Source organism: Oncorhynchus tshawytscha, linkage group LG31 (assembly GCF_018296145.1).
Source record: "Oncorhynchus tshawytscha isolate Ot180627B linkage group LG31, Otsh_v2.0, whole genome shotgun sequence".
NCBI lineage: Eukaryota > Metazoa > Chordata > Actinopteri > Salmoniformes > Salmonidae > Oncorhynchus > Oncorhynchus tshawytscha.
Window position 1 is genome coordinate 17,426,926 of NC_056459.1, and position 72,089 is coordinate 17,499,014.

General features: G+C 42.8%; 2 protein-coding genes across 3 annotated transcripts; one reads left to right on the forward strand and one right to left on the reverse strand.

Annotated features, from left to right (window-relative positions):
* Window positions 1–20,421: 20,421 nt before the first annotated feature.
* sdhaf3 (succinate dehydrogenase complex assembly factor 3) lies at window positions 20,422–34,979 on the reverse strand. Its single transcript, XM_024395545.2, has 2 exons — window positions 34,433–34,979; window positions 20,422–21,380 (listed from the first exon to the last, which is right to left on the reverse strand). Exons 1-2 carry the CDS (start codon window positions 34,607–34,609, stop codon window positions 21,180–21,182), a joined length of 378 nt encoding a protein of 125 aa, XP_024251313.1. The 5' UTR covers window positions 34,610–34,979; the 3' UTR covers window positions 20,422–21,179.
* Window positions 34,980–35,532: 553 nt separating this feature from the next.
* On the forward strand, window positions 35,533–46,705 carry LOC112229609 (glycoprotein-N-acetylgalactosamine 3-beta-galactosyltransferase 1). 2 transcript variants are annotated; one of them, XM_024395544.2, is made up of 4 exons: window positions 35,533–35,682; window positions 35,910–36,102; window positions 38,518–39,182; window positions 46,290–46,705. In XM_024395544.2, exons 2-4 carry the CDS (start codon window positions 35,934–35,936, stop codon window positions 46,464–46,466), a joined length of 1,011 nt encoding a protein of 336 aa, XP_024251312.1. In that variant the 5' UTR covers window positions 35,533–35,682; window positions 35,910–35,933; the 3' UTR covers window positions 46,467–46,705. The 2 variants fall into 2 exon arrangements, with proteins under 2 accessions (XP_024251312.1, XP_042166005.1); XM_042310071.1 differs by lacking the exon at window positions 46,290–46,705 and adding an exon at window positions 46,175–46,286.
* Window positions 46,706–72,089: the final 25,384 nt, after the last annotated feature.

The following is a 72,089-nucleotide window of genomic DNA, read 5'->3' on the forward strand; positions in this document are numbered from 1 at the left end:
TCCTAGAGATAAACGTACTTTGGTGCGAAAAGTGCAAATCAATCCCAGAACAACAGCAAAGGACCTTGTGAAGATGCTGGAGGAAACTGGTACAAAAGTATTTATATCCACAGTAAAACAAGTCCTATATCGACATAACCTGAAAGGCCACTCAGCAAGGAAGAAGCCACTGCTCCAAAACCGCCATAAAAAAATCCATGCTACGGTTTGCAACTGCACATGGGGACAAAGATCATACTTTTTGGAGAAATGTCCTCTGGTCTGATGAAACAAATATACAACTGTTTGGCCATAATGACCATCGTTATGTTTGGAGGAAAAGGTGGAGGCTTGCAAGCCGAAGAACACCATCCCAACCGTGAAACACAGGGGTGGCAGCATCATGTTGTGGGGGTGCCCACCGCAGATGCGGAAGGCCAACATTGGCGGATTGAGACATATCTCTAGCTTAAACTGATGGATTTTGATGGGTATTTTTAAAATTATGTTACTTAGATTGACGCACGGGTGCAAAGTCAATAGACCCTTAAGATGGGAATCTCTTTTAATAAGGGAGCCCTGGCTTTTGAGTTATTTTCAGTGGGGGGAAATGTGGTTGTTCATTGAACTTTACACACATCATGCATTTTAAGCCCTACTATAAATATGAATAGATGGGTTTTGTGTAGTAGAGGGTAATATGTTATGAAACTAGGTGACTGGTGTATGTGATGGAATTAAGTGAGTAGCTATTCATGCATCATTTCTTTCCGTTTTGAAAAAACAACAATCAACAGGTTGTTTTATCATAAATAACTCACAAGTATTGTCTGGGACAGTGTATTGATTTCTACTTCTTAGTAAAGTCCCCCACAATCCTTTAAGTGGATGTTGTATGATGGCTGACGCCGTGTATCTCTGCAGAGAGAGCATCTCTCGGGACTTTTACTTCCTGGTATCAATGCCAAGGCACCAACAAATCAATGTCATTTTTAAGGCCTTTATTAAAATCTCCTCCCACCTCTCTAAAGAGAGAGAGAGAATGAGAGAACGAGAGGAAAAAGAGAGAGAGAGAGAGAGAGAGAGAGAACGAGAGGAGGAAGAGAGAGAGAGAGAGAGAGAGAGAGAGAGAGAGAGAGAGAGAGAGAGAGAGAGAGAGAGAGAGAGAGAGAGAGAGAGAGAGAGAGAGAGAGAGAGAGAGAGAGAGAGAGAGAGAGAGAGAGAGAGAGAGAGAGAGAGAGAGAGAGAGAGAGAGAGAGAGAGAGAGAGAGAGAGAGAGAGAGAGAGAGAGAGAGAGAGAGAGAGCAAGAGCACAGTTATCCACAGTGGAATCACAACTCCATTGTGGAAGCCTGTTGAATGAATTGACTTAAGAATGAATGCTTCTTTCACCTACAGTGAGCTCCAAAAGTATTGGGACAGTGACAATTGTGTTGTTGTTTTGGCTAAGGGTAAAGTGCAGCCTGTTATCTTTCATTTGAGGGTATTTTCCTCCATATTGGGTGAACCGTTTAGAAATTACATCACTTTTTCAACAATTTCACTTATGTATATTAATGTAGTGAAAATATTTGTATTTGGACCCATATTCCTAGCATGCAATGATTATATTAAGCTTGCAACTCTTATGTGGTGCCCAACAACACAGAGTGCCATGGAGCTGCTTGATAAGGCCCATCTCGGGTCGCCAAGCCACATAATCATACATACCGGAAGCAACGACCTGCGTGCTCAGCAGGAGAGGGTGGCGACTTCATTACGAGGAGTGATTGAGAAGGCCTCCGCAATCTTCCCCAAATCAAGAATCGTGGTGTCAACCCTTCTACAGAGTAAGGACTTCCACCCTGCCACAATCCAAAGAATAAACGCCAGTCTCTCCATGGGACTGTGCCCTGCGACCCAATGTACACCTGGCCCACCATCCCACCCTCGATCTGGACTGTCTCTATGACCACGTTCACCTGTACAGGGAGACAGTCCCCATCCTTGCCAAGACTCTCAAGGACGTCGCTTTAAACCGCAGTCCGACCTCTCCACCCAGGAACATCGGAGCAATCTCCACCCCCCCAAGATCACCGAGACAACATCCTGCACCAGCACCCTGGAACTCCCAGCCACGACCACAGCATCACCAACCTCAATGCCTACCACAGCCAGCGCAGCACAGACCACCCCAGCCCAGCTTTAGAGCCACCCAGACGAGCCCTCCCATCCCCTGCCCCCACCGCAGACCCACACTTGGAGGAGCCACAGCCCAGCAGTCAGAGCTACGATCACAGGCTGTGAGAGGAGCAACTGGCCCAGACCCCACCAACCAAATGAGTGACATTAAACAAATGCTGAGTCTACTATGCTCACATGTGATGGGCCGAGGGTCATGGTGAGATGAGCACAAGAACTCCACCATCCTCACACTACACCCACCCAAGTGGCATGACACAAATTCTATATTAAATGATAAACAAATCACATTTGCATAATAAGAGTTTAATTTAATTGAAAAATCGTACTTTAATAGTTCTTGTTGGATTGTGAGTGTTTGTCTCATTTTGAAGGTAAAGGAACATTTTAAAAAGTTATGAAATCTTTTTACGTTGCATGTTGGAATTTACAAGGATTGAGGTCCTCTGCTTTTGGACTAAAGAGCAGAAACCCAGACTTCCTGAAATAAATTGATGATGTTGATATTGTAGTACTACAGGAAACATGGTACAGAGGTGATGTTTCCACTGGATGTCCACTAGGTTATAGGGAGATAATCATACCAACCACTAAATGAAAAGGAATCAAACAGGGCAGAGACTCAGGGGGAATGCTACTATGGTATAAATCTAAACTAATTCATTCAATCGAATTGATCAAAACAGGAGAATTATTTATATGGTTAAAAATCAACAAGGAGGCTGTCTTGACAGATAAAAACGTCTTCCTCTGTGCCACATACATTCCCCCCTCAGAGTCACCCTACTTCAATGAAGAGAGTTTCTCCATTCTAGAGGGGGAAATTAGTCACTTTCAGGCCCAAGGCAACGTACTGGTCTGTGGAGACCTGAATGCTAGAACAGCAGAAGAACAAGACACTATTAACAGTCATGGGGATAAACACCTACCAGGAAGCAACAACCTTTCCCTCCCCACATACCCCCACAGAAACAACTATGACAAAGTGAAAAACAAAAACAGAGTACAGCTCGTGAAGCTCTGTCGAACACTGGGTCTGTACATAGTCAATGGTAGGCTGAGAGGGGACTCTTTTGGTAGGTACACCTACAGCTCTGTCGAACACTGGGTCTGTACATAGTCAATGGTAGGCTGAGAGGGGACTCTTTTGGTAGGTACACCTACAGCTCTGTGGAACACTGGGTCTGTACATAGTCAATGGTAGGCTGAGAGGGGACTCGTTTGGTAGGTACACCTACAGCTCTGTGGAACACTGGGTCTGTACATAGTCAATGGTAGGCTGAGAGGGGACTCTTTGGTAGGTACACCTACAGCTCTTGGCAAGCACTATAGACACTGACCTAAACCCAGAGTCTGTACAGCCCACTAACAGTTAAGTCTGGTAGGCTAACACCTCTCTCAGACCAACCCAGAGAGAGGGACTCTTCAGACCAACCCAGAGTCTCTCAGAGCCTTCACAGTCACCACAGCTCATCCCTTCAGAGCAGCAGCACTGTCAGACCAACCCAGAGACTCAGACTTCACAGTCAGCCCACCGACCTCAGAAACCCAGAGTCTCTCAGAGCCTTCACAGTCAGCCCACTAACACCTCTCTCAGACCAACCCAGAGTCTCCCAGAGCCTTCACAGTCAGCCCACTAACACCTCTCTCAGACCAACCCAGAGTCTCCCAGAGCCTTCACAGTCAGCCCACTATCACCTCTCTCAGACCACAGTAAAATCACAGTGTATCTGAGAAGAGCAGAACCCAACCATGAAGCATCACGGCCCAATAATTGACATGGTACAAAACAGGCCTATAGATGGAGTGCAAACATCTACCAAAAAGCAATTAATAGCCAAAAAATACAACCTCTCCTGGACAACTTTTTAGCCTTAACATTCTCCTACAGCAATGAGGGTGTAAATTTGGCTGTTTGGAACATAAACTTTATATTTGACAAGTTAGCCTCCTTGGCTAATTTAAAGAAGCATAAGAGCAAACCAGAAATAACAGATAATGAAAAATGGTTTGATAATGATTGCAAAAATCTAAGAAAGTCATTGAGAAAAATATATAATCAAAAACACAGAGAACCAGACAACAAAAATATACACCTTCAATATGGGGAAACACTGAAGCAATACAAACACACCCTAAGAACAGAGGAACAGAACATTAGAAATCAGCTGGATGGAATTGAGGAATCCATAGAATCAAACCACTTCTGGGAGAATTGGAATAAATTAAACAAACCTCATCATGAGGAATTGGCTATCCAAAATGGGGATATGTGGAGAAATCACTTTGCAAACCTCTACAGCAATATAACAAAGAGCCCAGAACAAAAAGATATACAAGAAAAATTACAAATCCTTGAATCAGCAGTCAAAGACTATCAGAATCCTGTGGATACCCCAATTACAGAAGAAGAATTATTGGAAAAACTATGCACTCTCCAACCCAAAAAGGCCTGTGGTGCTGATGGTATTTTAAATGAAATGATCAAATATACAGACCACAAATTCAAATTGGCTATACTCAAACTCTTCAACATTATCCTCACTGCAGGTATTTCCCCCAATATTTGGAACCAGGGATTGATCACACCAATCTATAAAAATGGAGACAGATTTGACCCAAATAATTACAGAGGAGTTTGCGTTAACAGCAACTTGGGGAAAATTCTCTGCAGTATTATAAATAACAGACTACATCATTTCCTTGACGAACACAACGTCCTGAGCAGAAGCCAGATTGGATTTCTAAAAAATTATCGTACAACAGACCACATTTACACCCTCCACACTCTAATTGATAAACAAGTAAAACAAAACAAAGGCAAAATCTACTCGTGTTTTGTAGATTTCAAGAAAGCATTTGATTCAATTTGGCACGAAGGTCTTTTTTATAAACTAATAGAAAGTGGTATTGGAGGGAAAACATATGATTTTATTAAATCAATGTACACTAAAAACAAATGTGCGGTTAAAATTGGCAACAAGCAAACAGACTTCTTCTCTCAGGGACGGGGAGTGAAACAGGGCTGCCCAATAAGTCCAACACTATTTAACATCTACATTAATGAATTGGCAAAAACATTAGAAGAATTGGCAGCACTTGGTATCACCCTACACAACACTGAAATCAAGTGTCTGCTGTACGCAGATGACCTGGTGCTGCTGTCTCCCACTAAAGAGGGGTTACAGCAGCATCTAGATCAAAATAAGGATGACAAATATAAATTCTATTTGTACACAGTTCTATTAGAACACACCAAAAACTACACATATCTAGGACTAAATATCAGCAACACAGGTAGCTTTCACATGGCTGTGAATGAGCTGAGAGACAAAGCAAGAAGAGCCTTTTATGCCATCAAACTTTTTCAATCAGTTATAGAACCAATTGCTCTATATGGCAGTGAAGTATGGGGTCCAATCTCTAATAATGAATTTACCAAATGGGACAAACATCCAATCAAATCAAATCAAATGTATTTATATAGCCCTTCGTACATCAGCTGATATCTCAAAGTGCTGTACAGAAACACAGCCTAAAACCCCAAACAGCAAGCAATGCAGGTGTAGAAGCACGGTGGCTAGGAAAAACTCCCTAGAAAGGCCAAAACCTAGGAAGAAACCAGGCTATGTGGGGTGGCCAGTCCTCTTCTGGCTGTGCCGGGTGGAGATTATAACAGAACATGGCCAAGATGTTCAAATGTTCATAAATGACCAGCACGGTCCAATAATAATAAGGCAGAACAGTTGAAACTGGAGCAGCAGCACGGCCAGGTGGACTGGGGACAGCAAGGAGTCATCATGTCAGGTAGTCCTGAGGCATGGTCCTAGGGCTCAGGTCCTCCGAGAGAGAGAAAGAAAGAGAGAATTAGAGAGAGCACACTTAAATTCACACAGGACACCGAATAGGACAGGAAAAGTTCTCCAGATATAACAAACTGACCCTAGCCCCCCGACACATAAACTACTGCAGCATACATACTGGAGGCTGAGACAGGAGGGGTCAGGAGACACTGTGGCCCCATCTGAGGACACCCCCGGACAGGGCCAAACAGGAAGGATATAACCCCACCCACTTTGCCAAAGCACAGCCCCCACACCAGTAGAGGGATATCTTCAACCACCAACTTACCATCCTGAGACCAGCCCAGACAGGAAGATCACATCAGTGACTCAATCCACTCAAGTGACGCAGCCCCAGTAAGCCAGTGACTCAGCCCCTGTAATAGGGTTAGAGGCAGAGAATCCCAGTGGAAAGAGGGGAACCGGCCAGGCAGAGACAGCAAGGGCGGTTCGTTGCTCCAGAGCCTTTCTGTTCACCCTCCCACTCCTGGGCCAGACTACACTCAATCATATGACCCACTGAAGAGATGAGTCTTCAGTAAAGACTTAAAGGTTGAGACCGAGTTTGCATCTCTTACATGGGTAGGCAGACCATTCTATAAAAATGGAGCTCTATAGGAGAAAGCCCTGCCTCCAGCTGTTTGCTTAGAAATTCTAGGGACAATTAGGAGGCCTGCGTCTTGTGACCGTAGCGTACGTGTAGGTATGTATGTACGGCAGGACCAAATCAGAAAGATAGGTAGGAGCAAGCCCATGTAATGCTTTGTAGGTTAGCAGTAAAACCTTGAAATCAGCCCTTGCCTTGATAGGAAGCCAGTGTAGGGAGGCTAGCACTGGAGTAATATGATCAACATGTTTGGTTCTAGTCAGGATTCTAGCAGCCGTATTTAGCACTAACTGAAGTTTATTTAGCGCTTTATCCGGGTAGCCGGAAAGTAGAGCATTTGCAGTAGTCTAACCTAGAAGTGACAAAAGCATGGATTAATTTTTCTGCATCATTTTTTGGACAGAAAGTTTCTGATTTTTGCAATGTTACGTAGATGGAAAAAAAGCTGTCCTTGAAATGGTCTTGATATGTTCTTCAAAAGAGAGATCAGGGTCCAGAGTAACGCCGAGGTCCTTCACAGTTTTTTTTTGAGTCGACTGTACAACCATTAAGATCGAAATACTGCATGCAGAGTTTTGCAAGACTGTATTGCAAGTGCAAAGAAAAACTCCAAATAACGCATGTAGAGCAGAATTGGGCCAATACCCCCTCCTCATTCAATTAGAAAAAAGAGCCATCAAATTTTACAACCACCTAAAAACAAGTGACCCCAAAACATTCCATCACACAGCTCTACAGTGCCAAGAGATGAAAAAGGAGAAGAGTCCCCTCAGCCAGATGGTTCTGAGGCTCAGTTCACCAACCCAAACCAACCCCATAGAGCCTCAGGACAGCACTCAGAAAATCTGGCCCAACCAAATCATCACACAACAAAAATAAAAATATATCACCTATTGGAAAGACACCACAAAAAATTTAAGTAAACTTCAATGCTATTTGGCTCTAAACAGACAGTACATGGTGACAGACTATCTGACCACTGTGACTGATAGAAAACTGAGGAAAACATTGACTAGGTACAGACTCAGTGAGCACAGTCTGGCTATAGAGACCGGTCGTCACAGACAAACCTGGCTGCCCAGAGAGGACAGGCTGTGCTCACTCTGCTCCAGGGGAGAGGTAGAGACAGAGCTGCATTTCCTATTACACTGTGACAAATACTCAGACCAAAGAGAATATTTCTTTCCCAAAATTATAATTCAATACAAAGAATTTGAAACTATAAAAAAATCAAATATTTAATGGGTGAAAAGCCAAAATGTGCAGTTTTGGCAGCCAAATATGTGTCCTCCTGCCACAACCCGAGGGAGAGCCAGTGAAAAGTGCAAAGTAAATGTCGATAATATTTCCCATCTTGTTTTGTTTTGTTTTTCATACCATGTCATGTGTCTTCTCAGTCATGTTGACACTGGTCTACTACTATTTCTTTAATGTATTGTTGTTTAATATTGTTGTTGTAGTTGTTGTTAATGGTAATCCCATTTCCACTACTACTATTATTTTTGCTGTTGGTCCCACCATTTATTTATATACATAAATATTTTATATATAAATATATATTTTTATTTTTCGATATGTATACTTTGACAATGTAAGTAATAATGAACTTGCCATGTCAATAAAGTCAATTGAATTGAATTGAGAGAGAGAGAGAGCGAGAGCGAGAGAAAGAGTTAGTGAGGGAGAGAGAGAGAGGGCTAGAGAGAGCGAGAGAAAGAGTTAGTGAGGGAGAGAGAGAGAGAGGAGGGGGAAGAGAGAAAGAGTTAGTGAGAGAGAGAGAGGTGGGGAAGAGAGAAACAGTTAGTTGCCTGTCCAACTAAAAACATAGAGACCCGGAAAACCTGAGTCTACGCCTTCACTATGGTGAATCACTAAAACAATACAGAATTACTCTACGGAAAAAGAAGACAGCGTGTCAGAAATCAGCTCAATGTAATTGAAGAATCCATAGACTCTAACCACTTCTGGGAAAATTGGAAAACACTAAACAAACAACAACACGAATAATTATCGATCCAAAATGGAGATGTATGGGTAAACCACTTCTCCAATCTTTTTGGCTCTATAACAAAGAATAAAGAGCAAAAACATATACATGATCAAATACAAATCTTAGAATCAACTATTAAAGACTACCAGAACCCACTGGATTCTACAATTACCTTGAATGAGCTACAGGACAAAATAAAAACCCTCCAACCCAAAAAGGCCTGTGGTGTTGATGGTATCCTTAATGAAATGATCAAATATACAGACAACAAATTCCAATTGGCTATACTAAAACTCTTTAACATCATCCTTAGCTCTGGCATCTTCCCCAATATTTGGAACCAAGGACTGATCACCCCAATCCACAAAAGTGGAGACAAATTTGACCCCAATAACTACCGTGGGATATGCGTCAACAGTAACCTTGGGAAAATCCTCTGCATTATCATTAACAGCAGACTCGTACATTTCCTCAATGAAAACAACGTACTAAGCAAATGTCAAATTGGCTTTTTACCAAATAACCATACAACAGACCATGTATTCACCCTGCACACCCTAATTGACAACTAAACAAACCAAAACAAAGGCAAAGTTTTCTCATGCTTTGTTGATTTCAAAAAAGCCTTCGACTCAATTTGGCATGAGGGTCTGCTATACAAATTGATGGAAAGTGGTGTTGGGGGTAAAACATACGACATTATAAAATCCATGTACACAAACAACAAGTGTGCGGTTAATTTTTTTTTTAAAAACACACGCAAATTTCTTCACACAGGCCGTGGGGTGAGACAGGGATGCAGCTTAAGCCCCACCCTCTTCAACATATATATCAACGAACTGGCGCGGGCACTAGAAAAGTCTGCAGCACCCGGCCTCACCCTACTAGAATCTGAAGTCAAATGTCTACTGTTTGCTGATGATCTGGTGCTTCTGTCACCAACCAAGGAGGGCCTACAGCAGCACCTAGATCTTATGCACAGATTCTGCCAGACCTGGGCCTTGACAGTAAATCTCAGTAAGACCAAAATAGGTCCAGTCACCAGGACCACAAATACAAATTCCATCTAGACACCATTGCCCTAGAGCTCACAAAAAACTATACATACCTTGGCCTAAACATCAGCGCCACAGGTAACTTCCACAAAGCTGTGAACGATCTGAGAGACAAGGCAAGAAGGGCATTCTATGCCATCAAAAGGAACATAAAATTTGACATACCAATTCGGATCTGGCTAAAAATACTTGAATCAGTCATAGAGCCCATTGCCCTTTATGGTTGTGAGGTCTGGGGTCCGCTCACCAACCAAGACTTCACAAAATGGGACAAACACCAAATTGAGACTATGCATGCAGGATTCTGCAAAAATATCCTCCGTGTACAACGTAGAATACCAAATAATGCATGCAGAGCAGAATTAGGCCGATACCCACTAATTATCAAAATCCAGAAAAGAGCCGTTAAATTCTACAACCACCTAAAATGAAGCGATTCCGAAACCTTCCATAACAAAGTCATCACCTACAGAGAGATGAACCTGGAGATGAGTCCCCTAAGCAAGCTGGTCCTGGGGCTCTGTTCACAAACACACCCTACAGAACCCCAGGACAGCGGCACAATTAGACCCAACCAAATCATGAGAAAACAAAAAGATAATTACTTGACACATTGGAAAGAATTAACAAAAAAACAGAGCAAACTAGAATGCTATTTGGCCCTAAACAGAGAGTACAGTGGCAGAATACCTGACCACTGTGACTGACCTAAACTTAAGGAAAGCTTTGACTATGTACAGACTCAGTGAGCATAGCCTTGCTATTGAGAAAGGCCGCCGTAGGTAGACATGGTACTTAAGAGAAGACAGGCTGTGTGCTCACTGCCCACAAAATGAGGTGGAAACTGAGCTGCACTTCCTAACGTCCTGCCCAATGTACCATATTAGAGAGACATATTTCCCTCAGATCCACAAAGAATTCAAAAACAAATCCAATTTTGATAAACTCCCATATATACTGGGTGAAATTCCACAGTGTGCCATCACAGCAGCAAGATTTGTGACCTGTTGCCACAAGAAAAGGGCAACCAGTGAAGAACAAACACCATTGTAAATACAACCCATATTTATGCTTATTTATTTGCTCTTGTGTACCCTTAACCATTTGTACATCATTGCAACACTGTATATATACGTAATATGACATTTGTAATGTCTTTATTGTTTTGAAACTTCTGTATGTGTAATGTTTACTGTTAATTTTATTGTTTATTTCATCTACCTCACTTGCTTTGGCAATGTTAACACATGTTTCTCATGCCAATAAAGCCCCTTGAATTGAATTGAGAGAGGTGGGGGAAGAGAGAAAGAGTTAGTGAGAGAGTTAGTGAGAGAGAGAGAGAAAGAGTTAGTGAGAGAGGTGGGGGGGAAGAGAGAAATAGTTAGTGAGAGAGCGAGAGAGAGAGAGAGAGAGAGGTGGGGAGGAAGAGAGTTAGTGAGAGAGAGAGAGAGAGAGAGAGAGAGGGAGAGAGAGAGAGTTAGTGAGAGAGAGAGATGGGGGAAGAGAGAGAGAGTTAGTGAGAGAGTTAGTGGGAGAGAGAGAGAGAGAGGTGGGGGGAGAGAGAGAAAGAGTTAGTGAGAGAGGTGGGGGGGAAGAGAGAAATAGTGAGAGAGAGAGAGAGGTGGGGAGGAAGAGAGAACGAGTTAGTGAGAGAGAGAGAGAGGTGGGGAGGAAGAGAGAAAGAGTTAGTGAGAGAGAGAGAGAGGTGGGGAGGAAGAGAGAAAGAGTTAGTGAGAGAGAGAGAGAGGTGGGGAGGAAGAGAGAAAGAGTTAGTGAGAGAGAGAGAGAAAGAGAGAGAGAGAGAGGTGGGGAGGAAGAGAGAAAGAGTTAGTGAGAGAGAGAGGTGGGGGAAGAGAGGAAGAGTTAGTGAGAGAGAGAGAGAGAGGTGGGGAGGAAGAGAGAAAGAGTTAGTGAGAGAGAGAGGTGGGGGAAGAGAGGAAGAGTTAGTGAGAGAGGAAGAGAGAGAGAGTGAGAGAGAGAGGTGGGGAGGAAGAGAGAAAGAGTTAGTGAGAGAGAGAGGTGGGGAGGAAGAGAGAAAGAGTTAGTGGGGAGAGAGAGAGGTGGTGAGGAAGAGAGAAAGAGTTAGTGAGAGAGAGAGGTGGGGAGGAAGAGAGAAAGAGTTAGTGAGAGAGAGAGGTGGGGAGGAAGAGAGAGAGTTAGTGAGAGAGAGAGGTGGGGAGGAAGAGAGAAAGAGTTAGTGAGAGAGAGAGGTGGGGAGGAAGAGAGGAAGATCTCCTTACATTTACATTTCTACATGTTTTATGTATCAGGCTGAGAAAAGGGAAAAATAAACTAAAAGAATAGTATAATATAGCAGTAGTTTCCATCACTATTTCAGACAGCAACTCAGTTAATGACTTGTATTCTCCACAGCTCAGCTAAACATTAGGTCCGGCTTTTGTATTTGCGATTCCCAATCAGATAATAAAGTATAGAATGTGATGCGTCTATTGGACTGGGACAAAGACAGAAGAAAATAACATAATTCCCTCCTAAAAAACACACCAAAGGCTTTACAATACATTGGAGCAACTGAAGCAATTATAACACAAGACACGACAGCTTTGTGTATTTAGGATTTGAACATATTTGTCATCAGACTCAGTGCTTGGACAGAGGGGTTGATTGTTCACACTCAACGTTGCACGATAAGGGAACAACATTCATCTTGAATGGAAACGCGTGGAGAGCGTTCTGGTAGAGGGTAAATAACAAGCATGTGAGAACCAGGAGTAGGTGTATGATGACAACTGGCTGAACTTTACACAGTGACATCAGACGATGCTGTTTTTACTAGTGCCTACCCTAAATACAGTGTCTTGCAAAAGTATTCAGACGACTGTGTCTTTGATGTGTCTGGGTGGTTTGATACATAATCCACAGCATATTAACCATGCTTAAAGAGATATTCATTGTCTGATTTGTTATTGTTACCCATCTACCAACCACTGTCCTTTATGAGGCTTTCAAACAAAGCTCTCTGGTCTTTTGTAGTTAAATTCAATACTTGACTGAGGGATCTGACAGATGTTGTATGTATGGGGGACAGAGGAAGGGTTAGTCATTCAAAAATCATTTCAACCCCTATTATTTCACACAGTGAGTCCATGTAACTTATTATGTGATTTGTTAAGCACACTTGACTCCTGAAATAATGTAGGCTTGCCTAAACAAAGGGGCTGAATACTTACGGAACCGTTATATTTGAGATATGAATGTTTTATTTATAAAAAATATATATAGAAGGAGAGGGACAGTGGGAGCATGTAGCGGACTAGTGTGTGTGGATACAAGCGTAGATTGTACTCAACATGGTCTACTTGTTCTTAGCCTCTACTTGAGATTTCATTTTGGTAATAATATGCTTATTTAAGTTATCACATTGTTCATTCTATTGTTGATGTTTTATCTTCTTTGATGTGTTTTGTTGAGCAACACAACATCCACAAATGCACGTCAACAATGATTTTTAGAGAAAGAGAGAGCGAGAGAAGCAGCTCCTCAGCCTCCATGTTCTTGAAACACTGGTGCAGACAAAGAGAAACAGTTAGATAAAGAGGAGAGAAAGAACAAGTGAATAAGAGGAAGAGAGAGAGCTCTTCAACCTACATCAGTTGTACAGTGAACAACAGGGCTCGGGTGAGTCACAGATGACCCTAACATCCTATGGTCCTTCAAGTCAACCTCTAGCACACTCCTCTCTCTATGTTAACACAAACTATTTACATATTTGATCCACTTCTCTAGTTTTTGTATTTTTTATTATCCAAGGTCGATGGAGCGGTCAAGTACGCAATGTTTTCTTTTCAAAGCACAGTGAAAAGCCTTGAATCCCCAAATCAATGCAAGAGTCCTTGTCATCCTCCAAACTTTGTCTGACTGAAAATGTTGTGAGTGAATTTGCACACTACTTTTGGAGTTTAGAATGAGTTATGAAAGGAGTCTTTAGAAACAAGTTGAAGTACTGTAATAGAAATATACTGAACAAAAACAAATGCAACAATTTCACTGAGTTCCAGTTCATATAACGAAATCAACTGAAATAAATGCATTAGGTCCTAATCTATGGATTTCACAGGACTGGGAATACAGATATACATCTGTTGGTCACAGATACCTTAAAGAAAAGGTAGGGGTGTGGATCAGAAAACCAGTCAGTATCTGGTGTGACCATTTGCCTCATGCAGCGACACATCTCCTTCACATAGAGTTGATCAGCCTGTTGATGGTGACCTGTGGAATGTTGTCCCACTCGTCTTCAATGGCTGTGCGAAGTTGATCGATATTGGCTAGGATCTGGAACACGCTGTCGTACACGTTGATCCAGAGCCACCCAAACATGTTCAATGGGTGACATATGTCTGGTGAGTATGCAGGCCATGGAGGAACTGGGACATTTTCAGCTTCCAGGAATGGTGTACAGATCCTTGCGACATGGGGGTGTGCGTTATCATGCTGAAACATGAGGTGATGGATGAATGGCACGATAATCGGGATCTCATCACGGTATCTCTGTGCATTGAAATTGCCGTTGATAAAATGCAATTGTGTTCTTTGTCCGTAGCTTAGGCCTGCCCATACCATAACCCTACCGCCACCATGGGGCACTCTGTTCACAAAGTTGACATTTGTGAGGCCGGTTGGAAGTACTGTTAAATTCTCTAAAACAACATTGGTGGTGGCTTATGGTAGAGAAATGATCATTCAATTATCTAGCAACAGTTCTGGTGGACATTCCTGGAGTCTCAAAACCTGAGACATCGGTGGCATTGTTTGTGCCAAAACTGCACATTTTAGAGTGGCCTTATATTGGTGCACCTGTGTAATGCTCACTAACAGGGATGTAAACAAATTTGTGCACAAAATTTGATAGAAATAAGCTTTTTGTGCTTATGGAACATTTCTGGGATCTTATTTCAGCTCATGAAACATGGGACCAACACTTTACATGTTGCGTTTATATTTTTGTTCAGTGTAGAATGACTAAAATGATTATACGTCTTGCTGAATTCACCATGGTTACACACGAGTCCCAACCCTGTAATGTTGATGTACTGTAGTAGTAACGTAAGACGTTACACAGAGTCCGAGTTAGAATCCACCCATCTTTTTGTTGCCATTTGACATGCCTCTAACTTTCTCACTCATTATTATTCACAACTCAGTCAGGATTGTCCGTCATCATGGTAGCATCCACATTCATGTAGAAGTGTTTAGGAACACTATTCTTTTTCACAATAACAGTGACTCCAAAATGCCACAATACAATGAGTTTTGAATCATCTCTTTGGGCATCTAATATCTTTTAGTTTGCCATTGGGGTTCCAAAAGATACAGTAGTTGTGATAAAATAAACGGGAGAAGTAGGAAACAGGAGGACATCATTTACAATAAAAAATGTAGCAAAATAAACAGAAGGAACAAGCTGCAATCCGCTCTGTGGAAACCCATGGCTGTGCTGATTCTGGTTATGATCCATTAAAAAACACGGTTATAGTGATGCTTAACGCTCCCTCTCCCACAAAGAGACTATTTCCATAGAGAAACATTGTGTCATAACAATAACTCAATACTTTTTCCTTTTGTCATGCTAATGTGTTTACTTGGCGTGGGTGTTGTTTGTTGTTCATCCAAGACAACAAACCCCTGGTTCATGAATTATTCACTGTGTAAACAAATAATAGAATCATCAGTGACAAAGTCTCGGGGCCCCTTCAGATAACACACACACACACACACAGGTGTCTCTGGGCCCCTTCAGATAACACACACACACACACACAGGTGTCTCTGGGCCCCTTCAGATAACACACACACACACACAGTTGTCTCTGGGCCCCTTCAGATAACACACACACACACACACACAGGTGTCTCTGGGCCCCTTCAGATAACACACACACACACACAGGTGTCTCTGGGCCCCTTCAGATCACACACACACACGGTGTCTCTGGGCCCCTTCAGATAACACACACACACAGGTGTCTCTGGGCCCCTTCAGATAACACACACACACACACAGGTGTCTCTGGGCCCCATCTGATAACATACACACACAGGTGTCTCTGGGCCCCTTCAGATAACACACACACAGGTGTCTCTGGGCCCCATCAGATACACACACACACACACACACACAGGTGTCTCTTGGCCCCTTCAGATAACACACAGGTGTCTCTGGGCCCCTTCAGATAACACACACACACACACACACACCCTCCTTTGTCATCACCCACCAGGCAATATGGTTTATGTTTCCATGTTAATCGCTTCCCTTGTTTTGTATCGTTCCATGTTTGTCATTAAACTCACTAACTGCACTTGCTTCCTGACTCCCTGAGTATACGTTACAGTGTGCATGGAGACTTTCCACACTAACGTCTATCCTGAAACCAAAGAACATTTAATTGACTGTAATAAATGAAACGCTGTCTCTATTACTTCCTTCCGGGTGGTGTTCCAAAATTAGAGACAACCTCCTTCCTTACAGACAGCTCTTTCACTTCACCTCCGTACTGCAACCTATTTAGATCTAAAAGGGTGTATGTGCTTCCTGTCGAGCTCTAATATGGACAGAGCCTCTATAGGGGTAGATCAGACACACCATTCTAATGGAGACTATACTGTAGGAGATACAGTACATAAATTGACTAAGAACTGGCGAACCATCCAGAATATATTTCTCCTGTGGCTGGGATTCCAACTAACTGAGAATCTGTGCACTGCCATTTACTCTTAAAGGGGATATCCATGTGCACAATCACCATGCGCACGTTGTTGATCTGTGTTTAACATTTCAAGTAAATGCAGACTGTGTTGAAGTAACAATGTTTATTACGGCATCAGGGGCAGGCAAACGACAGGTTAAGGCAGGCAGGGGTCGATAATCCCGAGTGATGGGGCAAAGGTACAGGACGGCAGGCAGGGTCAGGGACAGGCAGAGTGGTCAGGCAGGCGGGCTCAGAGTCAGGACAGGCAAGGGTCAAAACCAGGAAACCGAGAAAAAGAAAGACTAGGAAAAGCAGGAGCTGAGACCAAAACTGCTGGTTGACTTGACAAACAAGACAAACTGGCCCAGACAGACAGAAAACACAGGTATAAATACCCAGAGGATAAGTGGGGAAGATGGGCGACACCTGGAGGGGGGTGGAGACCAAGGACAGGTGAAACAGATCAGGGTGTGACAGTGTTGGCTTGAATCTTGGCCAGTGTCTCCTATTTGACCCAGGTGTGTTTTTGATCCAGCGTCCCTCCACCACCACCCTGTAGATGCCCTTTAACTCCAACTCCAGTCACAGATGTTGTGAGAAGTCTTAGGGTCGCCGGAGGAAAAAAACGACCCGGACGAGGCACTGATGATGTAATCGTTCGGCCTTCAAAACGAGGCGCACCAAAACAGTTGTGTGTCAGAGCGTACTCATCTGCCAACACTGCTGCCTGGGCCAATGTCACCACTTTCTGTTCATTTAAATGAACTACAATTCTATCAGGGAGGTTACTTTTAAAATCCTCCAACAGCATTAACTCCTGAATATCAGCAAAGGTGTTAGCTTTCAAACTCCAGCTGTCTAATGAGCTCTTTATCTTTTTGCTCCATTTCCAAACGGGCCAGCCTCACCTTTAGCCTAGCGGTCCCGTCTGAACGACCCGAAGCAGAAGAGAAAAGGTCAAATTGGGGCAAAGGGGGTACGAGCAACCCCTTCCTCCGTGCCGTCCCCCAACTTGGCATCGGAAGGTCAACCCGTCTCCTCTCCTGAAGCCTCCGTCACCTTTCAACAAGAACATTTATTTTCTCACTAAACCCTCCCTGACTAGCACCAAAGGCTCATCCTTTGGTTTCATAATGAGAGAGTCCACAATGGTCAGCTATGGCGCAAAGGTCTACTTTACACAACAACAGAGGGCGCTTCAATAAAACTGGAGACGGCTGAGGCAGCCATTTTGTACACAGCAGCCTACTGAACACACGTAACCTAAACTCACAACCTTACCACCACACCTCAATCAACAATCACAGAGAGCTCAGAGCAGCAGCCTACTGAACACACGTAACCTAAACTCACAACCTTACCACCACACCTCCATCACCAATCACAGAGAGCTCAGAGCAGCAGGGTCCAGTGGGTTTAATGATCCCGGATGAGCCCCCATTATGTTAGGCACCCCTCTTGGAGGAGGGAACGCAACACCCTGCTACAGGGTGAAAAAGTATGTGATCTTAGGTGCGGGGAAGGACAACAGAGGAAGAGATTATACAGATTAAATACTACGGGTTATGTATACCCGTAGGCCCCTTGTCTAAACACTCCCAAGGTGCGTTCCCCTTCCCCCCCTGGGAACAAATGAAACAGAATAATTACCAATAATTTAAGTGAAAAATTTCATCAACCAAAAACACTAAGTCCTATTGGCATACACATACCTCTGAAGGAGCGCCCTCAAAATCATATCAACTAACCAACACAGGACATAAAAATAAGCTCTCTTCTGACAAAGGAACACTGGGTTTTATCAAGTTGGAGAAGGAGTTGGTAATTGCAGACAACTGTATCCCCTGACGAGAGGGAGGAGTCATTACTTCAATCAGCGATGGGGCTGACCAATCAGCTGCTTTAGGATTCCAGAAAGCCATTTCCTCAAATACACACACAAACCCACAACACAGAAACTGGGGAACCTAACAATCACGGTGTAGAACAACATATGCTTCTAAACTATGTGATCATGATGCCGGAGCATCCTTGTTTGTTTGTGCTTGTGTATCTATTGGTCTCATTAAGATTTCAGTATTACCACATAGACTGGCATTGATCAGTAAGAGGGGCAGACGTGGCTAAAGGGAATATTCCTCCATTCAGCGAACATAAAGACAGCAAATAAAGCTGTACCGGGGCCATTGATTTGTGTTTAAGATCTTCTCCCCTCCTCGTCTCCTCCGTCTCTACAGTGGAAGCAGCAGCAGCAGTGCGTCTGAAAAGTTGCCAAACACGACCCTGGTTGATCACTCCTTTTCTCCTTTCCCAGTGTTCACAGACAGAGAGATTACACGCTACATCGCTCCTCTCGCCCCCTAATCCCCTGGATACACACTTTTCTTCTGGCTCGTCAGAACCGCTCAGAGCCAGGTGACATGCCCTTCTACTGACTGGTTCCGTATGGATCTTTCCCCGCTCCCTCTGTTTGTGAATCTTGCTGAAGTAAAGAGTGCTGCTTTTAAAGGGATACTTCAGGGTTTTGGCAAAAAGGCCCTGTATCTACTTCCCCAGAGTCAGATGAACTCGTGGATACATGTATGTCTGTGTCCATTATGAAGAGAATTACAGGTCGTTTCAGGAGCAAATGCTAACTAGTGTTACCCCACAGACTTCTGCTAGCATGCTGTGTCTGCTAGCATAACATCGTGTGCGTTTCCTGAGCAGGGTGTGTGATCTTGGAGGCTTTGACACCTACCTCCCACTGTGTGAGCGTAAGGTGCAAAGAACTAACCAATTTACCCTCAAATGATGCAATGAGGGAACATTTTCAGTTTCAGGTGTGTGTGTGTGACAGTACAGCTATACACTACAGACCAGCGGTCCGTCAATGTGTAAGATTGAGTACATCATACTGGGTTGTGAAAACCAAAACGTCTGACCAAGCAACAGACAAAAGGAAAAACAGAATGGAACATCGGATGGAATATTGTAGATATGATCATGAAACAGAATCTTTCAGCAACAAAAAAACATTGAATCTATTCCTAGATATGAAGAATAGAACTCAGGTCCCAGACTGACACCAGAGGGAACTACAGCCTTAGGTGCTATTGCCATTTGATCAAGCAATAATTGAATGGGGCAACAGGTAGCCTAGTGGTTAGAGCATTGGACTAGTAACTGAAAGGTTGCAAGATCAAAACCCTGAACTGACAAGGTAAAAAAATCTGTCGTTCTGCCCCTGAACAAGGCAGGTAACCCACTGTTCCTAGGCTGTCATTGAAAATAAGAATTTGTTCTTAACTGACTTAGTTAGCCAAGTTAAATAAATAAGAAAAATGACCCATTAGGTAAAAGCAGGCTCTGTCCACTGTCCATCTAGTTGATAATCCCCATTCATTTTGCCATGTGCCATTCTGTGTCTGCAATGTCTATTTCTTTATCCCAAAATACTTGCGAAGTGCAACGCCATACAAATTGCTCTTCATTGTAGAATAAAAAGTGTGAGCTTTTGAGCAATATGACATGTGTTGATGCACAACGACTTCTGTCACATTGCCTTCACTCCCTTAATCTTGGTTCACAGCGTTCGCTGCTACATGAGGGGACATGTTCATATTTCCACATGACTGACAATGAAACTCAGACACAAAGACAGACACAAACATGATTCCCTTACAATGGATCAGATTATGCAGGGGGACCGAACAAAGGTGGCGTTATTGATTCAATCGTTTTTTTTAATACTTCGCATCTTTGGAGGAAAGATGCATCTTCTCTCATTGCCATCGCCTCTGTTTCGTCTCTATATTGAGACATGAGCACTGCTTCACGCTCCTGCGAGAAGCTTCCCATGAAGCTAATTACTGACAGTGTTAGGGTCCAAAGTGGCACCCTATTCCCTAAGTAGTGCCCATGGGCCCTGGTCAAAAGTAGTGCAATATTTAGTGAACAGGTTGCTAGTTGTGACGCAGAAGTGTGACAGTGTAGTGCCAGTTTCAGGTCCTCTCCAGGAACCTCCGTTTTCCTCACAAACACAACAAGAGAGAAAGGAAATTAACACAGATACTGAGCATGCTGTGGTATTTTTATTTCACAGACAGTACTTTAATATAATTACAACATTTCCTAAAAGCATCCATTTCATTCGGGGCTTGAGTGCAGTTAGTTTCTTCGGAGGTGTACCAGTCAGAGTACCTCAGATTTTGCGGCAAGTCTAAGTCACACATCTCTTACTCTTCTCCCTGGCTCCAGCGCACTAGTCTAAAGCAGGGGGACAACTAGATTCAACCGCAGGCCAATTTCTGTCATTTGCACACTGCAAATTGACCAGAAGCAAGCCCAAAAACAGACTGTATTTGATAATAACAATCATTTCATACCTTGATTACATTGAGACACCATCACATATGTCTCTCTCTACATTTCTGGGAATACTTGGGAACAAATGTTCCTGAATTACATTTTTGAGCTGAATTCGATGCTAGTCTTTTTTCACTAAAAACTTTGGCGGGCCAAACAAAATCACTTGCGGGATGGTTTTGCCCCGCGGCTTGCCTGTTGCCGACCCCTGGTCTAAAGTGTCTTTCTCCCTCGTCGCCTTTCTTCATCTGCACTGATGAATTGGACATATCTGTGGGGTGTCCACTGTGTGAAATGAAACGTCTCGCTTGAATAAGTGACTAAAAGAGACTAACCTGTCCTGTAAAAATACAGGTTCAATGAAGAAAAAAAAACTGTGTATGAAGGAGAGGAGACAAGGAAAGAGACACTTTAAACTATTGAGATGCACCACCTCCCTCTCTGGTCAGTATGGGAGCATCCCGTCTACTCCTTCAATCCTTCCTCCTGGATGTCGAACTGTCTGTTGGGCTTGGTGGACTCCAGCATCAGCTCATACAGCTGTCCCACCTGCTCGTCCTGGAACAGTTTGAGATCCCCCTCCGACAGCTCTGCTCCAAACTCCACCTTCTTCAAATGGTCCCTAGCAGACTCCAGCACCTGGGTCTGCAAGGTGTCACGGTAGTTCTAGAGCAGAGACAGAGAAGGAACATTTAGACTGTCCTGGTAGTTCTAGAGCAGAGACAGGGAAGGGACATTTAGACTGTCCTGGTAGTTCTAGAGCAGAGACAGGGAAGGAACATTTAGACTGTCCTGGTAGTTCTAGAGCAGAGACAGGGAAGGAACATTTAGACTGTCCTGGTAGTTCTAGAGCAGAGACAGGGATGGAACATTTAGACTGTCCTGGTAGTTCTAGAGCAGAGACAGGGATGGAACATTTAGACTGTCCTGGTAGTTCTAGAGCAAAGACAGGGATGGAACATTTAGACTGTCCTGGTAGTTCTAGAGCAGAGACAGGGATGGAACATTTAGACTGTCCTGGTAGTTCTAGAGCAGAGACAGGGATGGAACATTTAGACTGTCCTGGTAGTTCTAGAGCAGAGACAGGGATGGAACATTTAGACTGTCCTGGTAGTTCTAGAGCAGACACAGGGAAATAAAGGATCATTAAGACAATTCATTTCCGGTAACACTTCACTTGACACCTACCGTCATAACACGTTATGACACGGTCATAACCATGTCGTAACAGCTGACAACTTGTCACAATATGGTCGTAACACTGTCATGACCTATATATTTACACCTGTTGTGACATATATTGCGTTTTATGCCTGGTTATGACACCTACATAAGAGTGTCAAAACCCACATTTATTCAAATGTGTTTTTCCCTGCCAAGAAGATGACTTTCTTCTGAAAGTTTGCTTCTTAAATTCTTTGTTGTTGTTGTCCCGAATTCTTTAAAGTCACGTTTTTACACTTGACACTGTCAAGAAGCATTATGACCATCCTGTGTCCCTTTACTTGGACTAAGAAGATATGCTTTTTGACAGTGTCATAAAGTGTTATGACCATCAATCATAATCCATTTAGGCCTATCACGTACATGGCCTTATGTCAGTCATCAGAAACACATAATCCACCCAGGCCTATCACGTACATGGCCTTATGTCAGTCATCAGAAACACATAATCCATTTAGGCCTACACTGTCATGGCCTTATGTCAGTCATCAGAAACACATAATCCACCCAGGCCTATCAAGATATGGCCTTTTGTCAGTCATCAGAAACACATAATCCACCCAGGCCTATCACGTACATGGCCTTATGTCAGTCATCAGAAACACATAATCCACCCAGGCCTATCACGTACATGGCCTTATGTCAGTCATCAGAAACACATAATCCACCCAGGCCTATCCCGTACATGGCCATATGTCAGTCATCAGAAACACATAATCCACCCAGGCCTATCACGTACATGGCCTTATGTCAGTCATCAGAAACACATAATCCATTTAGGCCTATCACGTACATGGCCTTATGTCAGTCATCAGAAACACATAATCCATTTAGGCCTATCACGTACATGGCCTTATGTCAGTCATCAGAAACACATAATCCACCCAGGCCTATCCCGTACATGGCCTTATGTCAGTCATCAGAAACACATAATCCACCCAGGCCTATCACATACATGGCCTTATGTCAGTCATCAGAAACACATAATCCACCCAGGCCTATCACGTACATGGCCTTATGTCAGTCATCAGAAACACATAATCCATTTAGGCCTATCACGTACATGGCCTTATGTCAGTCATCAGAAACACATAATCCACCCAGGCCTATCACGTACATGGCCTTATGTCAGTCATCAGAAACACATAATCCACCCAGGCCTATCCCGTACATGGCCTTATGTCAGTCATCAGAAACACATAATCCACCCAGGCCTATCCCGTACATGGCCTTATGTCAGTCATCAGAAACACATAATCCACCCAGGCCTATCACGTACATGGCCTTATGTCAGTCATCAGAAACACATAATCCACCCAGGCCTATCCCGTACATGGCCTTATGTCAGTCATCAGAAACACATAATCCACCCAGGCCTATCACGTACATGGCCTTATGTCAGTCATCAGAAACACATAATCCACCCAGGCCTATCACGTACATGGCCTTATGTCAGTCATCAGAAACACATAATCCACCCAGGCCTATCACGTACATGGCCTTATGTCAGTCATCAGAAACACATAATCCACCCAGGCCTATCCCGTACATGGCCTTATGTCAGTCATCAGAAACACATAATCCACCCAGGCCTATCCCGTACATGGCCTTATGTCAGTCATCAGAAACACATAATCCACCCAGGCCTATCACGTACATGGCCTTATGTCAGTCATCAGAAACACATAATCCACCCAGGCCTATCCCGTACATGGCCTTATGTCAGTCATCAGAAACACATAATCCACCCAGGCCTATCCCGTACATGGCCTTATGTCAGTCATCAGAAACACATAATCCATTTAGGCCTATCACGTACATGGCCTTATGTCAGTCATCAGAAACACAAAATCCACCCAGGCCTATCACGTACATGGCCTTATGTCAGTCATCAGAAACACATAAGCCACCCAGGCCTATCCCGTACATGGCCTTATGTCAGTCATCAGAAACACATAATCCATTTAGGCCTATCACGTACATGGCCTTATGTCAGTCATCAGAAACACATAATCCACCCAGGCCTATCACGTACATGGCCTTATGTCAGTCATCAGAAACACATAATCCATTTAGGCCTATCACGTACATGGCCTTATGGTCAGTCATCAGAAACACATAAGCCACCCAGGCCTATCACGTACATGGCCTTATGTCAGTCCTCAGAAACACATAATCCATTTAGGCCTATCCCGTACATGGCCTTATGTCAGTCATCAGAAACACATAAGCAACCCAGGCCTATCCCGTACATGGCCTTATGTCAGTCATCAGAAACACATAATCCACCCAGGCCTATCACGTACATGGCCTTATGTCAGTCATCAGAAACACATAATCCACCCAGGCCTATCACGTACATGGCCTTATGTCAGTCATCAGAAACACATAATCCACCCAGGCCTATCACATACATGGCCTTATGTCAGTCATCAGAAACACATAAGCCACCCAGGACTATCACGTACATGGCCTTATGTCAGTCATCAGTCAAAAAGAGGGTGTTTTGTCCTAATCCTGAAATCTGCTCCTGCATTCATCAGAAACAGAGCACTGGGGTAGCTGCATGTCTGACATCAATGTGTGCACAATTACAATGATCATTTAATATGGTCCATTTCTGAAAATGCTATATAACGTAAACATACTACTGACCAGTAGGCTATGGTGTAATGCAATGTTTTGCCTTGTGTGGTAGGTTTTAAACTCTTATGTAGGTGTCAAAACCAGCCATAAAATAACGCCATGTTGTCACAACAACTATAAATACATGTGTCATGACAGTGTTTTTATTTATTTTATTTAGGGCTCTGGCGGTAATTACATTTTCTCAGCTGGTTACTGTCATGCAAAATACATCCGTTCTCACGGTCATGACATGTTGAGCATCTCCAGGCCTCCATGCATACAAGCCACTGATGTGTGCTTTTGGAACATCTACATTTTAAAAAGTCTAATAAATCAATTTAATATACACCATCACAATACATCCATTATGTATTTTATTCAGGTCTAAAGAAACATTATGATATGAAGAAAATGTATTTCAGAAGAACAGAATATGAGTTGGTCTACTGTATGTTACCTGGCTATGTGCCATGCCATAGACTGTAGACTTGTTCAGTTAGCAGACAAGATATGTTTATAAGTCCCGTGGCATTATTTTATATTATATGATTTTATAGTAAGAAGAATATTATTGTCACTGTCACAACAGGTGATATTCCTGTTTGAGGAGCATGCTCTCACTGCCCCAACAGGTGATATTCTTGTTTGAGGAGTTGCTCTGTATGAAGAGCATGCTGCGTGACAGGTGATATTCCTGTTTGAGGAGCATGCTCGCACTGCGTGACCGGTGATATTCCTGTTTGAGGAGCATGCTCGCACTGTCACAACAGGTGATATTCCTGTTTGAGGAGCATGCTCGCACTGTCACAACAGGTGATATTCCTGTTTGAGGAGCATGCTCGCACTGCGTGACCGGTGATATTCCTGTTTGAGGAGCATGCTCGCACTGTCACAACAGGTGATATTCCTGTTTGAGGAGCATGCTCTCACTGTCTCAAAAGGTGATAATCCTGTTTGAGGACCATGCTCTTACTGCGTGACAGGTGATATTCCTATTGATGGAGGGACAATAGAGCCCTGACTACCAGGCCATTAGGACCTGATGGAGGGACAATAGAGCCCTGAGTACCAGGCCATTAGTGCTGATGGAGGGACAATAGAGCCCTGAATACCAGGCCATTAGGACCTGATGGAGGGACAATAGAGCCCGGAGTACCAGGCCAATAGGGACTGATGATCATTAGCGAGTTGGGTACTACCAATACATGTCCAGAGTGCATGAAAGCAGACTCAACGATCACATGGAATTTTACTGCTGGCATGACTGATGACTGCCGGTGTGGCGGTAATACAGTCACCATAACAGCCCTATTTCTGATTACTGTACCACTAATCACATGCTCAAAGTACCCCCTGATGTGCAAATGATCAAATCGGCTTATGTCTTCCCAAGTACCCTCTGGTTCTCTGTGTGTACCTGGCCTATCCACACTGCTTTAGACATATCAAAGAACTAACCATTCCATTCCCCTCCAGCGAATCCATTGCTCTGGCAAACCCTTGCCTACAGAGGATGTTCAGTAGCCAATTCAGCAGAATTACTGAAAATGATTAAGGAAACACAGTAGATAGGCCATGTATGAATATATCACATCAATATGGAAAGCCCATATCCCTTGAGTCTATAGAGAAACATCATTGGCCTGCTTTTACCACCCTCACTGGGGAAAATATGATATGCATGAATCAAGCCATTCTACAACACGAATCTATTCATTAGCACCACGTAAGTTTGATTGGTTATAAAGGAGTATCCTCTGATTCTTATCTCTGAATTCCTGGACTGACAGTATCATGGGATTTGATACGGACACTACAGGGGTCACTGGCGGATGATTTGAGGTCATTTTAAGGGTTAATAGAGGTCATAGCCCACACCTAACCTGCAACGCATCCAGTCAGAAATGGAGCGCAGGTCCATACATAGAGATTGTCGAGTCAAATAAGCAATATACAGTGGTATTTGCAGAGGCGTGTGGTTCAGAACTGTTCAGGGCTAGCAGCAAATACTTTGGTAACTCAATGATGTTCTTCAACATGCCAGTCTGTCACACTACAGTCATTCTCAAAACTTTTGGCCACGACACAAATATTAATTTTCACAAAGTTTGCTGCCTCATTTTGTATGATGGCAATCTGCATATACTCCAGAATGTTATGAAGAGTGATCAGATGAATTGCAATTAAGTCCCTCTTTGCCATGCAAATGAACTGAATCCCCCAAAAACATTTTCACTGCACTTCAGCCCTGCCACAAAAGGACCAGCTGACATGTCAGTGATTCTCTCATTAATACAGGTGTGAGTGTTGACGAGGACAAGGCTGGAGATCACTCTGTCATGCTGATTGAGTTCAAATAACAGACTGGAAGCTTCAAAAGGAGGGTGGTGCTTGGAATCATTGCTCTTCCTCTGTCAAACATGGTTACCTGCAAGGAAACACTTGCCGTCATCATTGCTTTGCACAAAAATGGCTTCACAGGAAAGGATATTGCTGCCAGTAAGATTGCACCTAAATCAACCATTTATCGGATCATCAAGAACTTCAAGGAGAGTGGCTCAATTGTTGTGAAAAAGGCTTCAGGGAGCCCAAGAAAGTGCAGCCAGCGCCAGCACCGTCTCCTAAAGTTGATTCAGCTGCGGGATCGGGGCACCACCAGTACAGAGAGCTTACTCAGGAATGTCAGCAGGCAGGTGTGAGTGCATCTGCACGGGAATCCCCTTCCCGATTGTTTAGGGCATCCGGAAAAAAGCTTGTCCGGAGAAGACAAGGTGGGCGCTACCATCAGTCCTGTGTCATGCCAATAGTCCTGAGACCATTCATGTGTGGGGTTGCTTCTCAGCCAAGGGAGTGGGCTCACTCACAATTTTGTCTAAGAACACAGCCATGAATAAAGAATGGTACCAACACATCTCTGAGAGCAACTTCTCCCAACCATCCAGGAACAGTTTAGTGATGAACAATGCCTTTTCCAGCATGATGGAGCACCTTGCCATAAGGCAAAAGTGATAACTAAGTGGCTCGGGGAACAAAACATGGATATTTTGGGTCCATGGCCAGGAAACTCCCCAGATCTTAATCCCATTGAGAACTCGTGATCAATCCTCAAGAGGCGGACGGACAAACAAAAACCCACAAATTCTAACAAACTCCAAGCATTGATTATGCAAGAATGGGCTGCCATCAGTCAGTTAATTGACAGTATGCCAGGGCAGATTGCAGAGGTCTTGAAAAAGAAGGGTCAACACTGCAAATATTGCCTCTTTGCATCAACTTCATGTAATTGTCAATAAAAGCCTTTGACACTTATGAAATGCTTGTAATTATACTTCAGTATTCCATAGTAATATCTGACAAAAATATCCAAAGACACTTTGTAGAAATTAATATTTGTGTCATTCTCAAAACTTTTGGCCACGACTGTACATTGTACAATATCAGGAAAGGCAAGAGTCTAGGGCTGACACTGACTATAAGAGATATGGGGGACGGGAATCCATTATTTTATTTTCTAAAATGTCAACCCTTCAGAGCACCCTCTTGCAGCTCTCAAAGCACACATTACTGCATAAAGAGGACCAAACCTCTTAACTAATACAGTGCAGTGAGAGCACTCCGCATAGTGATCACATTTGTGCAGGACAATCTGATCAATATAAGAGGTTGATCACTGTAACCGTAGAGTGACAAATACAGGTAACAGAACAGTCAACAAATCCTTTTCAATGATTCCTTTTCCCTGGTATCCTCCTTGCTATGCTACTGGGACAGATGATGTCCATCAAGCTAGTGTGACCTCTGCTGAAGCATGTCCAAGACAACATAGTGTGTCATTGGACACAGCCCAGACAGACATGTTAAATCTGTGTCAAGACCATTTACGAATCAACGACAAGGAGATAGAGCAAACATCTGTTTTTATTCATAAAAATTGAATACAAATCCCTGTCTGGAGTTGGAACAAATGTTAGGACCTCGCATCGAGCCATTCATAAAGACATCGGAAAGTTCTGGAAGCGGTTCAATTTAAGAAATAACAGGCCATTTGTCTAAAAGGCTTTCTCCTGTCTTGTACATAATGGAATTATTTTGAGTGTTGGCCAAGGGGTCATATTTTCTTGGAGACAGAGGAGAGCAGTCGGGTCTCCACGACAACCCCAAAATGATTTTACTAGTGGCTCCAGCACAGACCCAGGACAGACATTTCAATGTCACATTTATATTCAAACTTTTTAAGAAACCTGTTGACTGTCATGTAGAAATGACTTTCTCAAGGTTACAGTACAACTTTATTTGTCCATTGGTAACAACAAATTCAGTATAAAGCTGATATCCAAATCTAATCTACTTTCTCGGAGTAAGTTTTGAACAACAGACAATCGGTGTACTTTTTTAATGCATCTCTTCCGTAAACATATTTAGTCTAAACTATACGACTGGATTTGCGCCAAAGCAATGTGGGTAAAGTAGTCCCCAGACTTGCTAGGGTAGCTTTGGCTGGTCAAAACCTCCCTCTGAATCTCGACAACTCAAACGTATGGTCGGCTGCAAATCTCGCTCTCTCTAAAAGTAATTCCCACTCCACTCTCTCTCTCTCTCTCTAAAGGTAATTCCCACTCCACTCTCTCTCTCTCTCTCTCTCTCTAAAGGTAATTCCCACTCCACTCTCTTGCTCTCTAAAGGTAATTCCCCCACTCCTCTCTCTCCAAAGGTAATTCTCTCTCTCCAAAGGTAATTCCCCTCCACTCTCTCTCTCTCCAAAGGTAATTCCCACTCCACTCTCTCTCTCTCTAAAGGTAATTCCCACTCCACTCTCTCTCTCTCTAAAGGTAATTCCCACTCCACTCTCTCTCTCTCTCTCTCTCTAAAGGTAATTCCCACTCCACTCTCTCTAAAAGTAATTCCCACTCCACTCTCTCTCTAAAGGTAATTCCCACTCCACTCTCTCTCTCTAAAGGTAATTCCCACTCCACTCTCTCTCTCTAAAGGTAATTCCCACTCCACTCTCTCTCTCTAAAGGTAATTCCCACTCCACTCTCTCTCTCTCCCGAGTCCCTAACATACTGGCTGTATCAAGCAGACCTGGTCCCTGCTTCTGTGGTGTTTCTCCCCCTCATGTGAGAGCTTGTCTGTTTTGATACAGGGCGATTTATTAGGAGGAGCTCTATTCCACGGGTCCTATGTAACTGAATCAGACTGAACACTCAGTGCTTGTAATCTGGTTAGGAGTCTGTGTGTGTGTGTGTGTGTGTGTGTGTGTGTGTGTGTGTGAGAGAGAGAGAAAGAGTGTGTGTGTGTGTATGTATGTATGTGTGTGTGTGTGTGTGTATGTATGTATGTATGCGTGGGTGTGTCTAAGAGAGTGTGTTTGTGTGTGTGTATGTGTGTATGTAATCACATTTAGGAGTCTCGCTCCTTGTCTGTTCTTTGGGCTCTGCCTGCCGCCCTTCCGCACTTCTCTGAGGCAGCTAGGACGGAGGAAGGGAGTGGTGATTCACCCACTCCTTAATTAATGAATAGAGAGAAAGAGAGGGGGAAGAGAGAGATAGGAGGATTCTGAATCTGAATGCATTGGTTACATCAGGGCTCTACAGCGCGACCATTTCACTGACATTTGCGAACAAAAAATGTGCAAAATAAATTGCTGCCGTAGCTATTTTGTTTCACTGCATGGTAATCGCACAATGAAATACCAATCCCATTTCCCATCTTGCATAGCAGCTGTGCCTGGGGGGGATGTGCGACACAGAAATATATATATTTTTTAATTGTATACATTTAAAAAAAATTTTTTTACCTTTATTTAACTAGGAAAGTCAGTTAAGACAAAATTCTTATTTACAATGACGGCCTACCGGGTTAACTGTATTGTTCAGGGGCAGAACAACAGATTTTTACCTTGTCAGCTCGGGGATTCGATCCAGCAACCTTTCAGTTACTGGCCCCACACTCTAACTACCAGGTTACCCCAAATAGAATGAAAGGACGGGCTTGGAACCTGGAACCCAGGTAGCCTAGTGGTTTGAGCATTAGACTTGTAACTGATCAAATCCCGAGCTGACAAGGTAAAAAAAAAAAAGTTGTTCTGCCCCCGAACAAGACAGTTAACCCACCGTTCCTAGGCCGTCATTGAAAATAAGAATTTGTCCTTAAAACTGACTTGCCTAGTTAAATAAAGGTCAAATAAAAAAGATTGACTGGTAAACTCAGCGGTACACTTAACGGCTGCCTGGTATTGTGATGCAATAATTTGACCAGAAGAAGATCTGTTTGGAAACGTTGTCAATTAAGCGTTGAATTGGGAGCTTTAACAGTGTGAGGGCCTTCGTGTTCTATACTAGTATTCTTTATTAGCCCAGCAACTATGTTTTTAAGGATGTGCGTATGACCACACACTTTTCAACGTAAAGATAACTGCCAAAATAATAGAAACACTTGAGTAAATGAGGGAAACAAACTACAGTGCATTCGGAAAGTATTCAGACCCTTGACTTTTTCCACAATTTGTTAAGTTCCACCTTATTCTAAAATGGATTAAATTGTTTTCTTTCCCCTCATCCCCTCATCAACCTACACAAAAAGTCTTTCCAGAGATGTTCAATTGGGTTCAAGTCCAGGCTCTAGCTGGGCCACTCAAGGACATTGAGACTTGTTTCCAAAGCCACTCCTACGTTGTCTTGGCTGTGTGCTTAGGGTTGTTATACTGTTTGAAGGTGAACCTTCACCCAAGTCTGAGGTCTTGAGTGCGCTGGAGCAGGTTTTCATCAAGGATCTCTCTGTACATTGCTCCGTTCATCTTTCCCTCAATCCTGACTAGTCTCCCAGTCCATGCCGCTGAAAAACATCCCCACAGCATGATGCTGCCACCGCCATGTTTTACTGTAGGGATGGCGCCAGGTTCCCGCAAGATGTGATGCTTGGCATTCAGGCCAAAGAGTTCAATCTTGGTTTCAGCGGACCAGAGACTCTGGTTTCTCATGGTCTGAGAGGCTTTATGTACCTTTTTGCAAACTCCAAGAGGGCCATCTTGTGCCTTTTACTGAGGAGTTGCTTCCATCTGGCCAGTCTGCCGTAAAGGCCTGATTGGTGGAGTGCTGCGGAGATGGTTGTCCTTCTGGAAGGTTCTCCCATCTCCACAGAGGAACTCTGGATCTCTGTCAGAGTGACCATCGGGTTCTTGGTCACCTCCCTGACCAAGGCCCTTCTCCCCCGATTGCTCAGTTTGGCTGGGCAGCCAGCTCGCGGAAGAGTCTTGGTGGTTCCAAACTTCTTCCATTTAAGAATGGAGGAGGACACTGCGTTATTGGGGATCTTCAATACTGCAAACATTTTTTGGCACTCTTGCCCAAATCTGTGCCCCGACACAATCCTGTCTCGGAGCTCTCTGACAATTCCTTCAACCTCATGGCTTGGTTTTTGCTCTGACATGCACTGTCAACTGTGGGACCTTATATAGACAGGTGTGTGCCTTTCCAAATCCTGTCCAATCATTTGAATTTACCACAGCTGGATTCCCATCAAGTTGTAAATAGATCACAAGGATGATCAGTGGAAACAGGATGCACAGGATTCGAGTCTCATAGCAAAGGGTCTAAATAATTACGTAAATAAGGCTTATCTGTTTTGGATTCGTAACATATGATACGAATCGAGCACCCATTATGACACCATTGACTTGAATGGGGATACCCATTCTATTTATATGCTGTGCTTGCACTGTAGATCTAAGTGAAGTGCTGAAAGGTTCTAAAAATTAAGCCCACCACACAGAAGTTTGTCTAATTTAGCCGAAAGTCTAGTAGTGTGACTTTGTCCTCGTGCTTCTTGGCTATTTACATCCTTTTGTTCACACACCAAGTTATTTTTCAATGTTAGTTTGAGTTTGCTGCATGTGCTAGCGAATAACAGAGATTCAGTCTCATTCAGAGACATGCCAGTTTCACTATTACCACGGCAACCTTCCGCCCTTAAAGGGACAACTGAACATTGTCTCAACTAAGTGACTAAAATATTTGGGGGTGCATTGTGCCTGATTGATCATGGACCACGGCAAAAACATTTTATTATTATTATTTATTTGATTCATGTCAGCTAACATAGTACAAAGTTGTCGGGCAACACAGCTCACGCAGACCGTGATGAACACACATTACTCAAGTTCAAAGTCTGTAAACTGTTGTGGCCCTGACAGAGATATTAGAGTGGTGAGAAAGGGACCAACAGACTGCACCAGGTTCAATGTAATTACTGCACAAATAGCCTATAATTGTATAGAATTATTATTTTACCCCCAAAAACAAAGAAAAATGTATATATTTATCCTTTCCGTGTGGCCCGGTAGTGAATGTCCACGGCCTGGTGGTTTGGGACCGCTGCTATAAACTACAATATTATGCAACGCTAGTGTTGATGATATTGTACAACATTTCTTTTTTGCCGTTTACATTTTGTGCTACTGCACCCTTTAAGCCAGTGGTACCGGTCGATCTCATGTGTCTGAAGGTACAAATCAAGTGCACTATATGCCGACCGCTGGCTAATCGGGTGGCTAAGATTACCGTGTCCGCATTAACATAGCAGGCGTAAAAGAAAGGTACAGCAAAGTTGATACTGTGAGATTTCAAAACATTTAAAACCATGACTAGAGAGAAACTGTCAAAGACTGTTTATAAAAGTGAGTTTATGTTTAAGTTCTTACTCAGCACTGTCAACACTTTTATAAGCCATAAAATGTGCATTCTTCCTACTTCCACTCCTACTACAACCAACTGTAATGAAGGAGTAGGAAAGTGTATCATGAATTTGTGCATGAAGCGACTCGAGTTTTCGCCATCAGCTGGAAGACAGTGTCAGTGGAGGAAAGGGAGAGCGGAGGGACGTTGAGAGGTGGACCCTGTGACTGACCATCAGTATCATGTTTTTAAATGGTCTGAACAACAATACATGTGATCGGTAGATCTCGGCTTGCGTTTTGACTCAGAAAGTGATCTTGACTCAGAAAAGGACCACCGCTTTAAGCTCACCTGCGATAAATGTCAAACTGACAAAAATGGTATCTATGTATAACAATACAAGGTTCATTTAACAGTAAAATAAGACTAAATGCATTTCAAAATGTAAGCTGTGAATGCCTGAAATCTATTATCGTGTAGAAGTTAACCAAATGATGCTGCTATTGTGTGACTGTGACATACAGGCTCAATAACTAGGATGAAAAATATTTTCAATTGGTAAGAAATAGTCATTAATGCCCATGACATGTGCTATCCTGTGCATATATATGCACATGAATATTTTAATTGTAAATAAAGTATGATCAGAGAAGATACAAAACATATCTGAAAAATGTGTTTATCTGGGGGTCACCTCAACACCAACGTTTTTTTACAGCTTTGAAAGTGGTCACTAGTGGGTACTTACACAGCTGTCAATAACCTAATAATAAAACATCTGAATGGCTTAAAATAAAAACGGTCATGGATATAACAACCAGATAAATGGGTTGAACACAAAGATTGACGTGGGCTTAATAGATACGCTGCATGTACTACAATACTGATGATAGATAACATATGTTCATTGTGCTGTGATTAAATCTTGATGCAGAGATATTGTCTAGGCTCTGGAATTATGGTAAACACCGCCATCGTGCGGCGAGGGATTAAACGGCACATGTTCTTCTAGAAAATAGTGACCAACGATATTTGTTAAATCTCCTGTCCCTTCAAATATCCTCTATTCAAGGCAATAACTAGCATGGCCATAAGTATACGTACGTGCTTATCAATTGATTTATTAGCAACACATGTATATCTATTGACCGTGCACATGCAATGACAAGCAGTTCTGTAGTGTTGCCAACTTACCCCCCATTCCCTCATGAAGACAGTGACCTCCTCGGGCGCCGCCGTTTTGTTCCTTCTGAATTCATCTTTGACATACTGGTCTCCCAGCGCTCTCAAATCAATGGGCAGGAACCGGTGCAACAGTAGAATCCTCTTGTACAAAGAGAAAACTCTTGATACATGGGAAGGATTCGCCATGAAGTTGTTGGCAAGAGAAACACGTAAAAACAAATAAATCTAGTAAGATCGCTAGCCAACTATGTATGACGGTTAGCTACTTGACTTTCCTTCAAAGACAATTTGGTGGCTGATTGTATGACAGGTGAATGTTAACTAAACAAGCTATACGAATCTGTGATTGCTGGCTCGAACTCACAACTTTCAGGTTTCAAGCTAAACGTCCCGTTCACAAGTCCTTTCGTGACAAATGTCGCATGACACATTCAGATAAAAGCAAATACCTCTGTAGATGTGCAGTTTTGTCAACTTAGTCACATTAAAACAAGGACAGTTATTCAACAAAACAGCGTGCCCTTGTTTATCCCGGAAGTAGAATTTTCTTTGACCATTCACAGACCTCAAGATGACTGTTTTCTTATAGTGCCCCTAGCGGTGAATTTGTATTTGGACGTAAAGTTATTCACGTGAATTTCATATGTTCCAGTTATTGGAAATGACTTGAACCAAATGATATATGCATTGCAGCACTAAGCAGTAGCCTAAATGACAAAAAAAACAAATCAGTCAGAGGATTCTCAATGTCCATCGTAACCTGAGACAAGTATTATAAAGAGTGGTTATGAACATGTTATAGAACTGTTACAAAGTTGTTATTTATAAAAACAGGACATTTTTATTTGAGTTCCCTCCCCCAAAGATAAAGAGAAAAAAATTAAGTCATTGCAGGTAAATGGATGAAAGCACGATCCGTATACCGTTCGCTCAATATCCGAATTTAAACAACAAATACAGATACCATTTGTATCAGTGGATATGATCATGCACAGACTGAAAATGTGTCAATTATAGCCTACTAGTGTACATACATACTCACAGTCTCGTCATCAGATGTATCAGACATGGCAAAATTAAGACAAACTGCTTGGTAACATTCCATGCATGAGTATAGGAGGTACCTGATAAACCATGAGTTCACCTGCCTATAAAACTCACTCCCACCGCTATGTGCTCTTACTCTTGTCAATCCATGCTTCTATGCGTTATCCACAATCAGAGGAGAATATTTGTGTTAAACATTTTTGTGTGAACAGGTAAGCCCGTTTTCTTCCAGTAAAAATGAACAACGATCATATCAAAATATTTGAATATCAAAATGTTGCAAAGTGCTCAGCTTGTAAAGTGATCTTGAACATGATAGCACAATCAACGTCAGTTGTATACTGTATATAGCATATTTGCAAATTATTTTTGACAGGTTGGAAGTAACAAGTGTTTGTTCACCTGCCCTAACTCACTTATTTTTTTGTATCACTCACAGGGTTTGGTCTGAAAGAGGGGAATTATGATCACTCTTTCACTGGTACCCTTTGTGTCTGGGCTGTGTATAGGATTTCTGTCTATTCAATACTTTGTTTACTCAGACACCAGCACTGCAAAACCAGCTGTTTTCTCACTGGGTAACTCCAGTGGAGTTCATAATGACAAAAGGGTTCCAAGACACATACACTCAGGTAATTGACTTCTGAATATCCATTCACTGCATTTTATTTGTGGCTTTCTTAATCCCAATATTGTAGTAAAATGTTATTCATCAAAACGAATGTAATGTAAACAAATGCGTTTAGAGGTTTTCTCCACTTGCTATGACGATGTAAGGTCTAAGTAGAAAGCTTTTTTTGTGTGTGAGAGAATCTTCTAACATCTGTGATTCCTGAAAGAATTCTGGTTCCAAGATGCCAGTGGATTTGAGCATAGTGCTGAGAACACTACTGTTCGGGGTTTGATTCCTGCATAGGCCATATGCAGTTGTTTCAATGACAACCAAATACTTTGGATAAAGTACAGTTTCCCAAACTCGGTCATGGCCCCCCAACAAAAAAACGTTGGTGCCCTATCACTACACAGCTGATTCAAATACAGTGCCTTCAGAAAGTATTCAAACCCCTTGACCTTTTTCCACATTTTGTTGTGTTACTGCCTGATTTAAAATGGATTAAATTGAGATTTTGTGTCACTGCCCTACACACAATACCCCATAATATCACAGTGGAATTATGCTTTTAGACATTTTTACAAATGTATACAAAATGAAAAGCTGAAATGTCTTGAAAAGTTTAAATGTGCTTAAGAAGTCACAAAATAAATTCATGGACTCACTCTGTGTGCAATGTGTTTAACATGATTTTTGGTACCTCAGTCGAGCAGTGAAGTTGAAACATAGATTCAACCACAAAGGCCAGGGAGGTTTTCCAATGCCTATCAAAGAAGGAAACCCCACCTAAACTAAAATCTGACATTGAATATCCCTTTGAGCATTGAGAACTTATTAATTACACTTTGGATGGTCGTATCAATACACCCAGTCACTACAAAGATACAGGCGTCCTTCCTAACTCAGTTGCCAGAGAGGAAGGAAACCGCTAAATGTTGGAATATTGCTGTGGAGACTTGCTTCCATTAAGCCACAAGAGAATTAGTGAGGTCGGGCACTGATATTGGGCGATTAGAACTGGTTCACAGTCTGCGTTCCAATTTATCCCATAGGTGTTAGATGGAGTTGAGGTCAGGGCTCTGTGCAGATCCCCTGAACGCAGCTCACTGTCCAGATTCCAATCACCTGAATTCTGATCACCTGTTCACACACCTGTATGTTATTATCACACACTATTTAGTTCAGTTCTTTGCACCTCATCATTGAGAGGTATTGATTGTTTTCTGACACACTTCTAGTTGGAGTGCTGGTTTTACTGTAATTTAATCTTCCCATGTATGATAGTTTTGGCCTGCCTCACTAAAAATGCCTTTTACCTATTCCCTGCCTGTACCTAAGCCTATCGGATTTCCTGTAATCAACCTATTGCCTGATCTCCCGGATGACGTTACTAGCCTTTTCCCTGCCTGTATGGTTGCCTTTTCGGACCCCCTGTGTATGACCTTCTACCTTCCCCTGGGCCCAGCTACATGCCTCCTCCTGTGGTCCTTTACAAATAAACACCTGCTGTGCCCTGCACTTGAAACCAGCTCTCTGTCTCCCATCATGTTCATGACAACAGCAGCGTATGTGATGGGTCAAAAGAGTTGCAAAAAGGGTCAATGCATATAGTTAAGTAGTTAACCAATAGCTACCCGGACTAACTATTTAGCAGTCTTACGGGGGTAGAAGCTGTTCAGGGTCCTGTTGCTTGCAGACTTTGTGCATTGGTACAGCTTGCCATGCAGTAGCAGAGAGAACCGTTTAGACTCTTTAGGGCCTTCCTCTGACACCACCTGGTACAGAGGTCCTAGATGGCAAGGAGCTCGGCCCCAGTGATGTACTGGGCTGTACACACTACCTTCTGTAGTGCCTTGTCGTCAGATGCCAAGCAGATGCCATACCAAGCCGTGATGCAGCCCGTCAAGATGCTCTCAATGGTGCAGCTGTATACCTTTTAGAGGTTCTGAGGGCCCATGCTAAATCTTTTTAGCCTCCTGAGGGGGAAGAGGTGTTGTCATGCTCTCTTCATGACTGTGTTGGTGTGTGTGAACCATGATAATTCCTTAGTGATGTGGACATAGAGGAATTTGAAGCTCTCAACCTGCTTCACTACAGCCCTGTCAATGTGGATGGGTGCGTGCTTAGTCCTCTGTTTCCTGTAGTCCATGATCAGCTCCTTTGTCTTGCTGATGTTGAGGGAGAGGTTGTTGTCTTGGCACCACACTGCTAGGTCTCTGACCTCTTCCCTGTAGGCTGACTCATCGTCGTTGGTGATCCGTCCTACCACCGTCGTGTCGTCAACAAACTTAATGATGGTGTTGAAATTGTGCACGGCCACGCAGAAGTGGGCGAACAGGGAGTACAGGAGGTGTCTAAGCACGCATCGAGTTTGGGACACCCTGTGCTAATTGACCACACTTTTTATTCATTATTTTTAAATGAACTCTTTCAGATGAGGACAGGAATGTTGCAGCCAACCTGTCCCAAAATGTACGACTACTATGTTGGATCATGACTGGGCCTAAGAACCTGGAGTCCAGAACCAAACACATCCGGGCCACCTGGGGAAAACGATGCAACAAAGTCCTCTACATGAGCTCAGTGGAGACAGAATTCCCCACGGTGGGGCTCAACGTAACTGAGGGACGAGACCAGCTCTACTGGAAGACCATCAGAGCCTTCCAGTACATCTACCAACACCACCGCAACGACTACGACTGGGTCCTCAAAGCCGACGATGACACGTTCGTGGTCATCGAGAACCTCCGACACACATTGTCTAAACAGGACCCGGAGAAGCCTGTATACTTTGGGAGAAGGTTCCGCCCGTTCGTCCAGCAGGGTTACATGAGTGGTGGAGCCGGCTATGTCCTCAGTAAAGAAGCCGTCAGAAGGTTCATCAAGGGATTCGACACTGGGAAATGTTCCCACTTCTCCACCATAGAAGACATGGCTCTAGGGAAGTGTATGGAGACTATGGGTGTGGAGCCCGGGGACTCCAGAGATGTGAAGGGAAGGCAGACGTTTCATCCCTACCCACCACACATGTACCTGGTCAAAGAGCCACCCAGAAAACTGCCCTGGTATCTCTTATACGACCACTACAAACCAAGAGAGGTAAGCATAGCCTAACCCTAATAAAGTGGACACTTACATCAAGTATGATCATACATACCATTCTATTCAGTTATATTTCAAGCTCTGTGTGTGGGTGTGATACTCCCTCAATCATGTGTAATGTATATTGAGAGGTGTCATAGATGCTTTGGGTTTGGCATTCAAAGTGTTTTATGATTGAGTAGCTACAGTAAATATTTACTCCTGGATTTGTACTTATTGGGCAGCAGGGTAGCCTAGTGGTTAGAGCGTTGGACTAGTAACCAGAAGGTTGCAAGGTCAAACCCCCCAGCTGACAAGGTACAAATCTGTCGTTCTTTAACCCACTGTTCCTAGGCCGTCATTGAAAATAAGGAAGTGTTCTTAACTGACTTGCCTAGGTTTGTGCGAGCCGGAAAGGCTCATAAGACAATAGCCTATATTTTGTTACTGTATCGTGAGGCAGCATGATGTTCAAGTCTATCACAGGGCCTTATATAAACACTTGTATAATGTATAATACAGCATTTGGTATACTACCTAAACCAGCCTTTCTTAAAGTATGGTCGCGACGTGTCAGTGTAAATGTATAATTATTGATTAGGCCAAGTGCATCTGCGCTCTCTGCTTAGCAGCGGTCCCTGCTCAGTTTGGCAGCTGCGCGAGTGTAAGAGGGAAATGCCCGTGTGCTTCTCGGTTTACCGGATCTTTTTTCTGCAGTTTTCTTGAAGATCACTCCGCGATCCACCCGATGCAGCGCTGTCGTTCAGGCAGCGGATGATGCGCTGTTAGCCATTGACTTGTCCTTCCAAATCACTAACCGGTGTTATCAAATGGACTGATGCTAGCCACAAGTTCTGACTGAGCTCAGTTGTCATGAAACACATATACAGCGATGAGTATCTCTCTCTTTCATACAAACTTATAACGAGGAGCGCCCACAATGTGTTTTGCGTGTGGAAGTGCTTAGTAATGAGTCTCTTATGACGAACAAATTAATAAAACGACACGTCCTGACCAAACATCCACAGCATGATGGTAAACCCAGGGAGTTCTTACAGAACAGGACAGAATGCTTCAGGAAAGTGCTTCGACAGTGAAAAAGTCAGCTAGCAAGGCATTGTAGTCATTTTAAAACAGGTGAGGATAAGCAGAAATAAGGGAGTACTAACTCTTATAGTAGTAGATGTGAGTTTTTCTTTCATACAATCCCCTGGCCTTGTACACAGCAAATAGCTAACATTCGCCAAAGCGAGCTAGCTACTGATAGTGCATCCCAGTAACAGTACAGATGAAGATGAAAAATGATCAGGCCTACTGTATATCTTACTGTAGAAATAGTTAAAAACTAGTCTAGGTTGGAACTGTTGCTGTTAAAATACAATAATAATTGTTATTCTTAACTGGAATAAACTGATTGAAGCAAGATGTTTTTTAACACTCACACAGTTCTGGGTTGCTCATCTACAGCAGGAAGCGGTCTCCTGCCTGACTGAGAAAGCAGATGATGTTCTGGTCCAGTTTGGCACCACATACCTTTGCGAGTCAGGGTTCTCAACTCTGACATACTTAAAAAAACAGAAACAGTTTCAAGGCTGAGCATGACCTCATTGTTACACTGTCAAAAACAGAGCCCAGAATAGACATGCTCATTAGGACTGCTGTGTGTTCTGGTCTATGACATCAACATTGGGAAATGTGCAGGCTTTGCACACGGCCCAACTCTCTTTTCAACAAAGCACAACTGTCTGTTTCTTGCGAGAACTGGTTTTGTAACATTATGATGTAATCTGAACAAGGAAACAGATCTGAGCCTACCATAGACAAACCATTTATAGTGAGTGTATGGAATGTGTGAAGAAATCCATGTACAGATAAGATATACAGCAGGTACTCTCCAGGGCTGTGCCAAGATACACAGTTTAACACAGACTGTCATCAACCTCAAGCTAATTTCAAGCTATCAAATGATTAAATAGTCATCCAGGAGTGTCAAAATATAACTTTTCCCAAATGTAACTTTAAACAGGCCACACAGTGAGAATAGTTGGGATGTGATGACATTATCTATAGTGTTTAAATAGTTTAATACTGTAACTATGGTGACTGCTTTACATGCAATGCATTTTCACACTGTTTAAACTCAAATACTTACATTTTAAATAATCGCTGCTCTCTCACAGACTTCATAAACCAAAGGGTTATATAAAGGTTTTTAACATCATCGAGTTATTGTCAAAGCAATTTTGGCCCTGTTCCATGCCGATCTACAGAAATCAAGACATCCCCATCACAAACCCCTTAAGGGGCTCTTCATTTGTCTTGTTAGAATAGGTCCCTTGTCTGTTCCTGCCACACTCTGATTGGTTTCACCTGTCTTTGTGCTTGTCTCCACCCCCCTCTAGGTCTTGCCCATCTTCCCCATTATCCCCTGTGCATTGATACCTGTGTTCTCTGTCTGTTTCCAGTTTGTCTTGCCAGCATGTTTTCCCGTCTTCCTGTTTTCTCAAGTTTCTGTTTACTAGTTTCCCGGTTCTGACCATTCTGCCTGCCCTGACCCGGGCCTGCCTGCCGCTCTGTACCTGCCTGACCCCGACCCGATTACAAACCTCTGCCTGCCCTAGACCTGTCTTTTGCCTGCCCCCTGTTTGGGTCAATAAACATCTGTGATTCTAGCTGTCTGCATCTGGGTCTTATCCTGAGTTCTGGTAGTTATTTTATCAATGTATTTAGATAGGCCTATGTTATTTGCATGGATTCCATGTTGTATTGACTGCTATGAGTGTCAGTGTAAATAAAACTCAACTAGAACCATATACTAGGCAGTCTAGCATCTAGTCTTGAACTTGATTTAGAGTCTTGAACTTGATCTAGACCAACATACTGGGCAGCGTCATGAAGTCGTCGATCAGGTACACGTGCTCCTTATCTGGGCCAGAGGTGATAGCAATCATCTCAGCCTGGAATTCTGCGTACAGCGGGTCTTTCTTATTTACCACTCTGATGACAAACATCTCAATGCCGGCAGCCCCTCAGGCTGCACTGCATCACGCCGGTCTGCGTGCCCATCGGCTAGTATCACGGCGACTTTATGAACACCGGGCCGCGAGGCCTGGAACAGCTGGTTGGCTCTCAAGAGGGCACTACCCATAAAGGTGCCCTCGCCCAGGTATAGCATCTTCCTCACAGCAGTCAGAGAAATTACACAGACAGAGACAGACAGACAGACAGACAGACAGACAGACAGACAGACAGACAGACAGACAGACAGACAGACAGACAGACAGACAGACAGACAGACAGACAGACAGACAGACAGACAGACAGACAGACAGACAGACAGACCGACCGACGACAGACCGACCGACCGACCGACCGACCGACCGACCAGTGGATGAATGTGTGAGTGTAATTAACATCAGACAGAAAGGATACAGCAGAATGAACACAGGTCTGCTTCAAGAATGTCAAGACATTAGCTCAGAAGGCTAACACAGTTGTAGCATGCAGGAAACGCTGGATTTGAACCCAGTCTGTAACAGGTACTCATCTGCTTCAATACTACTGACCTTAATATCGTTCTGGCTGGACTGCTGCTTCACATTGACCACCACCATGTCTAAATGACTGTAGAGGATCACACTGATACCGCTGGCCTCACAGTTCACAGACACACGGTCAATCAGAGCGTTCACAAAGTCCTTGACCACCTCAAAGTTCTCCGGTCCAATGCTCTCTGAGCTGTCAATCACAAACGCCAGCTCTAGAGGACTCTCTCTGCACTTCAGACCACAGCCTGAGAACAAACAGAAAAAGAAACGTCAGCTAACTCTGTAAGTCAATAGTGTTTATGTTCTGTACACATCCATTCATAGTAAATGAGCTGTTTTAACTCACCACAAATGTCCCTGATCATTTTGATGACGTCCTCTCTCTGTGGGAGGAAGAAGAAAACGTTATTAAGATATAAAAATATGGTTGAGAGACTTAACAAAGGTGCCATTATGAAACAGTATGCATTTTGTGCTCTACTCACTGTCAGGCCAGGTTCCCCCTTCTCACCAGATTTCCCCTGCAAGTTTGGACACAGGTTAGCAATCAACATATAAATGAACCATGAAATAAGTTATTTTATAACCATGATGGGACCAGAAGACTATCATACCATGTGTCCTACAGACCCTGGCTCTCCAAATTCTCCCTTGTCTCCTTTCCGCCCACAGTCTCCACCAATCCCCCTGTGTACAGTAATATGACAGTAATGTTAAGCACATCAACAAGAACATTTATAGTGAACAGCAAATGGTTGTGTGTGTCCATTTTGTCATTGAACCGGTCTGTGTGTGTTTGTTTGGCAGTTACAGCCCTGTGTGGGTCAGGGTTCAATTCCCGCAGGGATAAAAAGTGTTGGCTAAGTTTGTACCTTTTCTCCTGGAAAGCCATCCCCTGGAGGCCCCAGAGGGCCCATTGGCTCCTGGAACCCAGGCTCCCCCTGAAGGTCACAAGAAGACCAGACTAATGATTAGCATGGTTAATCACGGCTAATGTTATAACAGCTCACAACACTGTATACAGCGGCACACAGAATATTGTGCCACGTCAGTGTGATAGTACCAAAACCAATTTCCCTCTGAACATACAGATAACTGGGGCGGCAGGTAGCCTAGTGGTTAGAGCGTTGGGCCAGTAACCGAAATGTTGCTAGTTTGACATCCCTGAGCTGACAAGGTAAAAATCTGTTGTTCTACCCCTGAACAAGGCAGTTAACCCACTGTTCCTAGGCCGTCATTGTAAATAAGAATGTGTTCTTAACTGACTTGCCTAGTTACATAAAGGTAAAATAAAATGATGATCATTATCGCACACCCCACCATGCCTAGTCCAGTATGATAATGTGCCCCTACCTTGGGCTCCTGGGATACCTGGTGGACCTGGCTGGCCCACAGAACCCTGCAAAACACACAAACATTAGTTCAGTTCCACATGACAATTTTCAAAAAGAAAATAATTTGACCTTTTTTTAAAGGGGCACTGGTATTGAAAAGAAACAAGAGATGTTGACAATATGTGTCTGCAAACAGATCTACAGCAAATGAAGGGTCTATGCCAGGGTGTAGGTTCTAGGCGTAGGCGCTAGAGGTAGGAGCTAGGGGGTAGGAGCTAGGAGCTAGGCGTAGGAGCCAGGGTTAGGGGCTAGGGCAGGGGTGGGCAAACTTTTTGGCTCGAGGACCACATTGGGATGTTGCAATTCAACGGAGGGACGCATTTTTGGGGGGACCAATTGTTTGTTAAAATCAATTTGCAGGGGCATCCCGAGTGGCGTAGCGTTGACTGGGAGACCCATGAGGCGGCGCACAATTGGCTCAGTGTCATCCGGGCTAGGAGAGGGTTTGGCATAGGAGAGGGTTTGGCAGGCCAAGATTTCCTTGTCCCATCGTGCTCTAGCGACTCCAGTGGTGGGCCGGGCTCATGTACGGTGACACGGTCGCCTGGTGTACGGTGTTTCTTCCGACACATTGCTTCCGAAATAATATCCTATTGGTGAGCCAACTGGTAAATGCAGAGGGTCTTTTACTCAGTTATAAGGAAATCTTATCACTTTACAAGGTCCCTGTAACACCTAAAGATTTTGCAATTGTTTTAGATGCCGTTCCCTCAGGTGTTGCTTTATTATTCAGGAACGTGTCAAGACCTGACCCTCAGAGCCTACCTTCCGTTGACCCTGTTGACTCATCAGTAGTTTCTCTTTTGGTCCATTCTTTGTTTCTCTTTTGGTCCATTCAACAACGGAGCGATTACAAACCTTGTTTCAGCAGGATGTTGTATCTATCTATACCTTATGTCATGCCTTATTGGAATGGATTTATTGATAATATCTGTTGGAAAAAGTTTGGATGTTGCCACACACATACCTACTTGTTAACAAAATTAAGGAAGTTTCCTTTAAAATTATTCATAAATATTATCCTGCCAACCACTATATGAAGAAGTTAGGAGCTGACCTGTGAGAATCTGTTCTCATTAAGGAAAACATCAACTCAAATGGCTCCTTTTGTAAGGACCACCCAGAAACAGTGTTGCATCTTTTTGGCATTGTATTCATGCAAGAAAACTGTGGCAAGACATTAGTAGATTTATAATTGAACACATTTATGATGATCTTACACTATGGCGGAGAGATGTTTTCTTTATCGACGATAGAAGTAAGCTGAAACATTTTTATGTAATTAATTTCATTATTCTTTTGGCCAAATTTCATATTCACAAATGTAAATTTACAAACAAATAAACACATTTTCTTATCTTACAAAAATAAATTGAACTGTATTTTAAGACAATTAAATACTCTACTAACAAAAAAGCTGTTAGAATAATGAGTGTATGTATGTCCCTTAAGGTCCTTGTGTAATGTGATATTGTACCCCAGCCCAACTGTCCATTGTATATTATTTATATATACTTGTGTTCCCACATGTACTTCCTGTATTGATTTGTTAATAAAAAACAGAATAAAAAAGATGCGGTGTGGACTTGTCATTCCCAATCGTCATCACTCACCGCTGCTATCAAATGGACTGATGCTAGCCACAAGTTCTGACTGAGCTCAATTGTCATGGAACGCGTATACAGCGATGAATTTCTCTCTCTTTCATACAAACTTATAACGAGGAGCGCTCACAATGTGTTTTGTGTGTGGAAGTGCTTAGTAATGAGTCTCTCATAACGAACAAATTAATAAAACGACACGTCCTGACCAAACATCCACAGCTCATGGATGTGATCAATCCGTTTATTCCAGTTCAGAATGAAAATGATTTCTTGTATTTTAACAGCAACAGTTCCAACCTAGACAGATATGTAAGAGTGTTTTTAATGGGGGAAAATTAACATGAATATATATGGATATTTAATTTCATTGTTATTTGTTTTTGTCTATATTGCATTTGTTTTAGGCATAAGTGCAATGAAATGTACTGATATTTATCTATAGTTGCATATTTTTCTATGCTTAGGTCCCAGGAAAACACAGAATTTCTCATTTGGGTGCCAGGCTGAAAACGTTGAAGAACCCCTGACCTAAACGACTATTTATATACTTAGTCAGACTGTCGTTCTTCTTTCCCCCAGGGCCCAGAATGTTGTTCAGATCACATCGTATCATTTCACTACATCTACCCTGTAGAGATGTACACGCTGGAATACTTCACCTATCATCTACGGCCCTATGGATACAAGTACAGGTACAACCCTGATGCTGTAGCAGCTGAAATTGAGAGTAACACCACCACACCTGTCTCTGCTTAACACAGAGATATCACAGACGGACTACTGCACTGAAGAAAGAACTTATTAGTGTGTCATGTTTAAATGCCGAAACAACAGCCTGACATTGCCACTCTCTTTGGTAAGCTGAGCAATGAGACTGAGGAAATGGAACCACTCTCAAATTCACTGACATGGTAGTTTTAAACATATTTTGAAGCTATACATTATTTACATAGACAACAAATACATGAACAATAGAGTAATATAGTTTTTTTGTGACAGGGGAGACAGTTGTACTAAGTTGAGTTCTTTCTGTTGATAGAGTTTCACATTTCCTTTTTAATTTTGTAAAGGTAAAATGTAAAAATGTATATATTCTTCAGTCAAGTGTATATTTTTTACAACTTACAGTAAAACAGAGGATAACATGATATTTTGTTAAAATTCAAATAGAAGTATGTACTTAATGTGTTCTCCAGATTTCTGTAGGTCTAGTGAAATATTCAATTCAGATTGTTAGCTAAAGATTACATTTTGACTTAAGTTCAGTACACAACAGATCATTTTATGTCATGAGACTCCTGACCTGTGAGAATCTGTTCAGTGTTTTTGGTTTGGAAGTTAAGGTGTCTTTTAATGGACAATTATTTGAAGCAACACAATGAGTAAAAACAAGGGTGTGTGAAAATAGAAAAAATATAAAGAGGTTGAATATTTGTACAGTACAGGGGTGGTTCACAGACTACATAAAGAACACAATAGAGAAATAGAGTATACAGGTCCTCTCTGGAGCATCAGTGTAGCAGTGCTGTCGTTCACCTGATCTTTGGTCAAACTGTAACTGATAGAGAGGCTGTGTCCCGATTCTCCACCCTTATCCCAAAGTATGCACTTACACACTCCACATCCTTGGGAGAGTTGGGATGCAGCCATAGATAGATAGCCCATGTCCTCAGTGCATCCCTCTGACATCAACATTGGGAAATGTGCAGGCTTTGCACACGGCCCAACTCTCTTTCAACAAAGCACAACTGTCTGTTTCTTGCGAGAACTGGTTTTGTAACATTATGATGTAATCTGAACAAGGAAACAGATCTGAGCCTACCATAGACAAACCATTTATAGTGAGTGTATGGAATGTGTGAAGAAATCCATGTACAGATAAGATATACAGCAGCGTACTCTCCAGGGCTGTGCCAAGATACACAGTTTAACACAGACTGTCATCAACCTCAAGCTAATTTCAAGCTATCAAATGATTAAATAGTCATCCAGGGAGTGTCAAAATATAACTTTTTCCCAAATGTAACTTTAAACAGGCCACGCAGTGAGAATAGTTGGGATGTGATGACATTATCTATAGTGTTTAAATAGTTTAATACTGTAACTATGGTGACTGCTTTACATGCAATGCATTTTCACACTGTTTAAACTCAAATACTTACATTTTAAATAATCGCTGCTCTCTCACAGACTTCATAAACCAAAGGGTTATATAAAGGTTTTTAACATCATCGAGTTATTGTCAAAGCAATTTTGGCCCTGTTCCATGCCGATCTACAGAAATCAAGACATCCCCATCACAAACCCCTTAAGGGGCTCTTCATTTGTCTTGTTAGAATAGGTCCCTTGTCTGTTCCTGCCACACTCTGATTGGTTTCACCTGTCTTTGTGCTTGTCTCCACCCCCCTCTAGGTCTTGCCCATCTTCCCCATTATCCCCTGTGCATTGATACCTGTGTTCTCTGTCTGTTTCCAGTTTGTCTTGCCAGCATGTTTTCCCGTCTTCCTGTTTTCTCAAGTTTCTGTTTACTAGTTTCCCGGTTCTGACCATTCTGCCTGCCCTGACCCCGGGCCTGCCTGCCGTTCTGTACCTGCCTGACCCCGACCCGATTACAAACCTCTGCCTGCCCTAGACCTGTCTTTTGCCTGCCCCCTGTTTGGGTCAATAAACATCTGTGATTCTAGCTGTCTGCATCTGGGTCTTATCCTGAGTTCTGGTAGTTATTTTATCAATGTATTTAGATAGGCCTATGTTATTTGCATGGATTCCATGTTGTATTGACTGCTATGAGTGTCAGTGTAAATAAAACTCAACTAGAACCATATACTAGGCAGTCTAGCATCTAGTCTTGAACTTGATTTAGAGTCTTGAACTTGATCTAGACCAACATACTGGGCAGCGTCATGAAGTCGTCGATCAGGTACACGTGCTCCTTATCTGGGCCAGAGGTGATAGCAATCATCTCAGCCTGGAATTCTGCGTACAGCGGGTCTTTCTTATTTACCACTCTGATGACAAACATCTCAATGCCGGCAGCGTCCTCAGGCTGCACTGCATCACGCCGGTCTGCGTGCCCATCGGCTAGTATCACGGCGACTTTATGAACACCGGGCCGCGAGGCCTGGAACAGCTGGTTGGCTCTCAAGAGGGCACTACCCATAAAGGTGCCCTCGCCCAGGTATAGCATCTTCCTCACAGCAGTCAGAGAAATTACACAGACAGACAGACAGACAGACAGACAGACAGACAGACAGACAGACAGACAGACAGACAGACAGACAGACAGACAGACAGACAGACAGACAGACAGACAGACAGACAGACAGACAGACAGACAGACAGACAGACAGACAGACAGACAGACAGACAGACAGACAGACAGACCGACCGACCGACCGACCGACCGACCGACCGACCAGTGGATGAATGTGTGAGTGTAATTAACATCAGACAGAAAAAGGATACAGCAGAATGAACACAGGTCTGCTTCAAGAATGTCAAGACATTAGCTCAGAAGGCTAACACAGTTGTAGCATGCAGGAAACGCTGGATTTGAACCCAGTCTGTAACAGGTACTCATCTGCTTCAATACTACTGACCTTAATATCGTTCTGGCTGGACTGCTGCTTCACATTGACCACCACCATGTCTAAATGACTGTAGAGGATCACACTGATACCGCTGGCCTCACAGTTCACAGACACACGGTCAATCAGAGCGTTCACAAAGTCCTTGACCACCTCAAAGTTCTCCGGTCCAATGCTCTCTGAGCTGTCAATCACAAACGCCAGCTCTAGAGGACTCTCTCTGCACTTCAGACCACAGCCTGAGAACAAACAGAAAGAGTGTCTTTATCGATCAATCAAGTGTATTTTAAAAGTCATTTTTACATCAGCAGTTGTCACAAAGTGTTTTACAGTAACCTGGCCTAGAACCCAAAGAGCAAACAGAAGAACATTTAATATATTCATTTTGATCTATTTAGAAAAGGATAGTCCAGCAATAGTAACAATTACCACTGTTTTCCAGGGAGCTCTTGGCACAGTTCCTTAGAAGGAAGAAACGTCAGCTAACTCTGTAAGTCAATAGTGTTTATGTTCTGTACACATCCATTCATAGTAAATGAGCTGTTTTAACTCACCACAAATGTCCCTGATCATTTTGATGACGTCCTCTCTCTGTGGGAGGAAGAAGAAAACGTTATTAAGATATAAAAATATGGTTGAGAGACTTAACAAAGGTGCCATTATGAAACAGTATGCATTTTGTGCTCTACTCACTGTCAGGCCAGGTTCCCCCTTCTCACCAGATTTCCCCTGCAAGTTTGGACACAGGTTAGCAATCAACATATAAATGAACCATGAAATAAGTTATTTTATAACCATGATGGGACCAGAAGACTATCATACCATGTGTCCTACAGACCCTGGCTCTCCAAATTCTCCCTTGTCTCCTTTCCGCCCACAGTCTCCACCAATCCCCCTGTGTACAGTAATATGACAGTAATGTTAAGCACATCAACAAGAACATTTATAGTGAACAGCAAATGGTTGTGTGTGTCCATTTTGTCATTGAACCGGTCTGTGTGTGTTTGTTTGGCAGTTACAGCCCTGTGTGGGTCAGGGTTCAATTCCCGCAGGGATAAAAAGTGTTGGCTAAGTTTGTACCTTTTCTCCTGGAAAGCCATCCCCTGGAGGCCCCAGAGGGCCCATTGGCTCCTGGAACCCAGGCTCCCCCTGAAGGTCACAAGAAGACCAGACTAATGATTAGCATGGTTAATCACGGCTAATGTTATAACAGCTCACAACACTGTATACAGCGGCACACAGAATATTGTGCCACGTCAGTGTGATAGTACCAAAACCAATTTCCCTCTGAACATACAGATAACTGGGGCGGCAGGTAGCCTAGTGGTTAGAGCGTTGGGCCAGTAACCGAAATGTTGCTAGTTTGACATCCCTGAGCTGACAAGGTAAAAATCTGTTGTTCTACCCCTGAACAAGGCAGTTAACCCACTGTTCCTAGGCCGTCATTGTAAATAAGAATGTGTTCTTAACTGACTTGCCTAGTTACATAAAGGTAAAATAAAATGATGATCATTATCGCACACCCCACCATGCCTAGTCCAGTATGATAATGTGCCCCTACCTTGGGCTCCTGGGATACCTGGTGGACCTGGCTGGCCCACAGAACCCTGCAAAACACACAAACATTAGTTCAGTTCCACATGACAATTTTCAAAAGAAAATAATTTGACCTTTTTTAAAGGGGCACTGGTATTGAAAAGAAACAAGAGATGTTGACAATATGTGTCTGCAAACAGATCTACAGCAAATGAAGGGTCTATGCCAGGGTGTAGGTTCTAGGCGTAGGCGCTAGAGGTAGGAGCTAGGGGGTAAGAGCTAGGAGCTAGGCGTAGGAGCCAGGGTTAGGGGCTAGGGCAGGGGTGGGCAAACTTTTGGCTCGAGGACCACATTGGGATGTTGCAATTCAACGGAGGGACGCATTTTGGGGGACCAATTGTTTGTTAAAATCAATTTGCAGGGGCATCCCGAGTGGCGTAGCGTTGACTGGGAGACCCATGAGGCGGCGCACAATTGGCTCAGTGTCATCCGGGCTAGGAGAGGGTTTGGCATAGGAGAGGGTTTGGCAGGCCAAGATTTCCTTGTCCCATCGTGCTCTAGCGACTCCAGTGGTGGGCCGGGCTCATGTACGGTGACACGGTCGCCTGGTGTACGGTGTTTCTTCCGACACATTGCTTCCGAAATAATATCCTATTGGTGAGCCAACTGGTAAATGCAGAGGGTCTTTTACTCAGTTATAAGGAAATCTTATCACTTTACAAGGTCCCTGTAACACCTAAAGATTTTGCAATTGTTTTAGATGCCGTTCCCTCAGGTGTTGCTTTATTATTCAGGAACGTGTCAAGACCTGACCCTCAGAGCCTACCTTCCGTTGACCCTGTTGACTCATCAGTAGTTTCTCTTTTGGTCCATTCTTCTGTTTCTCTTTTGGTCCATTCAACAACGGAGCGATTACAAACCTTGTTTCAGCAGGATGTTGTATCTATCTATACCTTATGTCATGCCTTATTGGAATGGATTTATTGATAATATCTGTTGGAAAAAAGTTTGGATGTTGCCACACACATACCTACTTGTTAACAAAATTAAGGAAGTTTCCTTTAAAATTATTCATAAATATTATCCTGCCAACCACTATATGAAGAAGTTAGGAGCTGACCTGTGAGAATCTGTTCTCATTAAGGAAAACATCAACTCAAATGGCTCCTTTTGTAAGGACCACCCAGAAACAGTGTTGCATCTTTTTTGGCATTGTATTCATGCAAGAAAACTGTGGCAAGACATTAGTAGATTTATAATTGAACACATTTATGATGATCTTACACTATGGCGGAGAGATGTTTTCTTTATCGACGATAGAAGTAAGCTGAAACATTTTTATGTAATTAATTTCATTATTCTTTTGGCCAAATTTCATATTCACAAATGTAAATTTACAAACAAATAAACACATTTTCTTACCTTACAAAAATAAATTGAACTGTATTTTAAGACAATTAAATACTCTACTAACAAAAAAGCTGTTAGAATAATGAGTGTATGTATGTCCCTTAAGGTCCTTGTGTAATGTGATATTGTACCCCAGCCCAACTGTCCATTGTATATTATTTATATATACTTGTGTTCCCACATGTACTTCCTGTATTGATTTGTTAATAAAAAACAGAATAAAAAAGATGCGGTGTGGACTTGTCATTCCCAATCGTCATCACTCACCGCTGCTATCAAATGGACTGATGCTAGCCACAAGTTCTGACTGAGCTCAATTGTCATGGAACGCGTATACAGCGATGAATTTCTCTCTCTTTCATACAAACTTATAACGAGGAGCGCTCACAATGTGTTTTGTGTGTGGAAGTGCTTAGTAATGAGTCTCTCATAACGAACAAATTAATAAAACGACACGTCCTGACCAAACATCCACAGCTCATGGATGTGATCAATCCGTTTATTCCAGTTCAGAATGAAAATGATTTCTTGTATTTTAACAGCAACAGTTCCAACCTAGACAGATATGTAAGAGTGTTTTTAATGGGGGAAAATTAACATGAATATATATGGATATTTAATTTCATTGTTATTTGTTTTTGTCTATATTGCATTTGTTTTAGGCATAAGTGCAATGAAATGTACTGATATTTATATATAGTTGCATATTTTTCTATGCTTGGGTCCCAGGAAAACACAGAATTTCTCATTTGGGTCCCAGGCTGAAAACGTTGAAGAACCCCTGACCTAAACGACTATTTATATACTTAGTCAGACTGTCGTTCTTCTTTCCCCCAGGGCCCAGAATGTTGTTCAGATCACATCGTATCATTTCACTACATCTACCCTGTAGAGATGTACACGCTGGAATACTTCACCTATCATCTACGGCCCTATGGATACAAGTACAGGTACAACCCTGATGCTGTAGCAGCTGAAATTGAGAGTAACACCACCACACCTGTCTCTGCTTAACACAGAGATATCACAGACGGACTACTGCACTGAAGAAAGAACTTATTAGTGTGTCATGTTTAAATGCCGAAACAACAGCCTGACATTGCCACTCTCTTTGGTAAGCTGAGCAATGAGACTGAGGAAATGGAACCACTCTCAAATTCACTGACATGGTAGTTTTAAACATATTTTGAAGCTATACATTATTTACATAGACAACAAATACATGAACAATAGAGTAATATAGTTTTTTTTTTTTGTGACAGGGGGAGACAGTTGTACTAAGTTGAGTTCTTTCTGTTGATAGAGTTTCACATTTCCTTTTTAATTTTGTAAAGGTAAAATGTAAAAATGTATATATTCTTCAGTCAAGTGTATATTTTTTACAACTTACAGTAAAACAGAGGATAACATGATATTTTGTTAAAATTCAAATAGAAGTATGTACTTAATGTGTTCTCCAGATTTCTGTAGGTCTAGTGAAATATTCAATTCAGATTGTTAGCTAAAGATTACATTTTGACTTAAGTTCAGTACACAACAGATCATTTTATGTCATGAGACTCCTGACCTGTGAGAATCTGTTCAGTGTTTTTGGTTTGGAAGTTAAGGTGTCTTTTAATGGACAATTATTTGAAGCAACACAATGAGTAAAAACAAGGGTGTGTGAAAATAGAAAAAATATAAAGAGGTTGAATATTTGTACAGTACAGGGGTGGTTCACAGACTACATAAAGAACACAATAGAGAAATAGAGTATACAGGTCCTCTCTGGAGCATCAGTGTAGCAGTGCTGTCGTTCACCTGATCTTTGGTCAAACTGTAACTGATAGAGAGGCTGTGTCCCGATTCTCCACCCTTATCCCAAAGTATGCACTTACACACTCCACATCCTTGGGAGAGTTGGGATGCAGCCATAGATAGATAGCCCATGTCCTCAGTGCATCCCTCTGACATCAACATTGGGAAATGTGCAGGCTTTGCACACGGCCCAACTCTCTTTCAACAAAGCACAACTGTCTGTTTCTTGCGAGAACTGGTTTTGTAACATTATGATGTAATCTGAACAAGGAAACAGATCTGAGCCTACCATAGACAAACCATTTATAGTGAGTGTATGGAATGTGTGAAGAAATCCATGTACAGATAAGATATACAGCAGCGTACTCTCCAGGGCTGTGCCAAGATACACAGTTTAACACAGACTGTCATCAACCTCAAGCTAATTTCAAGCTATCAAATGATTAAATAGTCATCCAGGGAGTGTCAAAATATAACTTTTTCCCAAATGTAACTTTAAACAGGCCATGCAGTGAGAATAGTTGGGATGTGATGACATTATCTATAATGTTTAAATAGTTTAATACTGTAACTATGGTGACTGCTTTACATGCAATGCATTTTCACACTGTTTAAACTCAAATACTTACATTTTAAATAATCGCTGCTCTCTCACAGACTTCATAAACCAAAGGGTTATATAAAGGTTTTTAACATCATCGAGTTATTGTCAAAGCAATTTTGGCCCTGTTCCATGCCGATCTACAGAAATCAAGACATCCCCATCACAAACCCCTTAAGGGGCTCTTCATTTGTCTTGTTAGAATAGGTCCCTTGTCTGTTCCTGCCACACTCTGATTGGTTTCACCTGTCTTTGTGCTTGTCTCCACCCCCCTCTAGGTCTTGCCCATCTTCCCCATTATCCCCTGTGCATTGATACCTGTGTTCTCTGTCTGTTTCCAGTTTGTCTTGCCAGCATGTTTTCCCGTCTTCCTGTTTTCTCAAGTTTCTGTTTACTAGTTTCCCCGGTTCTGACCATTCTGCCTGCCCTGACCCCGGGCCTGCCTGCCGTTCTGTACCTGCCTGACCCCCGACCCGATTACAAACCTCTGCCTGCCCTAGACCTGTCTTTTGCCTGCCCCCTGTTTGGGTCAATAAACATCTGTGATTCTAGCTGTCTGCATCTGGGTCTTATCCTGAGTTCTGGTAGTTATTTTATCAATGTATTTAGATAGGCCTATGTTATTTGCATGGATTCCATGTTGTATTGACTGCTATGAGTGTCAGTGTAAATAAAACTCAACTAGAACCATATACTAGGCAGTCTAGCATCTAGTCTTGAACTTGATTTAGAGTCTTGAACTTGTCTAGACCAACATACTGGGCAGCGTCATGAAGTCGTCGATCAGGTACACGTGCTCCTTATCTGGGCCAGAGGTGATAGCAATCATCTCAGCCTGGAATTCTGCGTACAGCGGGTCTTTCTTATTTACCACTCTGATGACAAACATCTCAATGCCGGCAGCGTCCTCAGGCTGCACTGCATCACGCCGGTCTGCGTGCCCATCGGCTAGTATCACGGCGACTTTATGAACACCGGGCCGCGAGGCCTGGAACAGCTGGTTGGCTCTCAAGAGGGCACTACCCATAAAGGTGCCCTCGCCCAGGTATAGCATCTTCCTCACAGCAGTCAGAGAAATTACAGACAGACAGACAGACAGAGACAGACAGACAGACAGACAGACAGACAGACAGACAGACAGACAGACAGACAGACAGACAGACAGACAGACAGACAGACAGACAGACAGACAGACAGACAGACAGACAGACAGACAGACAGACAGACAGACAGACAGACAGACACCCGACCGACCGACCGACCGACCACCGACCGACCAGTGGATGAATGTGTGAGTGTAATTAACATCAGACAGAAAAAGGATACAGCAGAATGAACACAGGTCTGCTTCAAGAATGTCAAGACATTAGCTCAGAAGGCTAACACAGTTGTAGCATGCAGGAAACGCTGGATTTGAACCCAGTCTGTAACAGGTACTCATCTGCTTCAATACTACTGACCTTAATATCGTTCTGGCTGGACTGCTGCTTCACATTGACCACCACCATGTCTAAATGACTGTAGAGGATCACACTGATACCGCTGGCCTCACAGTTCACAGACACACGGTCAATCAGAGCGTTCACAAAGTCCTTGACCACCTCAAAGTTCTCCGGTCCAATGCTCTCTGAGCTGTCAATCACAAACGCCAGCTCTAGAGGACTCTCTCTGCACTTCAGACCACAGCCTGAGAACAAACAGAAAGAGTGTCTTTATCGATCAATCAAGTGTATTTTAAAAGTCATTTTTACATCAGCAGTTGTCACAAAGTGTTTTACAGTAACCTGGCCTAGAACCCAAAGAGCAAACAGAAGAACATTTAATATATTCATTTTGATCTATTTAGAAAAGGATAGTCCAGCAATAGTAACAATTACCACTGTTTTCCAGGGAGCTCTTGGCACAGTTCCTTAGAAGGAAGAAACGTCAGCTAACTCTGTAAGTCAATAGTGTTTATGTTCTGTACACATCCATTCATAGTAAATGAGCTGTTTTAACTCACCACAAATGTCCCTGATCATTTTGATGACGTCCTCTCTCTGTGGGAGGAAGAAGAAAACGTTATTAAGATATAAAAATATGGTTGAGAGACTTAACAAAGGTGCCATTATGAAACAGTATGCATTTTGTGCTCTACTCACTGTCAGGCCAGGTTCCCCCTTCTCACCAGATTTCCCCTGCAAGTTTGGACACAGGTTAGCAATCAACATATAAATGAACCATGAAATGTTATTTTATAACCATGATGGGACCAGAAGACTATCAACCATGTGTCCTACAGACCCTGGCTCTCCAAATTCTCCCTTGTCTCCTTTCCGCCCACAGTCTCCACCAATCCCCCTGTGTACAGTAATATGACAGTAATGTTAAGCACATCAACAAGAACATTTATAGTGAACAGCAAATGGTTGTGTGTGTCCATTTTGTCATTGAACCGGTCTGTGTGTGTTTGTTTGGCAGTTACAGCCCTGTGTGGGTCAGGGTTCAATTCCCGCAGGGATAAAAAGTGTTGGCTAAGTTTGTACCTTTTCTCCTGGAAAGCCATCCCCTGGAGGCCCCAGAGGGCCCATTGGCTCCTGGAACCCAGGCTCCCCCTGAAGGTCACAAGAAGACCAGACTAATGATTAGCATGGTTAATCACGGCTAATGTTATAACAGCTCACAACACTGTATACAGCGGCACACAGAATATTGTGCCACGTCAGTGTGATAGTACCAAAACCAATTTCCCTCTGAACATACAGATAACTGGGGCGGCAGGTAGCCTAGTGGTTAGAGCGTTGGGCCAGTAACCGAAATGTTGCTAGTTTGACATCCCTGAGCTGACAAGGTAAAAATCTGTTGTTCTACCCCTGAACAAGGCAGTTAACCCACTGTTCCTAGGCCGTCATTGTAAATAAGAATGTGTTCTTAACTGACTTGCCTAGTTACATAAAGGTAAAATAAAATGATGATCATTATCGCACACCCCACCATGCCTAGTCCAGTATGATAATGTGCCCCTACCTTGGGCTCCTGGGATACCTGGTGGACCTGGCTGGCCCACAGAACCCTGCAAAACACACAAACATTAGTTCAGTTCCACATGACAATTTTCAAAAAGAAAATAATTTGACCTTTTTTTAAAGGGGCACTGGTATTGAAAAGAAACAAGAGATGTTGACAATATGTGTCTGCAAACAGATCTACAGCAAATGAAGGGTCTATGCCAGGGTGTAGGTTCTAGGCGTAGGCGCTAGAGGTAGGAGCTAGGGGGTAAGAGCTAGGAGCTAGGCGTAGGAGCCAGGGTTAGGGGCTAGGGCAGGGGTGGGCAAACTTTTTGGCTCGAGGACCACATTGGGATGTTGCAATTCAACGGAGGGACGCATTTTTGGGGGACCAATTGTTTGTTAAAATCAATTTGCAGGGGCATCCCGAGTGGCGTAGCGTTGACTGGGAGACCCATGAGGCGGCGCACAATTGGCTCAGTGTCATCCGGGCTAGGAGAGGGTTTGGCATAGGAGAGGGTTTGGCAGGCCAAGATTTCCTTGTCCCATCGTGCTCTAGCGACTCCAGTGGTGGGCCGGGCTCATGTACGGTGACACGGTCGCCTGGTGTACGGTGTTTCTTCCGACACATTGCTTCCGAAATAATATCCTATTGGTGAGCCAACTGGTAAATGCAGAGGGTCTTTTACTCAGTTATAAGGAAATCTTATCACTTTACAAGGTCCCTGTAACACCTAAAGATTTTGCAATTGTTTTAGATGCCGTTCCCTCAGGTGTTGCTTTATTATTCAGGAACGTGTCAAGACCTGACCCTCAGAGCCTACCTTCCGTTGACCCTGTTGACTCATCAGTAGTTTCTCTTTTGGTCCATTCTTCTGTTTCTCTTTTGGTCCATTCAACAACGGAGCGATTACAAACCTTGTTTCAGCAGGATGTTGTATCTATCTATACCTTATGTCATGCCTTATTGGAATGGATTTATTGATAATATCTGTTGGAAAAAAGTTTGGATGTTGCCACACACATACCTACTTGTTAACAAAATTAAGGAAGTTTCCTTTAAAATTATTCATAAATATTATCCTGCCAACCACTATATGAAGAAGTTAGGAGCTGACCTGTGAGAATCTGTTCTCATTAAGGAAAACATCAACTCAAATGGCTCCTTTTGTAAGGACCACCCAGAAACAGTGTTGCATCTTTTTGGCATTGTATTCATGCAAGAAAACTGTGGCAAGACATTAGTAGATTTATAATTGAACACATTTATGATGATCTTACACTATGGCGGAGAGATGTTTTCTTTATCGACGATAGAAGTAAGCTGAAACATTTTTATGTAATTAATTTCATTATTCTTTTGGCCAAATTTCATATTCACAAATGTAAATTTACAAACAAATAAACACATTTTCTTACCTTACAAAAATAAATTGAACTGTATTTTAAGACAATTAAATACTCTACTAACAAAAAAGCTGTTAGAATAATGAGTGTATGTATGTCCCTTAAGGTCCTTGTGTAATGTGATATTGTACCCCAGCCCAACTGTCCATTGTATATTATTTATATATACTTGTGTTCCCACATGTACTTCCTGTATTGATTTGTTAATAAAAACAGAATAAAAAAGATGCGGTGTGGACTTGTCATTCCCAATCGTCATCACTCACCGCTGCTATCAAATGGACTGATGCTAGCCACAAGTTCTGACTGAGCTCAATTGTCATGGAACGCGTATACAGCGATGAATTTCTCTCTCTTTCATACAAACTTATAACGAGGAGCGCTCACAATGTGTTTTGTGTGTGGAAGTGCTTAGTAATGAGTCTCTCATAACGAACAAATTAATAAAACGACACGTCCTGACCAAACATCCACAGCTCATGGATGTGATCAATCCGTTTATTCCAGTTCAGAATGAAAATGATTTCTTGTATTTTAACAGCAACAGTTCCAACCTAGACAGATATGTAAGAGTGTTTTTAATGGGGGAAAATTAACATGAATATATATGGATATTTAATTTCATTGTTATTTGTTTTTGTCTATATTGCATTTGTTTTAGGCATAAGTGCAATGAAATGTACTGATATTTATATATAGTTGCATATTTTTCTATGCTTGGGTCCCAGGAAAACACAGAATTTCTCATTTGGGTCCCAGGCTGAAAACGTTGAAGAACCCCTGACCTAAACGACTATTTATATACTTAGTCAGACTGTCGTTCTTCTTTCCCCCAGGGCCCAGAATGTTGTTCAGATCACATCGTATCATTTCACTACATCTACCCTGTAGAGATGTACACGCTGGAATACTTCACCTATCATCTACGGCCCTATGGATACAAGTACAGGTACAACCCTGATGCTGTAGCAGCTGAAATTGAGAGTAACACCACCACACCTGTCTCTGCTTAACACAGAGATATCACAGACGGACTACTGCACTGAAGAAAGAACTTATTAGTGTGTCATGTTTAAATGCCGAAACAACAGCCTGACATTGCCACTCTCTTTGGTAAGCTGAGCAATGAGACTGAGGAAATGGAACCACTCTCAAATTCACTGACATGGTAGTTTTAAACATATTTTGAAGCTATACATTATTTACATAGACAACAAATACATGAACAATAGAGTAATATAGTTTTTTTGTGACAGGGGAGACAGTTGTACTAAGTTGAGTTCTTTCTGTTGATAGAGTTTCACATTTCCTTTTTAATTTTGTAAAGGTAAAATGTAAAAATGTATATATTCTTCAGTCAAGTGTATATTTTTTACAACTTACAGTAAAACAGAGGATAACATGATATTTTGTTAAAATTCAAATAGAAGTATGTACTTAATGTGTTCTCCAGATTTCTGTAGGTCTAGTGAAATATTCAATTCAGATTGTTAGCTAAAGATTACATTTTGACTTAAGTTCAGTACACAACAGATCATTTTATGTCATGAGACTCCTGACCTGTGAGAATCTGTTCAGTGTTTTTGGTTTGGAAGTTAAGGTGTCTTTTAATGGACAATTATTTGAAGCAACACAATGAGTAAAAACAAGGGTGTGTGAAAATAGAAAAAATATAAAGAGGTTGAATATTTGTACAGTACAGGGGGTGGTTCACAGACTACATAAAGAACACAATAGAGAAATAGAGTATACAGGTCCTCTCTGGAGCATCAGTGTAGCAGTGCTGTCGTTCACCTGATCTTTGGTCAAACTGTAACTGATAGAGAGGCTGTGTCCCGATTCTCCACCCTTATCCCAAAGTATGCACTTACACACTCCACATCCTTGGGAGAGTTGGGATGCAGCCATAGATAGATAGCCCATGTCCTCAGTGCATCCCTCTGACATCAACATTGGGAAATGTGCAGGCTTTGCACACGGCCCAACTCTCTTTCAACAAAGCACAACTGTCTGTTTCTTGCGAGAACTGGTTTTGTAACATTATGATGTAATCTGAACAAGGAAACAGATCTGAGCCTACCATAGACAAACCATTTATAGTGAGTGTATGGAATGTGTGAAGAAATCCATGTACAGATAAGATATACAGCAGCGTACTCTCCAGGGCTGTGCCAAGATACACAGTTTAACACAGACTGTCATCAACCTCAAGCTAATTTCAAGCTATCAAATGATTAAATAGTCATCCAGGGAGTGTCAAAATATAACTTTTTCCCAAATGTAACTTTAAACAGGCCACACAGTGAGAATAGTTGGGATGTGATGACATTATCTATAGTGTTTAAATAGTTTAATACTGTAACTATGGTGACTGCTTTACATGCAATGCATTTTCACACTGTTTAAACTCAAATACTTACATTTTAAATAATCGCTGCTCTCTCACAGACTTCATAAACCAAAGGGTTATATAAAGGTTTTTAACATCATCGAGTTATTGTCAAAGCAATTTTGGCCCTGTTCCATGCCGATCTACAGAAATCAAGACATCCCCATCACAAACCCCTTAAGGGGCTCTTCATTTGTCTTGTTAGAATAGGTCCCTTGTCTGTTCCTGCCACACTCTGATTGGTTTCACCTGTCTTTGTGCTTGTCTCCACCCCCCTCTAGGTCTTGCCCATCTTCCCCATTATCCCCTGTGCATTGATACCTGTGTTCTCTGTCTGTTTCCAGTTTGTCTTGCCAGCATGTTTTCCCGTCTTCCTGTTTTCTCAAGTTTCTGTTTACTAGTTTCCCCGGTTCTGACCATTCTGCCTGCCCTGACCCCGGGCCTGCCTGCCGTTCTGTACCTGCCTGACCCCCGACCCGATTACAAACCTCTGCCTGCCCTAGACCTGTCTTTTGCCTGCCCCCTGTTTGGGTCAATAAACATCTGTGATTCTAGCTGTCTGCATCTGGGTCTTATCCTGAGTTCTGGTAGTTATTTTATCAATGTATTTAGATAGGCCTATGTTATTTGCATGGATTCCATGTTGTATTGACTGCTATGAGTGTCAGTGTAAATAAAACTCAACTAGAACCATATACTAGGCAGTCTAGCATCTAGTCTTGAACTTGATTTAGAGTCTTGAACTTGATCTAGACCAACATACTGGGCAGCGTCATGAAGTCGTCGATCAGGTACACGTGCTCCTTATCTGGGCCAGAGGTGATAGCAATCATCTCAGCCTGGAATTCTGCGTACAGCGGGTCTTTCTTATTTACCACTCTGATGACAAACATCTCAATGCCGGCAGCGTCCTCAGGCTGCACTGCATCACGCCGGTCTGCGTGCCCATCGGCTAGTATCACGGCGACTTTATGAACACCGGGCCGCGAGGCCTGGAACAGCTGGTTGGCTCTCAAGAGGGCACTACCCATAAAGGTGCCCTCGCCCAGGTATAGCATCTTCCTCACAGCAGTCAGAGAAATTACACAGACAGACAGACAGACAGACAGACAGACAGACAGACAGACAGACAGACAGACAGACAGACAGACAGACAGACAGACAGACAGACAGACAGACAGACAGACAGACAGACAGACAGACAGACAGACAGACAGACAGACAGACAGACAGACAGACAGACAGACAGACCGACCGACCGACCGACCGACCGACCGACCGACCAGTGGATGAATGTGTGAGTGTAATTAACATCAGACAGAAAAAGGATACAGCAGAATGAACACAGGTCTGCTTCAAGAATGTCAAGACATTAGCTCAGAAGGCTAACACAGTTGTAGCATGCAGGAAACGCTGGATTTGAACCCAGTCTGTAACAGGTACTCATCTGCTTCAATACTACTGACCTTAATATCGTTCTGGCTGGACTGCTGCTTCACATTGACCACCACCATGTCTAAATGACTGTAGAGGATCACACTGATACCGCTGGCCTCACAGTTCACAGACACACGGTCAATCAGAGCGTTCACAAAGTCCTTGACCACCTCAAAGTTCTCCGGTCCAATGCTCTCTGAGCTGTCAATCACAAACGCCAGCTCTAGAGGACTCTCTCTGCACTTCAGACCACAGCCTGAGAACAAACAGAAAGAGTGTCTTTATCGATCAATCAAGTGTATTTTAAAAGTCATTTTTACATCAGCAGTTGTCACAAAGTGTTTTACAGTAACCTGGCCTAGAACCCAAAGAGCAAACAGAAGAACATTTAATATATTCATTTTGATCTATTTAGAAAAGGATAGTCCAGCAATAGTAACAATTACCACTGTTTTCCAGGGAGCTCTTGGCACAGTTCCTTAGAAGGAAGAAACGTCAGCTAACTCTGTAAGTCAATAGTGTTTATGTTCTGTACACATCCATTCATAGTAAATGAGCTGTTTTAACTCACCACAAATGTCCCTGATCATTTTGATGACGTCCTCTCTCTGTGGGAGGAAGAAGAAAACGTTATTAAGATATAAAAATATGGTTGAGAGACTTAACAAAGGTGCCATTATGAAACAGTATGCATTTTGTGCTCTACTCACTGTCAGGCCAGGTTCCCCCTTCTCACCAGATTTCCCCTGCAAGTTTGGACACAGGTTAGCAATCAACATATAAATGAACCATGAAATAAGTTATTTTATAACCATGATGGGACCAGAAGACTATCATACCATGTGTCCTACAGACCCTGGCTCTCCAAATTCTCCCTTGTCTCCTTTCCGCCCACAGTCTCCACCAATCCCCTGTGTACAGTAATATGACAGTAATGTTAAGCACATCAACAAGAACATTTATAGTGAACAGCAAATGGTTGTGTGTGTCCATTTTGTCATTGAACCGGTCTGTGTGTGTTTGTTTGGCAGTTACAGCCCTGTGTGGGTCAGGGTTCAATTCCCGCAGGGATAAAAAGTGTTGGCTAAGTTTGTACCTTTTCTCCTGGAAAGCCATCCCCTGGAGGCCCCAGAGGGCCCATTGGCTCCTGGAACCCAGGCTCCCCCTGAAGGTCACAAGAAGACCAGACTAATGATTAGCATGGTTAATCACGGCTAATGTTATAACAGCTCACAACACTGTATACAGCGGCACACAGAATATTGTGCCACGTCAGTGTGATAGTACCAAAACCAATTTCCCTCTGAACATACAGATAACTGGGGCGGCAGGTAGCCTAGTGGTTAGAGCGTTGGGCCAGTAACCGAAATGTTGCTAGTTTGACATCCCTGAGCTGACAAGGTAAAAATCTGTTGTTCTACCCCTGAACAAGGCAGTTAACCCACTGTTCCTAGGCCGTCATTGTAAATAAGAATGTGTTCTTAACTGACTTGCCTAGTTACATAAAGGTAAAATAAAATGATGATCATTATCGCACACCCCACCATGCCTAGTCCAGTATGATAATGTGCCCCTACCTTGGGCTCCTGGGATACCTGGTGGACCTGGCTGGCCCACAGAACCCTGCAAAACACACAAACATTAGTTCAGTTCCACATGACAATTTTCAAAAAGAAAATAATTTGACCTTTTTTTAAAGGGGCACTGGTATTGAAAAGAAACAAGAGATGTTGACAATATGTGTCTGCAAACAGATCTACAGCAAATGAAGGGTCTATGCCAGGGTGTAGGTTCTAGGCGTAGGCGCTAGAGGTAGGAGCTAGGGGGTAGGAGCTAGGAGCTAGGCGTAGGAGCCAGGGTTAGGGGCTAGGGCAGGGGTGGGCAAACTTTTTGGCTCGAGGACCACATTGGGATGTTGCAATTCAACGGAGGGACGCATTTTTGGGGGGACCAATTGTTTGTTAAAATCAATTTGCAGGGGCATCCCGAGTGGCGTAGCGTTGACTGGGAGACCCATGAGGCGGCGCACAATTGGCTCAGTGTCATCCGGGCTAGGAGAGGGTTTGGCATAGGAGAGGGTTTGGCAGGCCAAGATTTCCTTGTCCCATCGTGCTCTAGCGACTCCAGTGGTGGGCCGGGCTCATGTACGGTGACACGGTCGCCTGGTGTACGGTGTTTCTTCCGACACATTGCTTCCGAAATAATATCCTATTGGTGAGCCAACTGGTAAATGCAGAGGGTCTTTTACTCAGTTATAAGGAAATCTTATCACTTTACAAGGTCCCTGTAACACCTAAAGATTTTGCAATTGTTTTAGATGCCGTTCCCTCAGGTGTTGCTTTATTATTCAGGAACGTGTCAAGACCTGACCCTCAGAGCCTACCTTCCGTTGACCCTGTTGACTCATCAGTAGTTTCTCTTTTGGTCCATTCTTCTGTTTCTCTTTTGGTCCATTCAACAACGGAGCGATTACAAACCTTGTTTCAGCAGGATGTTGTATCTATCTATACCTTATGTCATGCCTTATTGGAATGGATTTATTGATAATATCTGTTGGAAAAAAGTTTGGATGTTGCCACACACATACCTACTTGTTAACAAAATTAAGGAAGTTTCCTTTAAAATTATTCATAAATATTATCCTGCCAACCACTATATGAAGAAGTTAGGAGCTGACCTGTGAGAATCTGTTCTCATTAAGGAAAACATCAACTCAAATGGCTCCTTTTGTAAGGACCACCCAGAAACAGTGTTGCATCTTTTTTGGCATTGTATTCATGCAAGAAAACTGTGGCAAGACATTAGTAGATTTATAATTGAACACATTTATGATGATCTTACACTATGGCGGAGAGATGTTTTCTTTATCGACGATAGAAGTAAGCTGAAACATTTTTATGTAATTAATTTCATTATTCTTTTGGCCAAATTTCATATTCACAAATGTAAATTTACAAACAAATAAACACATTTTCTTACCTTACAAAAATAAATTGAACTGTATTTTAAGACAATTAAATACTCTACTAACAAAAAAGCTGTTAGAATAATGAGTGTATGTATGTCCCTTAAGGTCCTTGTGTAATGTGATATTGTACCCCAGCCCAACTGTCCATTGTATATTATTTATATATACTTGTGTTCCCACATGTACTTCCTGTATTGATTTGTTAATAAAAAACAGAATAAAAAAGATGCGGTGTGGACTTGTCATTCCCAATCGTCATCACTCACCGCTGCTATCAAATGGACTGATGCTAGCCACAAGTTCTGACTGAGCTCAATTGTCATGGAACGCGTATACAGCGATGAATTTCTCTCTCTTTCATACAAACTTATAACGAGGAGCGCTCACAATGTGTTTTGTGTGTGGAAGTGCTTAGTAATGAGTCTCTCATAACGAACAAATTAATAAAACGACACGTCCTGACCAAACATCCACAGCTCATGGATGTGATCAATCCGTTTATTCCAGTTCAGAATGAAAATGATTTCTTGTATTTTAACAGCAACAGTTCCAACCTAGACAGATATGTAAGAGTGTTTTTAATGGGGGAAAATTAACATGAATATATATGGATATTTAATTTCATTGTTATTTGTTTTTGTCTATATTGCATTTGTTTTAGGCATAAGTGCAATGAAATGTACTGATATTTATATATAGTTGCATATTTTTCTATGCTTGGGTCCCAGGAAAACACAGAATTTCTCATTTGGGTGCCAGGCTGAAAACGTTGAAGAACCCCTGACCTAAACGACTATTTATATACTTAGTCAGACTGTCGTTCTTCTTTCCCCCAGGGCCCAGAATGTTGTTCAGATCACATCGTATCATTTCACTACATCTACCCTGTAGAGATGTACACGCTGGAATACTTCACCTATCATCTACGGCCCTATGGATACAAGTACAGGTACAACCCTGATGCTGTAGCAGCTGAAATTGAGAGTAACACCACCACACCTGTCTCTGCTTAACACAGAGATATCACAGACGGACTACTGCACTGAAGAAAGAACTTATTAGTGTGTCATGTTTAAATGCCGAAACAACAGCCTGACATTGCCACTCTCTTTGGTAAGCTGAGCAATGAGACTGAGGAAATGGAACCACTCTCAAATTCACTGACATGGTAGTTTTAAACATATTTTGAAGCTATACATTATTTACATAGACAACAAATACATGAACAATAGAGTAATATAGTTTTTTTTGTGACAGGGGAGACAGTTGTACTAAGTTGAGTTCTTTCTGTTGATAGAGTTTCACATTTCCTTTTTAATTTTGTAAAGGTAAAATGTAAAAATGTATATATTCTTCAGTCAAGTGTATATTTTTTACAACTTACAGTAAAACAGAGGATAACATGATATTTTGTTAAAATTCAAATAGAAGTATGTACTTAATGTGTTCTCCAGATTTCTGTAGGTCTAGTGAAATATTCAATTCAGATTGTTAGCTAAAGATTACATTTTGACTTAAGTTCAGTACACAACAGATCATTTTATGTCATGAGACTCCTGACCTGTGAGAATCTGTTCAGTGTTTTTGGTTTGGAAGTTAAGGTGTCTTTTAATGGACAATTATTTGAAGCAACACAATGAGTAAAAACAAGGGTGTGTGAAAATATAAAAAATATAAAGAGGTTGAATATTTGTACAGTACAGGGGGTAGTTCACAGACTACATAAAGAACACAATAGAGAAATAGAGTATACAGGTCCTCTCTGGAGCATCAGTGTAGCAGTGCTGTCGTTCACCTGATCTTTGGTCAAACTGTAACTGATAGAGAGGCTGTGTCCCGATTCTCCACCCTTATCCCAAAGTATGCACTTACACACTCCACATCCTTGGGAGAGTTGGGATGCAGCCATAGATAGATAGCCCATGTCCTCAGTGCATCCCTCTGACATCAACATTGGGAAATGTGCAGGCTTTGCACACGGCCCAACTCTCTTTCAACAAAGCACAACTGTCTGTTTCTTGCGAGAACTGGTTTTGTAACATTATGATGTAATCTGAACAAGGAAACAGATCTGAGCCTACCATAGACAAACCATTTATAGTGAGTGTATGGAATGTGTGAAGAAATCCATGTACAGATAAGATATACAGCAGCGTACTCTCCAGGGCTGTGCCAAGATACACAGTTTAACACAGACTGTCATCAACCTCAAGCTAATTTCAAGCTATCAAATGATTAAATAGTCATCCAGGGAGTGTCAAAATATAACTTTTTCCCAAATGTAACTTTAAACAGGCCATGCAGTGAGAATAGTTGGGATGTGATGACATTATCTATAATGTTTAAATAGTTTAATACTGTAACTATGGTGACTGCTTTACATGCAATGCATTTTCACACTGTTTAAACTCAAATACTTACATTTTAAATAATCGCTGCTCTCTCACAGACTTCATAAACCAAAGGGTTATATAAAGGTTTTTAACATCATCGAGTTATTGTCAAAGCAATTTTGGCCCTGTTCCATGCCGATCTACAGAAATCAAGACATCCCCATCACAAACCCCTTAAGGGGCTCTTCATTTGTCTTGTTAGAATAGGTCCCTTGTCTGTTCCTGCCACACTCTGATTGGTTTCACCTGTCTTTGTGCTTGTCTCCACCCCCCTCTAGGTCTTGCCCATCTTCCCCATTATCCCCTGTGCATTGATACCTGTGTTCTCTGTCTGTTTCCAGTTTGTCTTGCCAGCATGTTTTCCCGTCTTCCTGTTTTCTCAAGTTTCTGTTTACTAGTTTCCCCGGTTCTGACCATTCTGCCTGCCCTGACCCCGGGCCTGCCTGCCGTTCTGTACCTGCCTGACTCTGACCCGATTACAAACCTCTGCCTGCCCTAGACCTGTCTTTTGCCTGCCCCCTGTTTGGGTCAATAAACATCTGTGATTCTAGCTGTCTGCATCTGGGTCTTATCCTGAGTTCTGGTAGTTATTTTATCAATGTATTTAGATAGGCCTATGTTATTTGCATGGATTCCATGTTGTATTGACTGCTATGAGTGTCAGTGTAAATAAAACTCAACTAGAACCATATACTAGGCAGTCTAGCATCTAGTCTTGAACTTGATTTAGAGTCTGATGACAAACATCTCAATGCCGGCAGCGTCCTCAGGCTGCACTGCATCACGCCGGTCTGCGTGCCCATCGGCTAGTACCACGGCGACTTTATGAACACCAGGCCGCGAGGCCTGGAACAGCTGGTTGGCTCTCAAGATGGCACTACCCATAAAGGTGCCCTCGCCCAGGTATAGCATCTTCCTCACAGCAGTCAGAGAAATTACATAGATTGAGAGAAATTACATGGACGGACAGACAGACAGACAGACAGACAGACAGACAGACAGACAGACAGACAGACAGACAGACAGACAGACAGACAGACAGACAGACAGACAGACAGACAGACAGACAGACAGACAGACAGACAGACAGACAGACAGACAGACAGACAAGCCCTTTTTTGCTTTCTACATTTGACAGTTCCTATTGGTAATCATCACTAGTACGTCAACTGAGTGAACTAACATCAGACAGAAAAAGGATACAGCAGAATGAACACAGGTCTGCTTCAAGAATGTCAAGACATTAGCTCAGAAGGCTAACACAGTTGTAGCATGCAGGAAACGCTGGATTTGAACCCAGTCTGTAACAGGTACTCATCTGCTTTAATAACAATCAAATCAATTTTATTTATATAGAAATTATTTGTACATTATTTGTATTTGTACAGAAACCCAGCATAAAACCCCAAACATCAAGCAATGCAGGTGTAGAAGCATGGTGGCTAGGAAAAACTCCCTAGAAAGGCCAAAACCTAGGAAGAAACCTAGAGAGGAACCAGGCTATGTGGGGTGGCCAGTCCTCTCCTGGCTGTGCCGGGTGGAGATTATAACAGAACATGGCCAAGATGTTCAAATGTTCATAAATGACCAGCATGGTCAAATAATAATCATCACAGGCAGAACAGTTGAAACTGGAGCAGCAGCATGACCAGGTGGACTGGGGACAGCAAGGAGTCATCATGCCAGGTAGTCCTGAGGCATGGTCCTAGGGCTCAGGTCCTCCGAGAGAGAAAGAAAGAGAGAAAGAGAGAATCAGAGAGAGCATACTTAAATTCACACAGGACACCGGATAGGACAGGAGAAGTACTCTAGATATAACAAACCGACCCTAGCCCCCCGACACATAAACTACTGCAGCATAAATACTGGAGGCTGAGACAAGAGGGGTCAGGAGATACTGTGGTCCCATCCGATGATACCCCCGGACAGGGCTAAACAGGAAGGATATAACCCCACCCACTTTGCCAAAGCACAGCCCCCACACCACTAGAGGGATATCTTCAACCACCAACTTACCATCCTGAGACAAGGCCGAGTATAGCCCACAAAGATCTCCGCCATGGCACATCCCAGGGGGGGGGTGGGGGGGGGGCGCCAACCCAGACAGGAAGATCACATCAGTGACTCAACCCACTCATGTGACACTCCCCTACTAATGATGACATGAAAAAGCACCAGTCAGCCCCTGTAATAGGGTTAGAGGCATATTGCAACTTCCGGCGCCGACAGAGATGGCCGCCTCGCTTCGCGTTCCTAGGAAACTATGCAGTGTTTTGTTTTTTTACGTGTTATTTCTTACATTAGTACCCCAGGTCATCTTAGGTTTCATTACATACAGTCGAGAAGAACTACTGAATATAAGATCAGCGTCAACTCACCATCAGTACGACCAAAAATATGTTTTTCGCGACGCGGATCCTGTGTTCTGCCTTTCAACCGGGACAACGGAATGGATCCTATGCAGCGACCCAAAAAAACAAATCCGAAAAAGAGGGAAACGAGGCGGTCTTCTGGTCAGACTCCGGAGACGGGCACATCGTGCACCACTCCCTAGCATTCTTCTCGCCAATGTCCAGTCTCTTGACAACAAGGTTGATGAAATCCGAGCAAGGGTAGCATTCCAGAGGGACATCAGAGACTGTAACGTTCTTTGCTTCACGGAAACATGGCTCACTGGAGAGACGCTATCCGAGGCAGGGCAGCCAGCAGGTTTCTCCACGCATCGCGCCGACAGAAACAAACATCTTTCTGGTAAGAAGAGGGGCGGGGGCGTATGCCTTATGGCTAACGAGACATGGTGTGATGAAAGAAACATACAGGAACTCAAATCCTTCTGTTCACCTGATTTAGAATTCCTCACAATCAAATGTAGACCGCATTATCTACCAAGAGAATTCTCTTAGATTATAATCACAGCCGCATATATCCCCCCCCCAAGCAGACACATCGATGGCTCTGAACGAACTTTATTTGACTCTTTGCAAACTGGAATCCATTTATCCGGAGGCTGCATTCATTGTAGCTGGGGATTTTAACAAGGCTAATCTGAAAACAAGACTCCCTAAATTTTATCAGCATATCGATTGCGCAACCAGGGGTGGAAAAACCTTGGATCATTGTTACTCTAACTTCCGCGACGCATATAAGGCCCTGCCCCGCCCCCCTTTCGGAAAAGCTGACCACGACTCCATTTTGTTGATCCCTGCCTACAGACAGAAACTAAAACAAGAGGCTCCCACGCTGAGGTCTGTCCAACGCTGGTCCGACCAAGCTGACTCCACACTCCAAGACTGCTTCCATCACGTGGACTGGGATATGTTTCGTATTGCGTCAGATAACAATATTGACAAATACGCTGATTCGGTGTGCGAGTTCATTAGAACGTGCGTTGAAGATGTCGTTCCCATAGCAACGATTAAAACATTCCCTAACCAGAAACCGTGGATTGATGGCAGCATTCGCGTGAAACTGAAAGCGCGAACCACTGCTTTTAATCAGGGCAAGGTGACTGGTAACATGACCGAACACAAACAGTGCAGCTATTCCCTCCGCAAGGCTATCAAACAAGCTAAGCGTCAGTACAGAGACAAAGTAGAATCTCAATTCAACGGCTCAGACACAAGAGGCATGTGGCAGGGTCTACAGTCAATCACGGACTACAAGAAGAAATCCAGCCCAGTCACGGACCAGGATGTCTTGCTCCCAGGCAGACTAAATAACTTTTTGCCCGCTTTGAGGACAATACAGTGCCACTGACACGGCCTGCAACGAAAACATGCGGACTCTCCTTCACTGCAGCCGAGGTGAGTAAGACATTTAAACGTGTTAACCCTCGCAAGGCTGCAGGCCCAGACGGCATCCCCAGCC

Coding starts and splice junctions, on each gene's coding strand:
- sdhaf3 (XM_024395545.2), bottom strand. CDS start 34,609: ATGGCGAATCCTTCCCATGTATCAAGAGTTTTCTCTTTGTACAAGAGG. Junction 21,381..34,432: donor TCTTCATGAGGGAATGGGGG/GTAAGTTGGCAA, acceptor TCTCTGCTCTAG/AACTACCGTGACACCTTGCA.
- LOC112229609 (XM_024395544.2), top strand. CDS start 35,934: ATGATCACTCTTTCACTGGTACCCTTTGTGTCTGGGCTGTGTATAGGA. Junction 36,103..38,517: donor TCCAAGACACATACACTCAG/GTAATTGACTTC, acceptor GAACTCTTTCAG/ATGAGGACAGGAATGTTGCA. Junction 39,183..46,289: donor ACCACTACAAACCAAGAGAG/GTAAGCATAGCC, acceptor TCTTTCCCCCAG/GGCCCAGAATGTTGTTCAGA.